Source organism: Myodes glareolus, chromosome 18, assembly GCF_982192425.1.
Source record: "Myodes glareolus chromosome 18, mMyoGla1.1, whole genome shotgun sequence".
NCBI classification, from domain to species: domain Eukaryota; kingdom Metazoa; phylum Chordata; class Mammalia; order Rodentia; family Cricetidae; genus Myodes; species Myodes glareolus.
Window position 1 is genome coordinate 71,417,536 of NC_142043.1, and position 71,767 is coordinate 71,489,302.

General features: G+C 41.5%; 3 protein-coding genes across 8 annotated transcripts in view; all 3 read right to left on the reverse strand.

Annotated features, from left to right (window-relative positions):
* Positions 1-803: 803 nt before the first annotated feature.
* On the reverse strand, positions 804-17,615 carry LOC148119263 (E3 ubiquitin-protein ligase TRIM31-like). Of its 3 annotated transcripts, none has more exons than XM_087898656.1 (9): positions 17,549-17,615; positions 16,918-17,390; positions 16,400-16,495; positions 13,831-14,061; positions 11,133-11,155; positions 6,798-6,913; positions 5,538-5,612; positions 5,031-5,072; positions 804-2,103 (listed from the first exon to the last, which is right to left on the reverse strand). In XM_087898656.1, the coding sequence occupies exons 2-9, from the start codon at positions 17,326-17,328 to the stop codon at positions 1,583-1,585; spliced, it is 1,515 nt and encodes a 504-aa protein (XP_087754782.1). In that variant the 5' UTR covers positions 17,329-17,390; positions 17,549-17,615; the 3' UTR covers positions 804-1,582. The 3 variants fall into 3 exon arrangements, with proteins under 3 accessions (XP_087754782.1, XP_087754781.1, XP_087754780.1); XM_087898655.1 differs by having other exon boundaries at positions 16,918-17,446; positions 17,549-17,610; XM_087898654.1 differs by lacking the exon at positions 17,549-17,615 and having other exon boundaries at positions 16,918-17,535.
* A 7,447-nt stretch (positions 17,616-25,062) lies between these two features.
* Positions 25,063-44,277, reverse strand: LOC125408432 (E3 ubiquitin-protein ligase TRIM31-like). Of its 2 annotated transcripts, none has more exons than XM_087898661.1 (9): positions 43,882-44,277; positions 43,252-43,723; positions 42,742-42,837; positions 39,893-40,123; positions 39,072-39,094; positions 34,772-34,887; positions 33,510-33,584; positions 33,009-33,050; positions 25,063-30,108 (listed from the first exon to the last, which is right to left on the reverse strand). In XM_087898661.1, the coding sequence occupies exons 2-9, from the start codon at positions 43,660-43,662 to the stop codon at positions 29,588-29,590; spliced, it is 1,515 nt and encodes a 504-aa protein (XP_087754787.1). In that variant the 5' UTR covers positions 43,663-43,723; positions 43,882-44,277; the 3' UTR covers positions 25,063-29,587. The 2 variants fall into 2 exon arrangements, with proteins under 2 accessions (XP_087754787.1, XP_087754786.1); XM_087898660.1 differs by having other exon boundaries at positions 43,252-43,779.
* Positions 44,278-65,141: 20,864 nt separating this feature from the next.
* LOC148119264 (E3 ubiquitin-protein ligase TRIM31-like) overlaps positions 65,142-71,767 on the reverse strand; it is a 21,501-nt gene continuing 14,875 nt past the window's right edge. For all 3 annotated transcript variants that reach the window (XM_087898659.1, XM_087898658.1, XM_087898657.1), the window contains 2 exons: positions 71,460-71,501; positions 65,142-69,960 (listed from right to left, as the gene is read on the reverse strand). In XM_087898659.1, the coding sequence (XP_087754785.1) occupies positions 69,440-69,960; positions 71,460-71,501 (563 nt within the window). In that variant the 3' untranslated portion in view covers positions 65,142-69,439. The remainder of the gene's footprint in view (positions 69,961-71,459; positions 71,502-71,767) is intronic.

Here is a 71,767-nt window from a genome sequence, read left to right on the forward strand (position 1 = left end):
TGGCATATTTATAAACAAATATCTTTTAGCAGCTGTTATTCCTTCCTCAGCATTCAAACAATTCAAAGAAAACATAATAACATACAATATCCAAACTCTCTGTATATTTTTCATCTTTATGTGGCTTTATTTTAACCTCTATTGCTTTTATTTTCAATTTTTGGCTTTGGAGACAGGGTTTCTCTGTGTATGTTTGGCTATGAAATTGGCTGAAATTCACTCATGCGGCCAGCTTTCATCAGCACCATTTCATGGCAGGGCCTCTTAAAACAGCTGCAAGGTTTTACAGCTAAAGCTGAGTCAGGAAGCCTCTCTTAAATGAGACGCATTTGCCTCTAGCAAACAGAACCCACCTGAAAAAATGCTTCTATCAACAAGCTGTGCTTAACCCTATTCTTTTTTGTCTAGAATTACTTCCCTAGCTCTCTCAAGCTTTATGTGGATGCAGTTGTCTATGTGGGCACCATTTGTTGACTGAGATTTCTGTTCTGCCCAGTTCCCGCAACATACAGGGTTCAAAGCCAGGGTGGGCAACATGAACCCAAGTGAGAATAAGTTAACAAATATATCTATGTACAGTCTTCTTTCTAGAATGGGAAATGGAGACAGTGAGATGACTCATCCATAAGACATTTGCACCAAGTCTATGAGCTAAGATCTATCCTGGATCCCATAAGGAAGATAGGGGAATTGACACTCAAAAGTCATTTTTCTACCTTCTGGGGAGACCATGACATGTGGGTACACACACGCACACACACACACACACACACACACACACACACACACACACACCAGAAATGTAAAATAAATTAAAATTTTAATTGTGAAATGTAGTATGCTCTATGTGTGGTTCTACACACCCCCTCTTTCCCGACGATCAACCTATTCCAGTAGTAACCTGCCTGAGTCTGGAGCATCAATGGAGGCCAAGGATGACTATGGATGTGGCCTAAGACAAAATTAGAAATTTAAATCAACATGAACGGTGGTTTACAATTTTGTTTTTAAGTTGTATGGAGCGTTGTTGAAGGTGACAACATTGCTTTGAATTCTCATAAGGTTACAGCCCTGATTGAAGACTGCCCTGTCTACAAACTGGCACAGATCTGGCTGATTCTTCATGTAGCCTCTGGTTCTCAGACTTCAGGAAAAAGCGAGAGTCGTGTCCTCAAGTTCAGAGTCATAGGAGTTGCAGGTAGTGAAGTAGAGAAAGGGGAAGGCAGGGTGCTGGGCAGTGTCTTGGACTTGCATCTCAAGCAGGGAGTGGCCAGATATTTTCCAATGGGCTGTTGCTGAAGTTTGGCCATGTCCAGTTGTGTCCTTTTATGAAGTTCAGCAATGAAAAGTCTTGTGGTTAGTATTTGGAGATTCCACTGTCTTCTTTATTCACAGGAAGAAGTATGTGTAGGGTGTTAGAGTGTGTGGGGTGTGTAGTATGTGTAGGGTGTGTAGGGTGTACAATGTGTGTGGGGTGTGTAATATGCCCAAGCAGGGCCAAGCTTCATTTCTGCCACTTGCATCTCATTTATTCATGAGGGATAAGTGGGGAAGACACTGAGGGAACCACATTGGAGCAGTCCTAGGGGCTCAGGGTGATAGAGCTGCCGGCAGTTTGGAGCCCAAAAAAGGGAAAGACCTGTCTGTCAAATGAAGTTTGGAAGGTGTAGATGTGTTTGTTAGTGATGGCATCATAGAAGACAATATCTCCACGGTCATAATCCACGTAGACACCGACTTTCCTAAGACTGATTAGGAGATTCTCCTGGGCACTGCAGTTGGTGATTGGCTGACATCCAGAGGACGAAATGCGCAGTGCCCACAAGCAGCTTGGCCCAGAGTTCTGAATCTGGGACCCCTGGGGCAATGCAGCAGCCACTCCCACTATGCCAACCCTGCCTGGGGGTCCCTGGATTTCCACCTCCCACACCCTATAGCCTGAGGAGAGGCCTTGGGAGCCCCTTACACAGTAGAAAGGATAGAATTGTCGAGGTTTTGCCTGTGTATTCAATGTGCTGTCAACGAGGTCCAAACTTGCTTCCTTTAGATCGTGAGAAAAGGTGAGGTTTGGGTTAGCTGAGGTCGAGTCCAGAGTCATAGGTACTGTGGGAAGATAAAGAAAAATGAAGAGGGATAGTTTCAGACCAAGTCATCCAGCACCCTGCTTTTGAGCGTCTCATATAGGTAGTTGGGAGAATTTCTTTTTCAAATTCCAATTCCTGTCCTCAGAGAAGACTCCTGCCTATTTCTTTTGGTTTTCTGAGAAGGGGGTCTCATATAACCCAAAGAAGGCTGAAATTTTCTGTGTAGCTAAGGACGATCTTGAACTTCTCATCTTTCAAACTGCACCTCCCTTGTGCTGGAATTATAGATATGGTATACCATGCCCATGCTCCCTATACCCCTCTCTCCAGTACCTCTGCCTACTCTCTATCCCCAGGCCTCAAACTTAGCCCCTAATTTTATGAGGTTCTCTTCTGTGGGTGCAGAGTGAAGCTCCCCCAGTCCACGTGGTAGTAGAATCATTTCGAACAGAGGCTTTGAACTAAGGTCATAATACCCTGGACAATTTGGATCTTTTAACAATGAAGACATGTCTCCTCCATTTCCACATTTCCTGGTTCTCATATGGCAAATAATTGGGGCAACTATGAGAGGTCAAGGTTCAGCCTTATTTTCTAAACTGGGATCACCACTATCCTGACTTTCTAAAACTGAGTTTCTGGAGCCAGGAGGTGTGTCAGCTTACAAGGCATGTGGTCCCAAGCCTGACACGTGATTTCAGTCCAGAAGCCCACATGGTGTGAGGCTGACTTCCCCAAGTCATCCTTTGACTTCCACACATAGACACATGTGTGCACACATGAGTGCACATGATAAAATGGAATCCCTCAAACACAGGAGGACTGGATGAAGTGGATATTTGGAGACACTTGATCTACCCCCACCCTCGTATTGTGGCTCAGACAATGAATGGCTGTTTATCAAAGCTATTCTTTATCTGTCCTATTCAAAGGTTAGAGCTTCAGTGGTCCCAGCTTGCTAAGGTTTATTAAGTGGGGACATTTTAGCTCCTCATTTGGTGTTGCCTTTGCTGCAATGATAGTTCTCTCTGTGTATGGGGGTTGGGGAGAGATGGTGGATGTGGAAGTATGCATTAAAGCATGTGGTCAGGGTCACTGGGGTAGGCTAGGGAGATGATCCACGCAGATCTTACCCATTTCTGCTCTCCAGACCAGGCTATTACTGTTGTATTACTGGGGGATAGGTGGGTGGGGACAACGACCATAGAGGAAGACTGATAGGAAATTCTATGATATACCAGGGGCATCAGAGTCAAAACAATTAGGGGAAGAGCAGCACTGGGTGAGAATAACCACCATGGGGGCTTGTCTTCTGTTTTGTTGGAGGTGCTCCTTGCCAGGCACGGTGGTGCATAAACCTCTAATTCCAGCACTTGGGAAGCTGAGACAGGAGAACTACCATGAGTTCAAAAGTAGTCTGGGCTACATGAGATTCTGTATCAAAAGCAAACAAACAAACAAAAAAACAAAGAACTGGGGAGGTGCTTTGGCAGTGTAGGCATGAGGACATGAGTCGTGATCCCCAGCATCCAAGGATAAAATCTGGGTGTGGCCCTAGCACACTTGTAACCCTGGTGCTGAGTAGCAGGGATGGCTGGATGGGCATGGGCCTCAGTAGTAAGACAGCCCATTATATCTACTGAGCTTGAGGTTAGTGAGAGATTTTGTATATGAAACTAAAGAAGAGTGTGAAAGATTTTTAAGTCTAGCCTCCGTGAGTACACATGCACACACACACACCACACCACACACACACACCAGACACACCTGCACACACATACACACACCACACCAAACACACATACACACCACACCCCCCCCCCACATCACATGGAAACAAACACCCTGCACGCACACACACCACACAGACCACACACGCACTCACCACACATACCACACATGCACACACACACCACTCACACCACACATGCAAACCACACACACAGGAACACACATATACCACACGCACACACACACCACACACACAAAGGCACGTACACATACAACACATACATGCACGAACACATACATCACATACACACGTGCACACACACATGTGCACATATGCGCACTCACCAGCTAGAGGGAAAAGAAAAAAGAATTGATAAAAGACAGGTGAGATGGCTTGGCAGGTACAGATACAAATGCTGCTGCCTAAGCCCAAAACTCACATAAAAAACCTCATGTAAGAAGAGAACAGTATTCACAAAACAATCTTCCCAACCCCATTGTGCATAAGTATACATACACAACAATAACCAAGAAAAGAAATATTTTAAAGGGAAAAACCAAAGTGGGTGGGGGAGTGAGAAGGAAAGGGCAACATGCAGGGATATGCAGCCCACAACTCTGAGGCTGTCAGTGTGCACAGAGCCCAGCTCACAGCCAGCTCCTCCTCTAGGAGCATGGAGTAAGGGGCCCAGTTTTGCTCTTGAGCAGTGTTGAAGGTGGGGGGGTGCTGTCCCACAAAAGAGGCCTTGAGGTGGAAGGGGAAGGAATAGGGCTGAGCATTAGGTTCTGCTGAGCTCCAGAGGCAGCAGGAGAGTCAAAGACCAAGCAGCAGGGTACACCTGCACATTAGGGGTCCCATGTTGAGGGTTAGGTCTTTCCCAGGGAAAGTTTAGCTTGGGAAGCAGAAGAGAGAAGCCAGGCCCTCATTCTAAGTCTACCCCTCTCTGGCCTCTGATGTCTGTACCATTACACATCCCTTCTCGGTCTCTCCTGTGGGAAGCCTTACTCATCTTTCCAATCTTTTTTTGTTCCTGTATTCTCAGGGGAGCTGGGAGCAATCAGGGTGTTCTGCATGCTAGGTAGCTCTCCGAGGGTCTGGTTTCTAACTTTCCTCTGCTGTATCAGAGCTGGGAATGAACAGAACACTTTGACCTGCACACCTAGAGGACCCTTGCTTCCCTACAGGAAGACCCTTGTGCCAAGCAGGAATCCTACCTGAGGTGGGCAACTCTGAGTTATTCTTCTGGAACAGGAGCCCTAAGATTTGAGAGAGAAAACAAATTTTGGGTTAATAACAAGTGGTAATGAATTAAAAGTTATATTGGGGATGAGCATCTGATCCTGGCTTTTATCCTGACTACCCTCAAAGCTGAACTTATCAAATGACATCATTACAGGTATTGTCCCTGTGGGTCTCAACTCCTCAGCTTTGCTGAGCTAACTAGGCCTGTTAGGTCAGCTCCAGCTACAGACTGAGCTGCCTGTACCTGAGCCTTGTGCAATGAAGAAATAAATCTGTAAATTTTCATTCATTATGAACATTTCTTAATTAGTGGGGGTGTCACTATGATTACATAAATGTAAAATAATAGAAGAATTCCATAAGCTTGTTCTTCATTGGTGTTCACACACACACACTGTACCTTCCATCCACAATATCCCATTGAAGAGAGATTTTGTATTCTTCACTTTCCCCAAACAGCAGTGTATGCACACACTTACAGTTCTCCTTGTCCTTTTTATCCAGGCTGTTCAGGAATGCGCTTTTATCTTCCTTCCCTTCAGTCTTCAGGTTGTCTGTGAGGAGAGAGAAGGAGATGGGGAGTCCACAGAGGTTAAGCAAGCAACAAGGAACACACAGTGAGGCACTGATTGCTGATGTGGGAAGAGGTGGTACTGGGATTTCTCTCATAGTCTCAGCGGACCAAGAAGGCAGCCAACAGGGAGAGCTGCTCTAGGGTCTCCCTGAAGTGGCTCTCCAGTACAGCTCAGGCCAGAACAGAAGTATTAGGAGTCACAAGCATAAGCCACTGAATTCGGACTTTTCTCTATATTATTTTGAAACCATAAAGGACAAGGGCATGCTGACACTCAGGAAGCTGACACAGGAGGCTGACAACTTTTAGTCCACAGTACATAGTGAGTTCCATGTCTCAAAAGGAAAGGAAAAGGGAGCTGGAAAGAGGTCTCAGTGGTTAACAGCACCAGGGACCCAGTTCAGTTCTCAGCATTCATTGAAACTCCAGATCCAGGGCATCTGGCACCCTCTTCTGACCTCCATGGACACCAGGCACATGCACATTACATGCATACAAAACACCCATAGAAATAAAATAAGTAAAACTTATTAAAAAATGAATGAAATGAATTTAAATAATATGTTCTTTAGCTCAGAATGTTAAAACACACTGCCATTTCAGCATGTCCATTAAAGGTTGAGTGCTTCCTGGGCACAGAGCTCGTTGGTGGAGACTCAGTTACTCAGAAGATCACTGCGGTCTTCCATAAGAGACTCCCCTGGACAATATTTCTGTTTGTTTTTGTTTTCATTGCTATATTTTATGCTCTATTTCAATATTAGGTCTTTCAGAGCCAATGTGTATTCTTTACCACACTATGTGTGAATGCTGTGTTTTGGTGCCCAGGGGTACATGTGATAAGCAACAACCAAATTGGGAACATACTTCTAGTCCCATGTTCACCACCTAGTAAACTAGGAAAATTTCTGAGGTAAGAGGTGCTTTGACTCTGGAGATGTAGCTCAGATTGCAGAGTGCTTGTCAAGCAAGCACGAAGTCCTCAGCACTAAACCTGATACAGCACAGCATGAGGGATTTCTGCATAATGGTTCTCTGAAGGTACTCAGCATTCAGCCTGGGTTCTGAAAGGCTCTGGGGCTGTACCAGAGATGTCAGGCAGTATCTGGGGCGATGGAAAGAATCCCGATGCAGGTAAGGACAGGAAATGGCAGTCACATCTTACCTGTTAATTTCTTCAGGGTTTCTGTGATGGACTCGTGTCTTGCTTTTGCTTCACTCATTTTTTTCTTCAGGTTCAAAGGAACTGGGGTTGGGTTGTAAAATTTAAATTCTTTACTCCTGTGAAGATATGTTGATCTGAGTAGTAAGTTTGGGGATAGATTGTATACAGGAAGATTCTGGAAGATGGTTCCTGGTGAGGAGGCAGAGTGATAAATACAGTCTAGAGTCAGGGAGCTTAGTGTCAGGGGGTATTGACAGAGGTTTCTCTCCTGCCTGTTCCTGTATATTTTCAGTCCCAAAGAAACACAGAGATGTCTATATTAATCATAAACTGGTTGGCCTATTAGCTCAGACTTCTTATTAACTCTTAAAACTTACATTAAATCATAATTTTTGTCTGTATTAGCCACGTGGCTTAGTACCTTTTATCAGCAAGACATTTTCATCTTGCTTCCTCTGTGTCTGGGTGAAGACTGCAGAGTGTGCCCTTCTTCTTCCCAGAATCCTCCTGTACTGGTTGCCCTGCCTCTACTTCTTCCTGCCTGGCTACTGGCCAATTAGCATTTTAGTAAACTACTACAACTGATAAAACTTTGCAGGATATAAGACCGTTGTCCCACAGCAAGGGCGCCAGGGCAGGCATGCAGGGCTGAATGAGGTCAGACCTAAGAAAATATAGAAATGAAGATGGGAGATGGACCAGAGAAGAGAGAAGGGACAGGGTGTAGGGAGGTAGAGTAGGAAACCCAGGGTTCACCTCCTTGACCAAAAGGAATGTGGGAGCAGAGTGCAGCTGGGAAAGAAAAGACTGTTCTTCTGTGTGATTATTTTAGGAGTCTGAGCAGCTGAGAACAAACAAGCAGTCTCAATACAACAAATGCTGCTCCAGCCAGTGCCTGTTTAACCCACTTAAAACCCAAGAAAGATTATAAAGTAATTTTATGGTGTAAAACAATTCCGTATTCTGTCAATTATGCTTTAAATAAATGTCGATTGACCAGTAGCCAGGCAGGAAGTATAGGTGGGACAACCAGACAGGAAGTAGAGGCGGGGCAATGAGAACAGGAGTATTCTGGGAAAAAGGAAGCTCTTCTCTGCAGTCTTGCCCAGACCACGGAAGAGGCAAGATGTGACCAGCCCCGCTGAAAAATGTCTGGAGCCACGTGGCTAACATATAGTAGAATAATGGGTTAATAGAAGTTATAAGAGCTAATATGAAGCCTGAGTTAAGAAGCCAATCAGTTTTATAACTTATGTAGACATTCTTTGTGATTATTTGGGACCTAACAACTGTGGGGACCAGGCAGGAAAGAAACCCCAACAAGCAGGCCCTCATGTTACTATTTTAGACACAAAAGAACAGAGTTAAGCATGACTTCTTGGTAGTCAGCATTTTGCTAATGGCATGCCGCAGCTCCTTTAAGAGAGGTCTTGCAGATTTAGCCGTAGCATAAAAAAAAATCCATGCAGTTTTGAAATGGCAGCTTTCTGGGTCATGCTGCCAGCACAAATTCTGGCTCTTTCAGGAGGCCAAGCATTTAAATGGAGTTTGTAGACAGCAAACTGCAAGTTACCTGGTGGAGCATGGGCCAAGTGGTTATCAGAGTTGAGGTGGTGAGCATGGCTTCCACCCACAATCTCAGAGGCAGTGAGGGACTTCCACCATGTTTTATTAGGTGGAGCAAGCAGGTGGGGCCTTGTTTGTCCTAGCAATGCTGCCTCTTAGGTTCTTAAGAAGTGCTTAGCAATTTAAAAATTTGTTCTGTTTAGCAAAGGATTGAAGATAGGCAATAAGAAGAGATTCAGACATAAAAGACCTCTAAATGGGACACAGTGTGTTTAAAAAATGTAGGTAGCCTAGGGAGAGAGAAAAAAAAGAGTAGAGAGAGTTATAAAAGAAAGTAGATGGCTTATAAAAGACAATAAAAGAAAGTCTTTAAATAGATTGTCTCAGATTAAAGGATTAATTGAATAAAATAAATTAATTTAATAAAATGAATATTAAAAAGTAATAGAGTAAGAAAACAAGACACAAAAGATGGAATATACACATAGAGTCTGGATTATGTATATTATTGTGATTTATGAATTTTTTTGACCATGAAGGAGCTAAGGACTGTGATGCTGTAAAACAATCCCACACCAGTCCAGAATTATTGGTTAAAAAAGGGTTATTTATCTAAGGGGAAAAACTTACAGATCATCATCATAAACTGTCCTCTGAGCACAAACAGGAAACAGAGTCTAGCAGCCAGTATGGGAGCCAGAAGCAAGAGAGTGGGCTCACGGTTCCTGCTGCTTTTTAAACTATAAGAGATCATGCCAAATTGGGTTCGTATCTTAAAGGCTATTGGCCGAAGGAGCAGAATGTGTTTCCACAGCAGTACAGAGACACATTTCACTGTATGAACTGTTAAGTTAAGCCAACATAAAGGTATCTTGACTTTAGAATTTGGGTCTAAGGGATTTGTTTCTTTGGAAAAGATGTTCTTCTTTTGTTTCCACAGAGGATGAGAACCTGTGGATTGTTTCCAGGTGATTGTGGTTTTATGGACCACCTGAAAAATTTCCACAAGAACCCCCAAAATACTTTGCCCAACAAAAAGCAGGAAGCAATTTGGAAAGAACTATGCTGAAATTACCAAATATTATTTATAAATGTTCTTTACATTTAAAGATGAATATGCTATAGAAATTTGCATTGGTATGGATCTTGGTTTATTGATATTATCTTAAGACCAATTTGTTATATGTATGTTTCTGTTTTTGATTAAGGTATTGTGTTTGTGCAGCTCATTTAAAAATATAATGTATAATTAAGAAATATAGGTAAAGAAATAATTATCTATAATTGTCAAGCTTGTAGTCATGTTAATTATATATAGAGAGATATATTTTAGTTAGATAGGTATTCTTCAAATCTTTCAAAGACCTTCAGAATATGGCATTTAAAATGTTTTAAGAATTTAACTTTTCATAACAATGAGACACATTTGCTCCTAAAAGCACCAATTACTTCAAGAGGAAGATGGGCATTGAAAAGTTTCCTTATGTCATTGGTTAGATATTTGGACAAGAATTTGCTCTTGCCTTGACTTGATTCTATTCTGCATGAACTACACATGCAGGTCCCACAGAGAAGTTACTGTTGAATTTGCGTATACATGAGACAATCCTTCGGGGTTCCTGCTCCATGTAAGGGTCTGCTAGACATTCTGCAGGACACAGAAGAAAGTGACTGGCAAACTGCCAATATAGCCGAAACTGCCTTTGACATTTCCTACTTCATGAAAAAGTCTGCTGGATACTATGGGCCTGCAGGCTGAAGATGGATGCCCCAATGGTACAAAAGAACTTTGGGTGACTGTATAGGCAGCTAGATGTCTCTGTCAAGTCGAGAGCTTTGGAAGTTGCTTACAATGCACTTCCTGTTTACTTAGGTAATATTATCTCCTTTTGGAGTCTTTGATAGAGTTGAAGAATAGATAGTTATAGATATAGTATTCCTTAGTTATGATAAAAATAAAGTAGCTATAAATATTGTAACTATAATCCTTGCTTGATACATGTTTTGTTATATGTAATTGTATGTTAAAGTTAAAAACTTCCTTTTTATTTAAACAGAAAAGGGGAGATGATGTGGGAATCTCATCTTTATGTTGTGAATACCATTGGTGAATAAAGAAACTTCCTCGGCCAGTTGACAGGGCAGGATAGAGCTACTTTGGGAAAACTAAACTTAATGCTGGGAGAATGGAGGCAAAATCAAAGAGAAACCATGGAGCTGCCACCAGAGACAGACATGTCGAACCTTGCTGGTAGGCAGCAAGCCTCATGGCAAAATATAAAATACTGGAAATGGGTTAATACTAGATGTAAAAGCTAGTTAGCAAACCACTTAAGTGGTTGGCCAAGCGGTGATTTAAATAATATAAAATCACTGTGTGATTATTTTGAAAGTCTGTGCAGGCAGGAAAACAAGCAAGCAGTTTCCTACTACAGATCAGACCTATAAAAATATGGAAATGAAGATGGAAGATGGATCAGAAAAGAGACAATGGATAGAGAGTAGGGAGGTAGAATAGGAAACCCAGGGTTTACCCACTTGACCAAGAGGAATATGGGAGAGGAGGCAGCTGCTCTAAAGCTGGGTGTTGGTGAAAAGAGCTGTGCCCAGCAGACCACATGCTACTGTGGCCAGCTTGGTCTTCCCTACCTGCAGTCAAAAGAGCTCATAGCTGAGTTATTGGAGGATGTGAACATATTTGGATATATCTTGAATGTTGTATATATGAGTGAACCAGAAAGCACAGTGCACTTGGGATGCCCATCATACCTGCCCAAGATGTCTTTGATGCCCTGGAAGAGAAAGAGAGAACAATGTCAGAGCTTGCCTGAGTCACAGGTGCCACGAATGGATTCAGATTCAGCTGGAGGCAGAGTGAGTCTGCTCCAGTTTTCCACCCTCTCTTTCCTCTCTCTGTCTTTCTGTCTCTGCTATCTCTGTCTGTCTGTCTGTCTGTCTGTCTGTCCCTGCCTGTTCTTTTCTCTCCCCCCATTCAACTCTGAACTGCTACCCCCCAAACTCCTGATATAGTTGGGATAGTGTTTAAACCTCAGGAGAAACAGAGTGGAGAGAGAAGAAAGAGTGACATTTGGGAGATGGCTGTTGCCTCTGATATAGAACCAGGGAGTTCAACTTGGCTGTGTTAGGACAAAGGTGAAATGGCTGTTCATGGTTCTTTAAAGAATAAAACAAAAACAAAACAGAAACCAGGTGTGTTAGTCCAGGCACTTGGGTGTGCTATTATTCCTCCCTCTTGGTTTTGTTTGTTTGTTTGTTTTTATCTGAGACAGTTTAATGTATATCAGGCTGGCTCGAATTCTCTGTGTAGCCAAGAACAGTCCTGAACTACCGATTCTTCTGTGTCTGACTCCTGACTCCTGAGTGCTGAGAGGACAGGAATGCACGAACACCTCAGTCCTCCCCACCAATTAATTTTTACTATTTTAAATCTAAATTTAAAAATTGAAGCATTATAAGTATAACTTTATTGATTTATTGGACTAATTACATTTTATCTCAGCAATTGATGATTTAGCATCTAAACTGAGATGTGAAAAATAAACAAGAATTCAAAGACTCAGAACTAAAAAAACAAAAACACTTACGAATACAAAATAGCTCATAAATATGTCTAAAGATGCTGAAATGATTACATTTGGAATATTGAATTAAATACATTGTTGAAAGTGTTTTTATTAAAATTACTTTTATCTGATTTTTTTTTCCTTCTTGGCCTGGAATTCCATTTGAGAACCAGGTTGACTTTGAGCTCACCTATGTCACCCAAGTGCTGGGATTAAGGGTGTACCACTATGCCTGAGTCTTTTTTTTTCTTTTTAATGTTACTACTAGAAATATAGATCGAAATACAGTCCTTTATATTGTGTTTTATTGTTAAGGTTTATTAATTTTTTAGAATAACCTGAAAAATATTTTTTATTTTAAGTTTATATTTAATGTATGAATGCTCTGTCTGCTCATATGCCTACATGCCAAAAGAGGGTATCGGATTCCATTAAAGATGGTTGTGAGCTGCCATGTGCTTGCTGGAAATTGAACTCAGGACCTCTGAAAGAGCAGACAGTGTTCTTAACCAATGAGCCATCTCTCCAGCCCTATTTTTATTATTTTTAAACCATGTATATATGTGTGTCTGTGTGTGGGCATGTAAATGAGAATGGAGGTACCCTACAAGGCCAGAGTGATCAGATCTGCTGGATCTGGAGTTACAGAAGGAGGTCAGGGAAAAACCTGTGGGAATTGGCCCTGTACTTCCACCATGTGGGTCTTGGATTGGTGGCAGGTGCCTTTGCACAATAAGTCTGAGAGATGCTTTTAAGTAACGTATGTGTCCTACATTACAATTAAACCTTTGTCCTAACACTGTCAGGCTTCCTTGGCTGTATGAGATCTTGCATCAAAGAACAAGATTAAAAAACTCTAGATTTTTTTTATGGCTCTCTTTCTTTTTTTCCCCTCCCTTCTTCTCTTTCATGTCTCTCTCTCTCTCTCTCTCTCTCTCTCTCTCTCTCTCTCTCTCTCTCTCACACACACACACACACACACACTGTGTGTGTGTGTGTGTGTGTGTGTGTGTGTGTGTTTCCAGGCTGGCCTTGAACTCTAGTGGTCCAGGGAAGCCTCCTACCTCAGGAGTGCTAGAATTACAGAGGTGAGACACCACGCCCAGCTGTTTGAGATAGTGTCTTGATCTTTGTTCATGTTAGCCTTGGAATAGCAACAATCCTCTTGCTTCAGTGTTCTGAGTTATAAGAGGCGCTTTGGTTAGATCAGTGGTTCTCAACCTGTCTTAATACAGTTCCTTATGTTGTGGTGACCTCCAACCATAGAGTTGTTTTCGTTGCTACATCATAACTGTAAATTTGCTACTCTTATGAATTGGAATGTATGTATCTGATATTTTCCAGTGGTTTTTGATGGCCCCTGTGAAAGGGTCAGCTGATCCCCCAGAGGGATCAAGAACCACAGGTTGAGAACAGTTGAATTAGGTGAAGAAGGGTGGTAGTTGGTGGATTAGTTCAGGAAGGCAATAAAAAGTAATAAAGCAACCACAGTTAATACACGAGGCTTATTAGGAGAAAGGGCTCAGTGAGCACTGATTCTTGGTGGAAGAGAGAGGAACAGTACATTATGTCGGAGACAATACAAATGGAGCCTTGTGGGGAGCAACAGGCTTCCCTTTAAAATCTGACAGGAAGGACCTTTATCAAAAGGTCCAGCCTCAGCCAAAGAAAGGAAAGTATCTGACATTTATGTCCTTTCAAGGAGTGATTTGAGTTTCTCAAAATTTCATTTTAGAGGACAAAGGACATGGAGGAGTCAGATATTAGGAGCTGTTAGGACACAGTATCATACCCATTCTCAAGTATCTCTAGGAGAGAGAGAGAGAGAGAGAGAGAGAGAGAGAGAGAGGGAGAGAGAGAGAGTTCGTTCCCAATGCACTGACCTCCAGTAGCTCCATAGATGGTGCTTGTAGCCTATTTTTCAGGGACCCTGTGAGCTCTCTGAGGGTGGTCAGCTGTCCCTCTGTGTCAGTGACATACTCTTCTAACTGGTTGACTCCTTCCTGCTCCAGCCAGCTCAGCCTGGACAGGAGGAATCTCTCTTCCTCTTCCAGTCTCTGGCGCACACGTTTGAATTCCTCAAGGATCTTTAGTTTCTCTAGATGTACCTGGGCCTGTGGGTAAGGGAGGGGATGCAGAGATGAAGAAGGAATGAGAGAGGATCCTCCAGTCTTCCTTTAAGCCCATCATTCACTTTTTAAATCAATCAACCATCAATCAATAAATTAACTAATTATAGGCAAAGTTTAACTATATAGTCCTGGCTAGCCAAGAACTCACTAAGAGCAACAGGTTGGTTTTGTATTCATTGAGATCCACCTGTCTCTGCCTCCTAAGTGCTGGAATCAAGGCATGCACAATCTGGAACCATTCATTCTTTAGGAGTATATAAGGATTATTCTGAGACCCGTATAGAACAGCTTGCTACTGTGTACCTGTGGGAAAGGGGGAGGGGAAAGGAGATCAAATCACTTCCTGTGTTCAAAGATTTAGGCTCAATGACTTTTTTTTTTTTAACCTTCTAGGACATCAGCCAGAGACACAACTAAGAAATCTTAGCACTTGGGAAGTGCAGACAGGAGATTTAGGAAGCCAAGGCCAGCCTCCATTCCAGGCCAGCCTGGACTATTTGAGCCACTCTCTCAACACACAAACAACACCACCATCAAAAACCCAGGATAAGGTTGTAGTTCAGTTGAGAGAGTGCTTGCTTAGCATGTATGTAGTCCTGGATCCCATTCTCAGCACTGCATAGTCTGGGCATGCTGGTATTGTAATGATCTGTTCTGTCTCTTTAAGAGACAAGCCACGCCTGCTCCCTTCCCCCCAGTCTGCTAAGGAGGCACATGTTCCTTTCTGCTTGCAGCCTGAGTCTCTTCCTTTTCTGTCTCCCTTTGAAGAGGCAGCCTCTGTCTCCCAGCTCTCTCTCTCTCTCTCTCCTCTTCTCCTTCTGCCCCTTTAGGCTTGCCATGATGGAGCAGCAAAGCTAATTTGATATGTGAAAGCCCAGAAGTCCGAGGCAGGTGCCAGTACTGGGAAGAGAATATGAAACAGGAAGCAGAGGCTATAGAGCCTCTCATACTTCCACAACCCACTAATAAATATCCAACCCCAGTCTGCATGGCATGCCTGTCCCTTTGTCTCTCACCTGCTGCTACCACATGGCTGGCCGCCTAGGATCTGCATGTGGTCTATGCTGTCCCTGCCTGGGCCTGGCTGTTTTTAGGACCCACTGCCCCCTGCCTGCCACCATAATGCGATGCCTGACACTGCTAGGTGACCTGCAGCATTTCCGCCACATTAGCTACTAGGGGATCCGCAGCAATTTTAATTAATCCATTTCAGGTATAGCCCTGCAATTCCAGCACTGGGGGAAAGACAAAAGGGTCAGAAGATCAAGTCTATCCTTTTCTGTATAACAATTTCTAGTTTGTGTTACATAAGATACTGTGTCTAGGAGCTGGAGATATGGCTCAGTAAGGTACTTTGTTGTTCTTGCAAAGGACTCAGATTCAATTCCCAGAACACACATGGTTGCTCACAACCATCCTAACTCCAGTTTCAGGGATCCAGCGCCCTCTTCTGATCTCCATGGGTACCATACATGCACCTGGTATACGAACATACATGGAGGCAAGGCATTCATTCACATAAAATTAAATCTAAAAACAAGTCAATAAAAGATTCTTAAAAGTCAGTGGGGAAGGACATAAATAAATAAAGAAAAAGAGAGAGGAGGAGGAAAGAGAGAAAAGACAGAGAAAGAAAGAGAGAGAGAGAACTCTTCTCAGTTTAACTGCCTTCATACTGAATTTGCATGGATGGACCTGAAGAGATGATGCAGGGGTTAAGAATGCTTACTGCTCTTCCAGCACCTATGAAGAACAGCTCACAAATATCTATATTTCCAGTTCTTCTCGGTTCTGCTAAAATTTGCAAACATGACTTTCACTCACACAGACACATACACATAAAGGTAGTGCAAACCACTTTTAAAAAAGTAAACCAAATCAAAATCAGGTGGAGACATTTGGTGGTGTCAGATTATCTTGTATTTTCTTACTGTGTAATCAGTCTCTAGTGAAAAGGGGCTTGTGTGAGCCAGTGTGTGTGTGTGTGTGTGTGTGTGTGTGTGTGTGTGTGTGTGTGTGTGTGTGAGAGAGAGAGAGAGAGAGAGAGAGAGAGAGAGAGAGAGAGGGCCAGTGTGTGTGTGTGGTCCTTACAATGTTTGCTGTGGGTGGAGGAGCAGAAGCCCTTCTGGTTCACTGGAGCAGCACCCAGGCTGGTAGGTGAGTACAGCTGAGAAGCATGGCTCAGGCACCACACCCTCTGCTCTACCCTTGCCATCTTGTCAGCAGGACTTTTCCAGCCTGGTGTATAAGAAGTGCTCAGACATTTCCTCAACAGAGATGCTGAACTTCCTCAGAAGTGTTTGGAACGAATATTTCTTACCCTGAACACCTGGATTGCTCCTTCACCTTCCGTTTTCTTTTTAATTATTTCCTTGTCCTTTGGTCCCAAATCCCAGAGCTGTGTCTCAATCTGCACCTGTGGTGAGAGGATGCTTCAGTCAGGTTCTGCCTCTAGGGAGGCAGGGAGGACACCCCAGAGTACTGATGTCATTATTAGCAGCCCCCTTTTTTTCTCAGGGATCAAACCAATTTTCTCTTTGCATTATGTGATCCTGAGGGTCAAAGTCAAGTCCTCAGACTTGGTGGCAAGTGCCTTTAGTCCTGAATTATCTCCCCTGCCCCTAAAGTACTATTCTGATTATTCTTCTTGCCTTGTTTACAGATTGGTATTCCCCAGAACCTGGCCCTTTGAGCTCACTGGGCCCAGCTGCAAACTGCTAACTCAAGTATTAAGAATGCAGCAGTCGGTGCCAGCCAGATGGAACAGGCAGCAGCTCCCACATCCCCAGGGAATTCTACTTTGCTGAGCTGGGGACAGAGAAGGAGGCAGGTGCCCACCTTGTAGTTCTTGGCAGCCTCCTTTACCAAGGTAACTTGGTGGGTTTTGTGGTCCCTGGAGTCACGACACAGCAAGCAGAGGAACTCTCCATCCTCCTCACAGAAGTAATGATACTTTTCCTTGTGCTTCTGACATCTTGGCTCTTCTTCTGGTTGGAACTCAGCAGGATCCATAGCCTGTATATTCTCTGCAAGACTAGCCAACAGCTTATTGGGTCTGAACGCATTCTTATTCACAGGGAGTTGGCAGAGCGGACAATGGAGGATTTCTTTAGTTTTCCCAACCTGATTGATGCATTGCAGGCAGAAGTTGTGCCCGCAGTCAATGGTGACAGGATTCTGTAGAATTTCCATGCAGATGGGGCAGGTCATATCCTCCAGTAGTTTGCTGGCCCGTTTTCGGCTTGCCATGATGGAGCAGCAAGGCTAATTTGATAATGTGAAAGCCCAGAAGTCCGAGGCAGGTGCCAGTACTGGGAAGAGAAAATGAAACAGGAAGCAGAGGCTAAAGAGCCTCTCAATTGGAAGACTAGAGAAAAACAAATGAAGAGGGGATTAAATAAATGAATAACAGAAGAGTGGAAAACTTAAATGGGGAATATTGTGAAGAGAAGAAAGCAGTCAGTCCTACCTCACTGTCTCTCAGGAGGAAACAGATACTGTGAGTTTCTGTTTCCTGTAACGTAGAGCAACGCTTCCTGGACCTTGAACTGATTATGTTTACAAAGCAGTTGTCTAGGAAGAGAAGACCCAAGTGTCCAAGTTCACTCTACTACAGGTAGGGATGCAGCGGCTAAGTGGCATTACAGGGAGGTGTGCTAACCCCCTAGATCTCTTACTTCCCCCACCTGTCTTCTGGTGGTTTTTTCTCCCTGTCTCTGAGCCATCCTTTTTTCTGTTTGGTCTACCAGTTTCTTCCTCTGTCTCTGTACTTCTTAGATTCCCTGCTTGCCTGACCTGTTTCCTTTATCTCAACTACGACATTATCAACTAGTGTCATCCATGTACCTTTCAGTAGCTCAATACTTCTCTTTTTAACCGTTTCTCTCCTCTCCTCTCCTCTCCTCTCCTCTCCTCTCCTCTCCTCTCCTCTCCTCTCCTCTCCTCTCCTCTCCTCTTCTCTCTCTCTCTCTCTCTCTCTCTCTCTCTCTCTCTCTCTCTCTCTCTCTCTTGTTTCAAGAAATAAACTACTTCTTCCTTCCTCTCTGTAAGCCCAGGTCTCGGGCCTCCATCTTTGGAGTTCCCATATTTGTGCCCACCAAGCCTTGACCCCTCCCCAGAAGAGGGTCAAGACAGCCTGCCAAAATCTTGACCACTCCCCCAGTCTATTTAAACTGCTTCCAGGGAAAGTTCCCTTGTGGTCTTTCCTCTCTCCCTGGTGGTCGCATATGTAGCTTCCTGGTTCTCCCTTGGGAACACTCAAGAGCACAGGAATCCTATAACACCTGGATAATTTTTAATTTGACTTGTTGTGATTTGGCTTGATTGGGATTTTTGAGTCAGCAGAAAGCTCACTTTAGGAAAATTCATAACATCTTGGAGGTCCCACTGGGTAGGGCAGCCTTTCCTTGTGGCCCTAGGTCATGCGTCAGAAGCCCCCTAGCCTGCAATCTTTGCTCTCCACACCACGCTAAAACTAGCTCCTGTGTTGCAGTGGCTGCATCTTGGTGAGTCCCTTTTTCTTGTGTATGCTATAGAGCTTGGGGAACCCATTCGTACTTCCTTTTGTTGACTATTGGACTCTTGTGGAAGCTGCAGGCACTCACCAAGAGTTCTGACCTCATTGGCTAGACTGGCAAGACCAGGTCTAGCTGAGATGGACGTTGTTTGCTCTAGGTGAAAGGTGTCAGGGTACCAATGAAATGGATTTATGTCACCCTGACAACAAGGAGCATCTCTTTCTCTTATGGAGAGTGGGAGGAGTCACAGTTGAGGCAGGGTCTCATGTAGCCCAGGCTATCCTTGAACTCTTGATGAAACTGAGGATGACTTTTGACCTCTAATGCTCCTGCCTCTGCCTCCCAGGTTTTGAGATTACAAGCATGACTGCCCATGCTGGGGGTGGAACCCAGGGCTTCATGTGTGCTGGACAGCTACTCTACAGACAAACACATCCCCAGCACCATCATTCAGATTTTTTAAAAAATTGTATTGACAATTATAAACATACTCCTGTGATATTTATCAGTTTACACGTACAGTGATGACTGACACTTTGGATCTCTGATGGTCCTTCTTGGATTCTCTATGTTAGCTGTTGGTTCTTTCCCTCCAACCATCCTGGGACTTTGATGCTGGTGGGAGATCCGCTCCTTTAAAGAGAGTCAGGGTACCCTTTCCATTGGCTACCAGACTAATTGGCCCCCAAAGAATTAAAAATTTCCTAGGACCTCACACTGGAGGAGGGAAAGAATGAAGCTTCTTGTCAGTCAGCAAAAGAGGTTCACACAACTCTGCAGCCTCACTTCACTAATGATTTGTTTGCATTTACCTATTCCACTGCTCTAGAGACGTCTGCAGAGCACGCAGTCTGTGATTTATCATTCATCATTTCACACTAAAATAAGATTTCAGACCTGCCACGTGAGTTCACGTGCACTATTATGCCCTGCTGCGTTAGTTTTGTAGGTGGCCCATGACACCTACTGGCAAGTAATGGTTATTGCACCTAATCCAGCTAATTAAACCACAGAAAAGATTTAATATCCTAAATATAGATCACAAGTTGCTAATTTAAAAGGACAATATGTTAGACAACCTAACAGTCCAAGGTTCCAATAGCCTCTTTACTTACAGCATGAGTGAGGTTTTTCAAGACTTATATGATGTCCCTTCTACATCATTAATCTTAATTATGGGGATTAATTTTGTCGTCAATATTTTTTTCTTAAAAAATGGCTTGACAATAGGGCTAAGAATGAGACGTTTTTAGAAATGTTGCAGTCATTACAGACTGAAACCATGTTTCTCAAGAAAGAGTTTGGAAATATGAAGAAGAATACAACTTCAGTTAATGAAAAATTATGCACTCTGGAGAAGGAAACAGATGATTTGGCACATAAAACCCAATCAATGACACTGGGTGCTGAAACATTATTTGAGAGAATTTGCACTGTTGAATGTATTAATCAGACACTCTCAAAGAGGTGTGAAAGATTGACTGATGAAATGTCTCAACAGTTATGTAACATGTATGCTATGAAGATTATGTCCAAGGATGAGACATTATCTTTACTGGACAGACTTCATACCTTGGAGTCCTCAATGAGGGCATTAGAGCAGAACACTGGGAATTGGAACCTTATCTTGGGTAAAAGAAAGCATGAGATGGGTTGAATGCAAAGGGCCAGAAGGTGAAATAGCAAGACTAAGGCCATATATAGCCAATGTTGTAGTGAATCTGTGATGTCATGACTTACTGCAGCATGGAATATCCAGATGTACATGGCTGCAGCTCAAAAACATATGTTTCTGAGGAAAATAATAGAAGATATTATAGATGATGGAACCAGCCATTCATGCTGTATAAGAACACAAAACAATTGATAAACCTTCAGAGGTACCAATGAAAACAACACACAAACAGAAGGAACTCATACACAGGCCAACCATTGAAAATAATTCGTAAGCAATTTTCTAAGTCTGTAACCTACCATTAGTTGGATGATATTTTGTCATCTGATTCATAGACACTTTAGAAAAGATGTTTGAAGAAGTAAAGAAAGTCTTGCCTAAATGGGGATTACAAATTGCTCCTGAAAAGATTCAAAGAGGAGATTCTGTTAATTACCTAGGTTACAGAATAGATTTTCAGAAAATTAGAACACAAAAGGCAGAAATTAGGAGACACCGCTTATGGACCCTTAAAGACTTTTACAGATTGTTAGGAGACATTTTCCATCTATGATCAACTGTTGGGATAATACCTGATCTAATAATTCATTTAAATAAGACCTTAGATGGTGATAAAGATTTGAATAGTCCCAGAGAATTAACAACTGAAGCAGAAAAGGAATTGACAGCGGTTTAGGAAAAATTACAGGAGACACATGTAGATAAGGTGAATAGAAATCTTGGTTGTATTCCAGTCATATTGCCTTTCAGAATTTCTCCTACAGGAATTTTAATGCAGAGGGGTGATATTATCTTAGAATGGATCTTTTTCCCATGTAAACCAAGTAAATATTAAAAACTTATGTGGAAAAAGTCTCTGAATTAATTATAAAAGGTAAATTGAGACTTGGTCAACTAGCAGGTATAGGCCCAGCAGAAATATAGTGCCTTTCATTACTGATGAAATAAAAAAATTATGGGAAGACAACGAACCATGGCAAAGGGCTTGTACTAATTTTTTGGGAAAAATTAATATCAACTATCTCAAAAGTGATAGACTTAACATTATAAAGAGAGTTTCTTGGATCTTTCCTCAAACTGTACATGATGCACCAAAAACTGGAGCCCATGCATTTTATACTGATGTAAATAAATTAGGGAAGGCAGGTTACAAATCAGAAGCATTAAGTAAGGTGGAACAAAGCCCTTATTATTCTTTCCAGAAGGCAGAATTATATGCTATTCTCATGGTACTAAGGAATTTTAAATAACCTCTCATTATAGTTACTGATTCACGATATGCAGAAAGAGTTGTCTTGCATATTGAAACTGCTGAATTTATACCATATATGATACAGAACTGACTTCATTGTTTATCCAGGTACAAGACATAATCAAAAATAGGCTTTATCCTACGTACATAATACGCATCTGATCCCATATGTGTCTACCATGTCCTCTAGCACAAAGTAATGCAGAAATGGATCAATTATTGATTGGAAGCATGTTGCAGGCCTCAGAATTTCATAAAAACATCACATCAATAGCAAAGGTTTAAAGAAAGAGTTTTCTATTAAATGGCAACAAGCTAAGGAGATTATAAAGAGATGCCCTACTTGCTCTTTCTATAATCAAACGCCATTGCCTGCAGGAAGTAACCCAAAGGGTACTCAAAGGAATGAAATCTGGCAGATGGATGTATTCCACTTTACAGAATTAGGAAAATTAAAATACGTACATCACACCATAGACATGTATTCAGGTTTTCAATGGGCAACTGCCTTGCGCCCTGAAAAGGCTGATTCAGTAATCACACATTTATTGGAAGATATGGCCATCATGGGTATACCTGCACAAATAAAGGCAGACACCATTCCAGCATATGTATCTAAGAAAATGAAACACTTTTTTGATTATTATAATATAAAGCACATTATAGGTGTACCAAATAATCCTACAGGTCAGGCAGTTATAGAAAGTTTAAATCATACTATAAAGGATGTGCTGTAGAAACAGGAAAGAACAAAAACACCTTCATAAATAGATTGTATAATACTTTATTAATCTTTAATTTTCTTAAGGCTAATGAGAAAAGAACAGTAACAGCATAGAGGCAGTGAATAAGGAAAAGCATTTCTGAATTGAATCAACCAGATGTGTTGACCTCATAATGGAAACTAAGAGATGTATTACTTTGGAAAAGGGGTTTTGTTCTTGTTTCCACAAGAAAATAAAAATTATGGATACCATCAAATTAATAAAGATTTCGTTTGAAGAGGAGAAACCTCTTGAAAAGGAGAAATGATAACTCATTCACAATGGTGATAACCATACAGGTGGTAAGAAAAGCATATAGGATGGGGGCAGTGTTCTGTTCTTGTCTTTGCAGGACAACACTCATCTTCAAAAAATTTAAGAGATCTTGGATGTTTGAATGCTGATGGAAGAAAGTAACTATCCACCTAGGAGCATCTAGAAAACAGAATATGGTTTATGAATCCAGGAACTGTTTATACTTACATTTACACACACACACAGACACACACACACACACACAGCTGGTTTTGGAGTTGGACAATGGCTCTGTACTTCTCTAAATCCAATTTTGTTGTTAAAAGGAACATTCAGAGTTTCTGTCTCATATCAGAAGCCATCTGGTGTGGGATAGAAGAAAGACTTTAGGAAATATTTTACTTTCTCCCTACCTTTTTTTGTCTATATCATAATCTTCATTGAACATATGTTTATATGAATGAGTTTAAGTTTTTCATGATGAACATAGATTTTTCTATAGATTCTTTTCCTGCAATATTATTTGAAGTTTCCAGGAAGAAGATGTGGCCCCATAGCAACAACTCTACCTAGTTGAGATGATGTCGTGATGCAGACAGCACTAAAATAAAACCTCTTGTTTTGGGTACCATCTACTGAAATGGTGCACCTTCTCATATTCTGGCCAGAACTTCAAATGAGAGCTTTGAAAAACAAAACAAAACAAAAAATCCTATTAGCTGCTCAGAAATTTTTTGCAACTATACTAGACTGTAATTTTGGAACTTAATTTTTGCAGGATCCTATTAAGAGAACATTACCCCCATGACTGTGGGAAGCAATTCTAGAAGACAATGCTCCCTATCTCAAAAAAGTTTATCTATAGTGTTGGGAACACTGTTCATGGGTTGTTCATTATTACTTGTATTAGTTATAGGGTTGGGGTGAAAACTATGTTTGCTTACAAAAAAGGGAGATAGTAATAGTAGGTAATAGAGTGCATAATTGTGAGCTATTATTTATGGATATTTACATTGGTATAGTTTTTGAATATTGATGAAAGTTCAAATTATATTTGTTACTTTTGTTTATATTGGTACACAGATGCAAAGTAATTTTGTCAGATTGTATCTATGCATGTTTCTATCTCTGTTTAGGACATTTTGGATATTGATACAACTTTTAGGGTATATTTTCATATTATAATATATATTACTCCTAACTCTGATCAAATTTCTTATAGATTGTTTATATTTTGAGGTCACTGTTCTCATTTGTTGTGCATTTTTTACAGATTATTTATTCTAACATCAAGTTTTAGTCTTTCAGTTATACAGCTATTAATTTTTATAGGTCAATAGTTGTTCATGTTTGTTGTATATACAGTCAGATCAATAAGGGTCTTTAAATATATAGAGACTGTATTCTGTCTAGATAGGTAATCTTTAACCACTTCAAGGATCTGTAGAACATGGCATTTAAATAACTTAGGGTTTTGTTGACATGAGACAAGATTGCTCCTGGCAGCACTGATCTATTCTCAAGAGAATGTTGAACACCGAAGACACTTCAATTGGAACCTGTTTTCTTCTTGGCAAAAACTGGCCTTTGGGCAAAGAAATGCCGCCTCAACCACTGACAAGATATATAGTATCCAGAAATGGATAACCAGGACTGTCAAATCTTGCCAAGACAGGGTAAGATGGTTTTGAAAAATTTCTTGCCTTTAAAATGGTCTGTCAGTTATTCTAGGCCTTAACCAAAGTTGGTTGCTTCAATGTTGCAAATGAGACTTTGGGTGATTGCTCAGGTAGCCAGTTGCCTCTATCATATGTTGCACACTTTGGAAGCTATTTGATTGTACTTCTTACCTGCTCAAGTAATATTATCTCCCTTCTCAGACCTTTAATGTGGTTGAAGATTAGATAGTCATAGTTACCATCCTCTTATGATCTAGCCAAGTCGTTTCCAATACAAGACTTAGACTCCATAGGATAGATTATTTATTAAAATATTTAGCATATGTTCCTTGCTTAATATTGATTATGCTGATTGTAATTCTAATCTTATACTAGATATCTGTTCTTAGTGTTCTTAGTGTATATTGTTTTGTATTCGGTTTGAAACTCTATTACTTAAATAAAAGGGGGGAGGTGCTGAGGGAGCTCCTTCTGCTCCTTCAGCCAACAGCCTTTAAGATAGCAGCCCACTTGGGAGTGCTCTCTTTTGCTTAGAAAAGCAGCAGTAGCTATGTGCTCTCTCTCTTTCTTCTGGCTTCTGGCTGCTATACTGTTCCTGGTCGTGTGGAAGGCTGTTGTCTAGGACGGTGATCCGTAAGTTTTCCCCTTAAATAAATAACCCTTTTATTAATCATAATTTCAAACTGGTGTGGGATTCTTTTGTGAGTTATGCCTTCAACCAATAACTTTCAAATTGTTCCACACAATAGAAACAGAAGGGACATTGCCAAATTCTTTTTATGAGGCTACAATTACCCTGATACCCAAACCATATAAAGACATAAAGACAGAAGAAAGAGAATTACAGACCAATCTTACTCATGAGTATTGATGCAAAAATACTAAATAAAATACTGGTAAATCGAATCCAAGAACACATCAGAACCATCATCCACCATGATCAAGTCAGCTTTATCCCACACATGCAGGGATGGTTCAACATTTAAAAATCTGTCAATGTAGTCAAACATATAAACAAGTTGAAAAATACAAACCACACTATCATCTCATTAGATGCTGAAAAAGCTTTTGACAAAATACAATATCTTTTCATGATAAAGGTCTTGGAGAGAGCAGGGATATAATGAACATACCTGAACATAATAAAGGCAATATACAGCAAGCAAACAGCCAACATCAAACTAAATGGAGATAAACTCCCAGCAATCCCACTGAGATCAGGAACAAGACAAGGTTGTCCACTCTCTCCATACCTATTCAATATAGTTCTTGAGGTCTTGACTAGAGCAATATGATACCAAAAGGAGATAAAGGAGATACAAATCAGAAAAGAAAAAGCCAAACTCTCCCTATTTGCTGATGGTATGATGGTTTACATAAGCAACCCCCAAAATTCTACCAAGGAACTTCTACAATCCATAAACTCTTTCAGTAATACAGCAAGATACAAGACTAACTAAAAAGAAAAATCAGTAGTCCTCCTATATACAGATGGTAAATGGGCTGAGAAAGAAATCAGAGAAACATCACCCTTCACAATAGCCACAAATAGCATCAAATATCTCGGAATAACTAACCAAACAAGTGGAAGAGTTGTATGACAAGAACTTTAAATCTTTGAAGAAGACACCGGAAAGTTGAAAGCTCTCCCATGCTCTTGGGTAGGTAGAATTAACATATTAAAAATGGCAATCTTACTAAAAGCAATCCACAGATTCAATGCAATGGTCACCAAAATCCCAGCAAAATTCTTCATAGACATCAAAAAAACCATACTCAACTTCATATGGAAAAGGAAAAAACCCAGGATAGCCAAAAACAATCCTTTACAATAAAAGAACATTTGAAGGCATCACAAACTCTACTATAAACTCTACTACAGACTTCAAATTCTACTACAGAGCTACAATTGTGAAAACAGCTTGTTACTGCAATAAGAGCAAACAAGAGGACAATGGAACTGAATAGAAGTCCCGGATATCAATTCACACATCTTTGAATACCTGATTTTTGACAAAGAAGCAAAAAATATCAAAAAGAAAGTATATTTAACAAATGGTGCTTGCATAACTGGATATCAACATGTAGAAGAATGGAAATACATCTGTATCTATCACCATGCACAAAACTCAAGTCCAAATGGATCAAAGACCTCAACATAAAGCCAGCTACACTGAATCTTATAGAAGAGAAAGTGGGAAGTACACTTGAATGTATTGGCACAGGAGATTACTTCTTAAATATAAACCCAGTGGGTCAGACACTGAGAGAAACAATTAAGAAATGGGACCTCTTGAAACTAAAAACCTTCTGTGAAGCAAAGGACTTGATCAACAAGAAAATATGACTACCTACAGAATGGGAAAAGGTCTTCACCAACCCCACATCAGACAGATGTCTGATCTCCAAAATATACAAAGAACTCAAGAAATTGGTCATCAAAACAACAAATAATCCTATAAAAATTAGAGTACAGACCTAAACAGAGAACTCTCAACAGAGAAATCTAAAATGGCTGAAAGATACTTAAGGAAATGTTCAACATCCTTAGTCATCAGAGAAATTCAAATCAAAACAACTATGAGATTCCGTCTTACACCTGTGAGAATGGCCAAGACCAAGAACACTGATGACAACTTATGCTGGAGAGGTTATGGGGAAAAGGGAACACTTCTGCATTGCTGGTTGGAATGCAAGCTGGTATAACCCTTTTGGATTTCAGTGTGGCAATTTCTCAGAAAATTAGAGATCAACCTTTCTCAAGACTCAGTAATACCACTTTTGGGTATATATCCAAAGGATGCTCAATTGTGCCACAAGGACATGTGCTCAACTATGTTCATATCAGCTTTTTTTTGTCATACCCAGAACCTGGATACAACCCTAATGTCCCTCGACTGAAGAATGGATAAGGAAAATGTGGCAATTTACACAATGGAGTACTACACAGCAGAAAAAAATAATGACATCTTGAATTTTACTGGAAAATGAATGGTGCTAGAAAATATTATTTTGAGTGAGCTAAGCCAGACACAGAAAGACAACTATCACATATACTCACTCATACATGGGTTTTAAACAGAAAACATAAAAAACAAGCCTACAGACCACAATCCCAGAGAACTTAGACAACAATGCTAACATAAGAGAGATTGACATAGATATAATCTACATGGAAAGTAGAAATTGTAAAAGACAAGATCCCCTGAGTAAATTGGGAGCATGGAGATCATGGGGAAGGGTTGAAGGGGGAGGGAAGAGGGAGGAAGAAGAGCAAAGAAAATTGTTGAGCTCAATAAACATCAATAAAAAAAGGAAAAAAAGAAAATTTAGAATGATGCTCAAGTCCTGACTGGAGTATCCTGTGAGGCTTGATCATCTCAGGCAGCATCTTGAATGTGTTCTGTATGCAGAATTTAGACATCTGGGTCATGTATTCCTACTGGAGATTTCTCAGATGGTCTTCCCTGATCAAACCTGATTTTTTTTAATTAACTGAGAATAATTCCATACCCTCTCATTTTCTAGGGGAAACAAAAGCAAAACCTCTACTCCAGAGTAACATATCTTTTGACTTCAATTTTGAAGTCAAGGTATTTTCAAAATAACTATCTTGGATTAATTCAGCATCATTTATAAACAAATATCTTTTAGAAGTTTTTATTCCTTCCTCAGCATTCAAACAATTCAAAGAAAACATAATAACATACAATATCCAAACTCTCTGTGTATTTTTCATCTTAAATGGCTTCATTTTAATGTCTATTTCTTTTATTTTTAATTTTTGGCTTTGGAGGCAGTGTTTCTCTGTGTATGTTTGGCTATGAAATTGGCTGAAATTTACTCATGCGGTCATCTTTCATCAACACCATTTCATGGCAGGTCCCCTTAAAAGAACTGCAAGGTTTTACAGCTAAAGCTGTGTCAGGAAGCCTCTCTTAAATGAGATGCACTTGCCTCTAGCAAACATAGCCCACCTGAGAAAATGCTTCTATCAACAAACTATGCTTAACTCTATTCATTTTTGTCTAGAATTACTTCCCAAGCTCTCTCAGGTTTTATGTGGATGCAGTTGTCCATGTGGACACCATTTGTTGACTGAGATTTCTGTTCTGCCCAGTTCCCGCAACATACAGGGTTCAAGGCCAGGGTGGGCAACATGAACCCTAGGGAGAATAAGCTAACAAACATGTCTATGTACAGTCTTCTTTCTGGAATGGGAAATGGAGACAGTGAGATGACTCATCCATAAAATATTTGTACCAAGTCTATGAGCTCCGATCTATCATGAATTCCATAAGGAAGAAAGGGGAATTAACACTCAAAAGTCATCTTTGTACCTTCTTGGGAGACCATGACATGTGGGTACACACACACACACACACACACACACACACCCAGAAATGTAAAATAAATTAAAATTTTAATTGTGAAATGTAGTATGCTGTATGTGTGGTTCCACACACCACCTCCTCCCTGACTATTAATCTATTCCAGTAGTAACCTGTCTGAATCTGGAGCATCAATGGAGGCCAAGGATGGCTATGGATGTGGCCTAAGACAAAATTAGAAATTTATATCAACATGAACGGTGGTTTACAATTTTGTTTTTAAGTTGTATGGAGAGTTGTTGAGGGTGACAACATTGCTTTGAATTGTCAAAAGGTTACAGCCCTGATTGAAGACCGTCCTGTCTACAAACTGGCACAGGCCTGGCTGATTCTTCATGTAGCCTCTGGTTCTCAGACTTCAGGAAAGGGTGATAGTCGGGTGCTCAAGTTCAGAGTCATAGGAGCTCCAGGTAGTAAAGTAGAGAAAGGGGCAGGCAGGGTGCTGGGCAGTGTCTTGGATTTGCATCTCAAGTAGGGAGTGGCCAGATATTTTCCAATTGGCTATTGATGAAGTATGTCTACTTCCAATCATGTCCTTTTTATGACGTGCAGCAATGAAAAGCCTTGTGGTTAATATTTGGAGATTCCACTGCCTTCTATACTCAGAAAAAGAAGTATGTGTAGGGTGTGTAGCATATGTTGGGTGTGTAGTTTGTATAGAGTGTGTGGGGTGTGTAGTGTGTGTATGGTATGTGGGGTGTGAAGGATGTTTAGGGTGTGTAAGGTGTACATGGTGTATATGTTGTATGGGGTGCTTTGTGTGTGTAGGGTGTGTGGGGTGTGTAGGATATATGGGGTGTGTAGAGTGTATAGAGTGTGTGGGTGTGTAGGGTGTTTAGAGTGTGTAGGGTATATAGTGTGTGTGGGGTGTGTAGTGTGCATGAGTAGGGCCAAGCTTCTTTTCTGCCATTTGCATCTCATTTATTCATGAGGGATAAGTGGGGAAGACACTGAGGGATCCACTTTGGAGCAGTCCTAGGGGCTCAGGGTGATAGAGCTGCGGGCAGTTAGGAGCCCAAAAAGGGGGAAGACCTGTCTGTCAAAGGAAGTTTGGAAGGTGTAGATGTGTTTGTTAGTGATGGCATCATAGAAGACGACATCTCCACGGTCATAATCCACGTAGACACCCACTTTCCTAACACAGATTGGGAGATTCACCCGGAAATTGCGGTTTGCGATTGGCTGACATCCAGAGGACGAAATGCGCAGTGCCCACAAGCAGCTTGACCCAGAGTTCTGAATCTGGGACCCCTGAGGCAACTCGGCAACCACACCCACTATGCCAACCCTGCCTGGGGGTCCCTGGATTTCCACCTCCCACACCCCATGGCCTGAGGAGAGGCCTGGGAAGGCCCTCACACAGTGGAAAGGATAGAATTGTCGAGGTTTTGCCTGTGTATTCAATGTGCTGTCGACGACATACAAGCTTGCTTCCTTTAGACCCTGAGAAAAGGTGAGGTTTGGATCAGCTGAGGTCGAGTCCAGAGTCATAGGTACTGTGGGAAGATAAAGAAAAGTGAAGAGGGATAATTTCAGACCAAGTCCTCCAGCACCCTGCTTTTGAGTTTCTCATGTTGTAGCTAGTGAGAGAATTTCTCCTTCAAATTTTAGTCTTTGTCCTCAGAGAAGACTCCTGCCTCTTTCTTTTGGTTTTCTTTGAGTCTCATATAATCCAAGTAGGGCTGAAATTTTCTGTGTAGCTAAGGATGATCTTGAACTTCTCATTATTTCAAACTGCACCTTTCTAGTGCTGGAATTATAGATGTGAGATACCATGCCCATGCTCCCTACACTCACTCTCCATTACCTACCCCCACTCTCCATCCCCAGGCCACTGATTTTATGAGATTCTGTTCTGTGGGTGCACATGGTAGCTCCCCCAGTCCACATAGTAGTAGAATCAGTTTGGAAAGAGACCTTGAATCAAGGTCATAACACCCTGGACAATTTGAATCTTCTAACAATGAAGATATGTCTTTTCCATTTCCATATTTCCTGGTTCTCATATGGCAAACAATTGGAACTACTATGAGAGGTCAAGGTTCAGCCTTATTTTCTAAAGCTGGGGTCACCACTAGACTCAGTTTCTAAAACTGAGTTCCAAAGGCCAGGAGGTGACTCAACTTACAAAGCATGTGCTCCCAAGCCTGACACCTGATTTCAGTCCAGAAACCCACATGGAGGGAGACTGACTTCCCCCAGTCATCCTTTGACTCCCAAACATAGGCACATGTGTACATGTGTGAGTGCACATGAGAGAATGTAATCCCTTAGCACAGGAGAACTGGAAGAATTGGATATTCAGAGACTCTTGATTGGCCCCACCCTCGTATTATGGCTCAGACATTGAATGGCTGTTTATCAAAGCTACAGAGTCTTTATCCATCCTATTCAAAGGTTAGAGCATCAGTGGTCCTGGCTCTGCTAAGGTTTAGAAAGTGGGAACATTTTTGTCCCTTATTTGGTGTTGCATCTCAGCCTTTGCTCCAATGTGAGGTTCTCCTCTGCTGTGTGTGGGGTTGTGGAGATGGTGGGTGTGGAAGTGTGTATTAGAGGAAGTGGTCAGGGTCACTGGGGTAAGCTAGGGGCATGACCTAAGCAGATTTTACCCATTTCTGACACCCAGACTTGGCTAAGTTGCATTACTGTTGGTCAGTGGTGTGGGGACAAAAACCATAGAGGAAGACAGTGGTAGGAACTTCTAAGGTCTACCGGGGGCATTAGAGTCAAAGCAATTGGAGAAGAGCAGCACTGGGTGAGAATAACCACCATGGGGCTTGACTTCTGTTTTGTTGGAGGTGCTCATTGCCAGGCAGTGTGGTCGTTACACCTCTAATTCCAGCACTTGGGAAGCTGAGACAGGAGAACTACCATGAGTTCAAAGGCAGTCTGGACTACATGAGATTCTGTCTTAAAAGCAAGCAAGCAAACAAACAAAGGACGGGGGAGGTAGTTTGGCTGTGCAGGCATGAGTCGTGATCCCCATCATCTAAGGATAAAATCTGGGTGTGGCCTTGGCACACTTGTACTCTGGTGCTGAGTAGCAGGGATGGCTGGATGGACATGGACCTCAGTAGTAAGACAGCCCTTTCTATCTAGTGAGCTTGAGGTGTAGTGAGAGATTTTGTCCATGAAACTAAAGAAGAGTGTGAAAGAAGATACCTAAGCCTACCCTCCATGAGTACACGTGCACACACACACACACACACACATACATACACACACACAACACTACACACATACTACTCTCACCTACATCCACCTACACACACACCACACCAAGCACACATACACACAACACACACACATCACACACACCACATGCAAACACCCTGCACACACACCACACATGCACACACCACACATACCACACATGCACACACACACCACTCACACCACACACACAAACCACACACATATGCACACACATATACTACATGCACACACAAACACACCACAAACACAAACTCATGTACACACACAACACATACACATGCACGAACACACACGTTCACACATGCGCACACACGAGCTAGAGGGAGAAGAAAAAAGAACTAATAAAAGACAGGTGAGATGGCTTGGCAGGTACAGATACAGAGGCTTAATACTTAATCCCAAAATTTACATAAAAAACTCACATAAGGAGAGAACAGTCTTCACAAAACAATCCTTTCAACCATGTTGTGCATAAGTATGCACACACAAGAATAACCAAGAAAAGAAATATTTTAAAGGGAAAAACCAAAGGGGGTAGGGGAGTGAGAAGAAAAGCACAACACGCAGGGATGTGAAGTCCACAAATCTGAGGCTGTCAGTGTGCACAGAGCCCTGCTCACAGCCAGCTCCTCCTCTAGGAACATGGAGTAAGGGGCCCAGTTTTGTTCTTGAGCAGTGTTGAAGGGGGGGTGCTGTCCCACAAAAGAGGCCTTGAGGTGGAAGGGAATGGAATAGGGCTAAGCATTAGGTACTGCTGAGCTCCAGAGACTGTAGGAGGGACAAAGACCAAGCAGCAGGGTACACCTGCACATTAGGGGTCCCCTTTGGGGGCTAGGCCTTTCGCAGGGAAAGTTTAGCTTGGGAAGCAGAAGAGAGATGCCAGGCCTTCATTCTAAGTCTACCCATCTCTGGCCCCTGATTTCTGTACAATTACACATCCCTTCTCGGTCTCTCCCGTGGGAAGCCTTACTCATCTTTCCAATCTTTTTTGTTCCTGTATTCTCAGGGGAGCTGGGAGCAGTCAGGGTGTTCTACATGTTAGGTAGCTCTTCCCAGGGTCTGATCTCTAACTTTCCTCTGCTGGATCAGAGCTGGGAATGAACAGAACACTTTGACCTGCACACCTAGAGGCCCCTTGCTTCCCTACAGGAAGACCTGTGTGCCAAGCAGGAATCCTTACCAGAGGTGGGCAACTCTGAGTTATTCTTCTGGAACAGGTAGCCTAAAATTTGAGAGAAAACAAATTTTAGGTTAATAACAAGTGGTTATAAATAAAAAGTCATATTAGGGATGAGCAGCTGATCCTGGCTTTTATCCTGAATACCCTCAAAGCTGAACCAATCAGATGACATCATTACAGGCATTGTCCCTGTGGGTCTCAACTCCTCAGCTTTGCTGGGCTAACCAGGCCTGTTAGGTCAGCTCCAGCTACAGACTGAGCTGTCTCCACCTGAGCCTTGTGCAATGAAGAAATAAATCTATAAATTTCCATTCATTATGAACATTTCTTAATTAGTGGGGGTGTTACTATGATTACATAAATGTAAAATAATAAAACAATCCTATAATCTTGTTCTTCATTGGTGCACACACACACTGGACCATCCACCCTCAATATCCCATTGAAGAGAGATTTTGTATTCTTCACTTTCCCCAAACAGCAGCGTATGCACACACTTACAGTTCTCCCTGTCCTTTTTATTCAGGCTGTTCAGGAATGCGCTTTTATCTTTCTTCCCTTCAGTCTTCAGGTTGTCTGTGAGGAGAGAGAAGGAGATGTGGAGTCCACAGAGGTTAAGCAAGCAACAAGGAACACACAGTGAGGCACTGATTGCTGATGTGGGAAAAGGTGGTACTGAGATTTCTCTCATAGTCTCAGTGGACCAAGAAGGCAGCAAACAGGGAGAGCTGCTCTAGTATCTCTCTGAAGTGGCTCTCCAGTACAGCCAAGTCCAGAATAGAAGTACTAGAAACCATAAGAATAAACCACTGAATTTGGAATTTCTAGATGTTATTTTGAAACCCTAGAAGACCAGGGCATCCTGACACTCAGGAAGCTGACACAAGAGGATGACAACTTTTAGTCCACAGTACATAGTGAGTTCCAGTGTCTAAAAACAAAAAGAAAAGGGAGCTGGAATGAGGTCTCAGTGGTTGACCACTCCAGGAACCCAGTTCAATTCTCAGCATCCACTGAAACTCCAGTTCCAGGACTTTTGGCACCCTCTTCTGACCTCCATGAAGACCAGGTATATATACAATACATGCACACAAAACACCTATAGACATAAAAATACCTTTTTTTAAAAAATGAATATAATAAATTTAAATAATATGTTTGCTTTAGCTCAGAATGTTAAAACATACTGCCATTTCAGCATGTCCAATAAAGGTTGAGTGTTACCTGGGCACAATGCTGAGTGCAAGAGACCCAGTTACTCAGATCACTGTGGTCTTTCATAAGAGATTACCCTGGACAATATTTCTGTTTGTTATTATTTTTATTGCTATATTATATGCTCTATTTCAATATTAAGTCTTTCAGAGCCAATGTGTTTCTTTACTTACACTATGTGTGAATGCTGTGTTTTGGTGCCCAGGGGTACATGTGATAAGCAACAACCAAATTGGAAACATACTTTTAGTCCCATATTCACCACCTATTAAACAAGGAAAATTTCTGAGCTAAGAGGTGCTTTGACTCTGGGGATGTAGCTCAGATTGCAGAGTGCTTGTCAAGCAAGCACAAAGTCCTCAGCACTAAACCTGATACAACACAGCATGAGTTGTGCAATTTCTACATAATGGTTCTTTGAAGGTACTCAGCATTCAGCCTGGGTTCTGAAATGCTCAAGGGCTGGCACCAGAGACATCAGGCAGTATCTGGGGTGATGGACAGAATCCCTATGCAGGTAAGGACAGGAAGTTGCAGGCACATCTTACCTGCTAATTTCTTCAGGGTTTCTATGATGGACTCGTGTCTTGCTTTTGCTTCACTCATTCTTTTCTCCAGGTTCAAAGGAACTGGGGTTGGGTTGTAAAATTTAAATTCTTTACTCCTGTGAAGATATGTTGATGTGAGTGGTATGTTTTGGGGTAGAATGTGTGCAGGAAAAAACCAGGAAGATGGTTCCTGGTGAGGAGGCAGAGTGATAAATACAGTCTAGAGCCAGGGAGCTGAGTGTCAGAGGCTGTTGACACAGGTTTCTCTCCTGCCTGTTCCTGTATCCTTCAATTTCAAAGTAACAGAGATCTACATTAGTCATAAACTGTTTGGCCTATTAGCTCAGACTTTTTATTAACTCTTAAAACTTACATTAACCCATAATTCTTGTCTGTGTTAGCCACATGGCTTGGTGCCTTTTATCAGCAAGGCATTCTCATCTTGCTTCCTCTGTTTCTGGGTTATGACCACAAAGTGCACCTTTCTTCTTCCTAGAATTCTCCTGTACTTGTTCACCTGCCTCTACTTACTGTTTGGTCACCCTGCCTATACTTCCTGTCTGGCTACTAACCAATTAGTATTTTATTAAACTAGTACAGCTGATAAAACTTTGCAGGATATGATACCATTGTCCCACAGCAAGGGGTCCAGTACAGGAATGCAGGGCTGAATGAGGTCAGACCCAAGTAAATATGGAAATGAAGATGGGAGATGGACCAGAGAAGAGAGAAGGGACAGGGTGTAGGGAGGTAGAGTAGGAAACCCAGGGTTCACCTCCTTGGCTAATAAAAATGTGGGAGGGGAGTACAGCTGGGAAAGAAAAGACTGCTCTTCTGATTTATTGTTTTGGGAATTTGAGCAGCTGGGAACAAACAAGCAGCCTCAATACAACAAATGCCAGTCTAGCAAGTGACAATTTAATCCACATAAAACATGAGATAGCTTATAATGTAATTTTATGGTGTAGAACTATTCTGTATTTTGTCAATTATGATTTAAATAAATGCTGATTGGCTAGTAGCCAGGCAGGAAGTATAAATGGGACAACCAGACAGGAAGTAGAGGCAGGGCAATGAGAACAGGAATATTCTGGGAAGAAGGAAGCTCTTCTCTGCAGTCCTGCCCAGAACACAGGAGAAGCAAGATGTGACATGCCCCTCTGAAAAAGGTCTGGAGCCATGTGGCTAACATTACTAGAGTAATGGGTAATATAAGTTATAAGAGCTAATATGAAACCTGAGCTAAGGGGCCAATCAGTTTATATCTAATGTAGACTCTCTGTGGTTTTATTTGTGACCTAACAACTGTGGAAACCAGGCAGGAAAGAAACCCCAACAAGCAGGCCCTCATGTTACAATTTTAGACACAAAAGAACAGTTAAGCATGCCTTCTTGGTAGTCAGCATTTTGCTAATGGCATGCTGCAGCTCCTTTAAGAGAGGTCTTGCAGATTTAGCGGTAGCATAAATAAAAAGCCATGCAATTTTGAAATAGCAGCTTTCTGGGTCATGCTGCCAGCACAAATTCTGGCTCTTTCAGGAGACCAAGCATTTAAATGGTGTTTGTAGACAGCAAGCTGCAAGTTACTTGGTTGCTGCATGGGCCAAGTGGTTATCAGAGTTGAGGTGGTGAGCCCTCAGTCTCAGAGGCAGTGAAGGATTTCCACCATATTTTATTAGGTGGAGCAAGCAGGTGGGGCCTTGTTTGTCCTAGCAAGGTTGCCTCTTAGGTTCTTAAGAAGTGCTTAGCATTTTAAGAAGTCTTTCTGTTCAGCAAAAGATTACAGATACACAATAAGAAGAGATTCAGACATAAAAGATCTCTAAATGGGACACAGTGTGTTTAAAAAATGTAGGTAGGCTTGGGAGAGAGAAAATGAGTAGAGAGAGTTATAAAAAAAAATAAATGACTCAAAAAAAACAATAAAAGAAAGTCTTTAAACAGAGTACAGATTTTCATAGATTAAAGGAGTAAATATAATAAAATAAATATTAAAAATTAATAGAGTAAGAAAATAAGACAAGAAAAGATTGAATACATACATAGAGTCTAGATTATGTATATTATTGTGTTTTTTTTTAAAAGTTTTTTGACCGTGAAGGAGCTAAGGACTGTGATGCTGTAAAACAATCCCACACCAGTTCAGAATTATTGATTAAAAAAGGGTTATTTATTTAAGGGGAAAAGCTTACAGATCATCATCATAAACTGACCTCTGAGCACAAACAGGAAGCAGAGTCTAGCAGCCAGTATGGGAGTCAGAAGCAAGAGAGTGGGCTCACGGTTCCCCATGTCAAATTGGGCTGATATCTTAAAGGCTATTGGCTGAAGGAGCAGAATGTGCTTCCACAGCAGTACAGAGACACATTTCATTGTATGGACTGCAAAGTTAAACCAACATAAAGGTATCTTGACTTCAGAATTTGGGTCTAAGGATTTGTTTCTTTGGAAAAAAGGTTCTTCTTTTGTTTCCACAGAGGATGAGAACCTGTGGATTGTTTCTAGGCAACTGTGGTTTGATGGACCACCTGAAAAATTTCCATGAAACCCCCCAAAAATACTTTGCCCAACAAAAAGCAGGAAGCAATTTGGAAAGAACTATGCTGAAATTACCAAATATTGTTTATAAATGTTCTTTACATTTAAAGATAGATATGCTATAGATATTTGCATTGGTATGAATCTTGTTTTATTGATATTAACTTAAGATAAATTTTGTTATATGTATATTTGTTTTTGGTTAGGGTATCATTTTTGTGCAGTTCATTTAAAAATATAATGTATAATTAAGAAATATAGGTAAAGAAATAAACATCTATAATTGTTAAGCTTGTAGTCATGTTAGTTACATATTTATAGAGAGATATATTTTAGTTAGATAGGTATTCTTCAAATCTTTCAGAGGCCTTCAGAATATGGCATTTAAAATATTTTAAGAATTTAACTTTTCATGACAATGAGACACATCTGCTCCTAAAAGCAATTACTTCAAGAGAAAGATGGGCACTGAAGAGGCTCCTTATGCCATTGGTTAAACATTTGGGCAAGAAACTTCTCTTGTCTGGACTGCTTGATGCTATTCTGTATGAACTACACATGCAGGGCCCACAAAGAAATTGCTACTGAAATTGTGTATAGGTGAGACAATCCTTCAGGGTTCCTGTTCCATGAAAGGGTCTGCTAGACATTCTTCAGGACACAGAAGAAAGTGACTGGCAAACTGTCAATTTAGCCGGAACTGCCTTTTCATGCCTACTTCATGAAAAAGTCTGCTGGATACTATGGGCCTGCAGGCTGAAGATGGATGCCCCAAGGGTACAAAAGAACTTTGGGTGACTGTCCAGGCAGCTAGATGTCTCTGTCAATTCGAGAGTTTTAGAAGTTGCTTACAATGTACTTCCTGTTTACTTAGGTAATATTATCTCCTTCTGGAGTCTTTGATAGAGTTGAAGAATAGATAGTTATAGTATTCCTTAGTTATGATAAAAGATAAAGTAGCTATAAAATTGTAACTGTAATTTTTTCTTGATACATGTTTTGTTATATGTAATTGTACTATGTTAAAGTTAAAACCTTTTTTTAAAATCTGAACAGAAAAGGGGAGGTGATGTAGGAATCTCATTTGTATGCTGTGAACACCATTGGTGAATAAAGAAACTTCCTTGGCCAGTTGACAGAGCAAGATAGAGCTACTTTGGGAAAACTAAACTGAATGATGGGAGAATGGAGGCAGAAACAAAGAGAAACCATTGTAGCTACCCCCAAGACAGACATGTTGAACCTTGCTGGTAGGCAGCAAGCCTCATGGCAAAATATAAAATACTGGAAGTGGGTTAATACCAGATGTAAAAGCTAGCAAGAAAAACACTTAAGTGGTTGGCCAAGCAGTGATTTAAATAATATAAATCACTGTGTGATTATTTTAAAAGTCTGTGCAAGCAGGAAAACAAACAAGCAGTGTCCTACTACAGATCAGACCTATAAAAACATGGAAATGAAGATGGAAGATGGATCAGAAAAGAGAGAATGGATAGGGAATAGGGAGGTAGAATAGAAAACCCAGGGTTTACACACTTGACCGAGAGGAATATGGGAGGGGAGTGCAGCTGCTCTAAAGCTGGGTATTGGGGAAAAGAGCTGTGCCCAGCAGACCACATGCTACTGTGGCCAGCTTGGTCTTCCCCATCTGCAGTCAAAAGAGCTCATAGCTGAGTTATTGGAGGATGAGAACATATTCGGATATATGTTGAATGTTGTGAGTGAACCAGAAAGCACAGTGCACTTGGGATGCCCATCATACCTGCCCAAGATGTCTTTGATGCCCTGGAAGAGAAAGAGAGAACAATGTCAGAGCTTGCCTGAGTCACAGGCACCAAGAAGGGGTTCAGACTCAGCTGGAGACAGAGTGAGAACACCCCAGTTTCCACTCTCTCTTTCCTCTCTCTGACTTTCTGTCTTTGCTGTTTCTGTCTTTCTGATCGTCTGTCTCTGCCTGCCCTTTTCTCTCCATCTCATTCCATTCTGAACTGTTACCCCCAAAACTCCTGACATAGTTGGGATAGTGTTTACACCTCAGGAGAAACAGAGTGGAGAGAGAAGAAAAAGTGACATTTGGGAGATGGGTGTTGCCTCTGATATTGAACCAGGGAGCTCAACTTGGCAGTGTTAGAACAAAGCTGGAGTAACTGTCCATGGTTAAAACAGAAAAAATAAAAATAAAAACAGAAACCAGGTGTGTTAGTCCTGACACTTCATTGTACTATTATACCTCCCTGTTGGTTTTGTTTGTTTGTTTTTATTTGAGACAGTTTAATGTATCTCTGGCTGGCTTGAATTCTCTGTGTAGCCAAATCTAGAACTGAACTACAGATTCTTCTGTGTCTGACCCCTAAGTGCTGAGAGGACAGGGATGCACAAACATTTATGTTGTTTCAGGAAGTGATAGGAGTTTCTCAAAATTTCATTTTAGAGGACAAAGGACATGGAGGAGTCAGATATTAGGAGTTGTTAGGAAACGATATAATACAGATTTTTAAGTATCTTCCAGAGAGAGAGAGAGAGAGAGAGAGAGAGAGAGAGAGAGAGAGAGAGAGAGAGAGAGACTGTTCTGAATGAACTGACCTCCAGTAGCTCCATGGATGGCGCTTTTAGCCTATTTTTCAGGGACCTTTTAAGCTCTCTGAGGGTGGTCAGCTGTCCCTCTGTGTCAGTGACATACTCTTCTATCTGCTTGACTCCCTCCTGCTCCAGCCAGCTCAGCCTGGACAGGAGGAATCTCTCTTCCTCTTCCAGTCTCTGGCGCACACGTTTAAATTCCTCAAGGATCTTTAGTTTCTCTAGTTGTACCCGGGCCTGGGGATAAAGGAAGGGATGCAGAGATGAAGAAGGAATGAGAGAGGATCCTCCAAGCTTCCTTTAACCCAATCGTTCACTTTTTAAATCAACCAACCATCAATCAATAAATTAACTAATTATAGGCAAAGTCTCACTATATAGTCCTGGCTAGCCAGGAACTCACTAAGAGCAACAGGTTGGTTTTGTATTCATGGAGATCCACCTGTCTCTGCCTCCTAAGTGCTGGAATCAAGGGCATGCACAATCTGGAACCATTCATTCTTTAGGAGTATGTAAAGATTATTCTGAGACTGGTATAGAACAGCTTGCTACTGTGTACCTGTGGGAAAGGGGGAGGGGCAAGGAGATCAAAGCACTTCCTGTGTTCAAAGATTTAGGCTCAATGACTTTTTTTTTAACCTTCAAGAACATCAGCCAGAGACACAACTAAGAAATCTCAGCACTTGGGAAGTGAAGACAGGAGATTTAGGAAGCCAAGGCCAGCCTCCATTCAAGTTCAGCCTGGACTACTTGAACCACTCTCTCAACACACAAACAACATCACCATCAAAAACCCAGGATAGGGTTGTAGTTCAGTTGAGAGAGTGCTTGCTTAGCATGTATGTAGTCCTGGGTTTCATTTTCAGCACTGCATAGTCTGGGCATTCTGGTATTGTAATGAACTGTTCTGTCTCTTTAAGAGACAAGCCATGCCTGCTCACCTTCCTCTCCCCCAGTCTGCTAAGTCAGGCACATCTTCTTTTCTGCTTGCAGCCTGAGTCTCTTTCTTTTCTGTCTCCTTCTTGAAGAGGCAGCCTCTGTCTCTCTCTTTCTCTCTTTTCTCTTCTTTCTTCTCTCTCTCTCTCTCTCTCTCTCTCTCTCTCTCTCTCTCTCTTTGTCTCTCCTTTTCTCCTTCTCCCCCTTCCCTTCCATATTTCCATAACCCACTAATAAATATCCAACCTCAGTCTGCATGGCATGCCTGTCCCTTTGTCTCTCACCTGCCGCTACCACTGGCTGGCCGCCTAGGACCTGCATGTGGTCTGTGCTGTCCCTGCCTGGGCCTGGCTGTTTTTAGGACCCACTGCCCCCGGCCTGCCATGATAGGACCTGATGCCTGACACTGATAGGTGACCTGCAGCATTTCTGCCACATTAGCTACTAGGGGACCCGCAGCAATTTTAATTAATCCATTTCAGGTATAGCCCTTAATTCCAGTTGTAGAAAGGAGCTGTGGGCAGGCCTGCTTTTCATCCTGCCCAGCTCCCGCACAGCTAGCTTAGCCCCAGAAATAATAACACACAAGTTATATTCATTTAAACACTGCCTGGCCCATTATCTCTAGAGAGTTAGTTACTGACTAACTCTCATATCTTGATATTAACCCATTTCTAATAATCTCGTGGTAGCACCACGAGGTAGTGGCTTACCGGAAAAGATTCAGCATGTCTGACCTGGTGGCTGGCTCCATGGCGTCTGCCTCATCGCCCTCTTCCCAGCATTCTATTCTGTTTACTCCGCCTACCTATTTTTCTGTCCTATCAAAGGGCCAAGGCAGTCTCTTTATTGACCAATGAAACTAACACAATAGACAGATAACCCTCCTCCATCATCCAGTATTGGGGGATAGACAAACAGGTCAGAAGATCAAGACTATCCTTTTCTGTATAACAATTTCTAGTTTGTGCTACATAAGATACTGTGTCTAGGAGCTGGAGACATGGCTCAGTAAGGGATTTGTTGCTCTTGCAAAGGACTCAGATTCACTTCCCAGAACACACCTGGTCACTCACAACCATCCTAACTCCAGTTCCAGGGATCCAGAGCCCTCTTATGATTTCCATGGGTACCAGACATGCACCTGGTATACATACATACATGGAAGCAAGGCATTCATTCACATAAAATTAAATCTAAAAACAAGTAAATAAAAGATTCTTAAAAGTCAATGGGGGAAGAACATAAACAAATAAAGAAAAAGAGAGAGAGGAGGAGGAGAGAAGAGAGAGAGAGAGAGAGAAAACTCTTCTCAGTTGAGCTGCCTTATACTGAATTTGCACGGATGGACCTCGAGAGATGATGATGCAGGGGTTGAGAATGCTTACTGCTCTTCCAGCACCTATGAAGAACAGCATACAAATATCTGTATTTTCAGTTCTTCTGGGATCTGCTAAAATTTGCACACACATGACTTTCACTCACACAGACACATACACATAAAGGTAGTGCAAACCACTTTCAAAAAAGTAAACCAAATCAGTATCAGGTGGAGACGATTGGTGGTATCACAGTCTCTTGCCGTTTCTTGCAGCATAATCAGTCTCTAGTGAAAAAGGGCTGTGTGAGCCATTGTGTGTGTCTGTGTCTGAGTGTATGTGTGTGTGTGTGTGTGTGTGTTTCTTACAAATCCTTCCTTGTGTGGAGGAACAAAAGCCCTCCCGGTTCACTGGTGCAGCACCCAGGCAGATAGGTCAGTACAACTCAGGAGCATGGCTCAGGCACCACACCCTCTGCTCTGCCCTTTGCTATCTTGTCAGCAGGACTTTGTTACAGCCTGGTGTATAAGGAGTGCTCAGACATTTCCTCAACAGAGATGCTCAACTTCCTCAGAAGTGTTTGGAGTGAATATTTCTTACCCTGAACACCTGGATTGCTCCTTCACCTTCCGTTTTCTCTTTATTTATCTCCTTGTCATTTTGCCACAAATCCCAGAGCTGTGTCTTGATCCGCACCTGTGGGGAGAGGATGCTTCAGTCAGGTTATGCCTCTAGGGAGGCAGGGATGGATACTGATGTCATTATTAGCAGCCCCCTTTCTTTCTCAGGGATCAAAGCAATTTTTTCTTTGTATTATGTGATCCTGAGGGTCAAAGTTAAGTTCTCAGACTTGGTGGCAAGTGCCGTTAGTCTCTGAATTATCTCCCCTGTCCCTAAAGTACTATTCTGATTATTCTTCTTGCCTTGTTTACAGATTGGTATTTCCCAGAACTTGGATCCTTGAGCTCACTGGACCCAGCTGCAAACTGCTAACTCAAGTGTTAGGAGTGCAGCAGTCGGTGCCAACCAGATGGAAAAGACAGCAGCTCCCAGGTCCCCAGGGAGTTCTATTCTGCTGGGCTGGGAATAGAAAAGGAGGCAGGTGCCTACCTTGTAGTTCTGGGCAGCCTCATCTATCAAGGTAACTTCGTGGGTTTTGTGGTCCCTGGAATCACGACACACCAAGCAGAGGAACTCTCCATCCTCCTCACAGAAGTAATGTATCTTTTCCTTGTGCTTCTGACATCTTGGCTCTTCTTCTGGTTGGAACTCAGCAGGATCCATAGCCTGTATATTCTCTGCAAGACTAGCCAACAGCTTATTGGGCCTGAATGCATTCTTATTCACAGGGAGTTGGCAGAGGGGACATTGGAGGTTTTCTCTAGTTTTCCCAACTTGATTAATGCATTGTAGGCAGAAGTTGTGCCCACAGTCAATGGTGACAGGATTCTGTAGAATTTCCATGCAGATGGGGCAGGTCATATCCTCCAGTAGTTTGCTGGCCCATTTTAGGTTTGCCATGATGGAGCAGCAAGGCTAATTTGATATGTAAAAGCCCAGAAGCCCGAAGCAGGTGCCAGTACTGGGAAGAGAAAATGAAACAGGAAGCAGAGGCTATAGAGCCTCTCAATTGGAAAACTAGAGGAAGAGAAATGAAGAGGGGATTAAATAAATGAATAACAGAAAAGAGGAAAACTTAAATGGGGAATATTGTAAAGAGAAGAAAACAGTCAGTCCTACCTCACTGTCTCTCAGGAGGAAACAGATACTGTGAGTTCATGCTTCCTCTAACATAGAGCAACGTTTCCTGAACCTTGAACTGATTATATTTACAAAGCAGTTGTCTAGGAACAGAAGACCCAAGTGTCAGAGTTCACTCTACTACAAATACGGAGTGGAGAGACTAAGTGGCATTACAGGGAGGTGTGCTAACCCCCTAGATCTCTTACTTCCCTCACATGTCTTCTGGTAGTTTTTTCTCCCTGTCTCTGAGCCATCCTTTGTTCTGTTTGGTCTACCAGTTTCTTCCTCTGTCTCTGTACTTCTTAGATTCCGTGCTTGCCTGACCTGTTTCCTGTATCTCAACTATGACATTATCAGCTAGTGTCATCCATGTACCTTTCAGTAGCTCAATACTTCACTTTTTAACCATCTCTCTCTCTCTCTCTCTCTCTCTCTCTCTCTCTCTCTCTCTCTCTCTCTCTTGTCCCAAGGAACAAACTGCTTCTTCCTTCCTCTCTGAAAGCCCCAGTCTCTGGCCTCCATCTTTGGAGTTCCCATCTTTGTGCCCACCAAGCCTTGACCCCTCCCCAGAAGAGGGTCAAGACAGCCTTCCAAAATCTTGACCACTCCCCCAGTCTATTTAAACTGCTTCCAGGGAAAGTTCCCTTGTGGTCTCTTTCCTCTCCCCCTTGTGGTCGCATATGTAGCTTCCTGGTTCTCCCTTGGGAACACTCAAGAGCGCAGGAATCCTATAACACCTGGATAATTTTTAGTTTGACTTGTTGTGATTTGGCTTGATTGGGATTTTTGAGTCAGCAGAAAGCTCACTTTAGGAAAATTCATAACATCTTGGAGGTCCCACTGGGTAGGGCAGCCTTTCCTTGTGGCCCTAGGTCATGCATCAGAAGCCCCCTAGCCTGCAATCTGAGCTCTCCACACCACGCTAAAACCGGCTCCTGGGCTGCAGTGGCTGCATCTTGGTGAGTCCCTTTTTCTTGTGTATGCTTTAGAGCTTGGGGAACCCATTCGTACTTCCTTTTGTCGATTATTGGACTCTTGTGGAAGCTGCAGGCACTCACCAAGAGTTCTGACCTCGTTGGCTTGACTGGCAAGACCAGGTCTAGCTGAGATGGACGTTGTTTGCTCTAGGTGAAAGGTGTAAGGGTACCAATGAAATGGATTTATGTCACCCTGACAACAAGCAGCATCTCTTTCTCTTATGGAGAATGGGGGGAGTCACAGTTGAGGCAGGATCTCATGTAGCCCAGGCTAGCCTTGAACTCTTGATGAAGCTGAGGATGACTTTTGACCTCTAATGCTCCTGCCTCTGCCTCCCAGGTTTTGAGATTACAAGCATGACTGCCCATGCTGGGGGTGGAACCCAGGGCTTCATGTGTGCTGGACAGCTACTCTACAGACAAACACATCCCCAGCACCATCATTCAGATTTTTTAAAAAATTGTATTGACAATTATAAACATACTCCTGTGATATTTTATCAGTTTACACGTACAGTGATGACTGACACTTTGGATCTCTGATGGTCCTTCTTGGATTCTCTATGTTAGCTGTTGGTTCTTTCCCTCCAACCATCCTGGGACTTTGATGCTGGTGGGAGACCAGCTACTTTAAAGAGAGTCATGGGACCCTTTCCATTGGCTACCAGACTAATTGGCCCCCAAAGAATTAAAAATTTCCTAGGACCTCACACTGGAGGAGGGAAAGAATGAAGCTTCTTGTCAGTCAGCAAAAGAGGTTCACACAACTCTGCAGCCTCACTTCACTAATGATTTGTTTGCATTTGCCTATTCCACTGCTTTAGAGAAGTCTGCAGAGCCTGCAGTCTGTGATTTGTCATTCATCATTTCATTCTAAAATAAGATTTCAGACCTGCCACGTGAGTTCACGTGCACCATTATGCCCTGCTGCGTTAGTTTTGTAGGTGGCCCATGACACCTACTGGCAAGTAATGGTTATTGCACCTAATCCAGCTAATTAAACCACAGAAAAGATTTAATATCCTAAATATAGATCATAAGTTGCTAATTTAAAAGGACAATATGTTAGACAACCTAACAGTCCAAGGTTCCAATAGCCTCTTTACTTACAGCATGAGTGAGGTTTTTCAAGACTTATATGATGTCCCTTCTACATCATTAATCTTAATTCTGGGGATTGATTTTGTCATCAATATTTTTTTCTTAACAAATGGTTTGACAATACGGCTAAGAATGAGGTGTTTTTAGAATAGGTGCAGTCATTGCTGAAACCATGTTTCTTAAGAAAGAGTTTGGGAATATGAAGAAGAATACAACTTCATTTAATGGAAGATTAAGCACTCTGGCGAAGGAAACAGATGATTTGGCGCATAAAACCCAATCAATGACATTGGGTGCTGAAACATTATTTGAGAGAATTTGCACTGTTGAATGTATTAATCAGACACTGTCAAAGGGGTGTGAAAGATTGACTGATGAAATGTCTCAACAGTTATGTAATATGTATGCTATTAAGATTATGTCCAAGGATGAGACATTATCTCTACTGGATAGACTTCATACCTTCGAATCCTCAATGAGGGCATTAGAGCAGAACACTGGACAGGGGATCCAGATGTTACAAAAGGCAGTGGTAAATAGATTTGAAAAAATTGAGAATATTATAGAATTTGATGACCAGGATCAAAAGGTACAAAGGCAAAATTTAACCTCGTTGGTATTTAAAAAATCTCCTGGATAGTTTTCCCAGAGTTCTGCCTGCCTTTCCAGTAATAACAACAAAAAAGTATCTGGCTCCAAGTACCCTAAGGTTGTCAAAGAATATACATGAGAGCCCATATGTATGACTGATTTAAAGGAAATTACCAAGCAATTGTAGCTTACGGACTGCATTAGTTCTTTGTTAGGGATATGTTCAAAACCTGGGCTTTCAGTAACAAAGCAATGTCTCAAGATTGGGCTCAGTTAATCTTACTAGTCTTAGAAAGTGGACAGCAGTTACTTTGGAGGTGCTTTTTTAAAGAGAAGGAGAGAATTTTAGAACAACAACAACAACAACAAAAAAAGGAAAATGAACTTGAGATTTTCCTAGATCAAATTCTTCGTAAAGGACCTTACTCTGATCCTAAGAATCAAGCTCTTTATGATGACCACACCTTGTCCCTATGTAGCCCAGCAGCTTTAAAGGCTTGGGATAGAATTCAGAAACTGGGAAAGAGAGATGAATCATATCTTAGGGTTAAGCAGGGTCAGAAAGAACCTTTAAGTGACTTTTTGCAAAGACTGACTAGAGCTGTACAAATAGGGATAAGTGACCCAGCAGTTAGATGTATAATAATTGAATCTTTGGCTCATGAGAATGCCAACATTGAGTGCAAATGAATCCTTGGGCCTTTAAAGATTACATCAGCACCCATGGATGAATGGGTCTTGCATACAATGAATGTTGAGACAGTTGACTATGGTACAGAAGCGTAGGTAGGAGAAGCAATTTCCAATGGCAAGAGAGGACAGCAAAATACCAAATGTTTTAACTGTGGTAGAATGGGACATATGAGAAGGGATTGTAGACAATGGACTCCTAGGAATAATGTCTCCTCTGGGAATAGCAGAAATAGGAGGACTCAGCCTTCAGGTGTATGTAGGAGGTGTGACAAAGGCCAACATTGGACCAATGAATGCAGGTCAACAACAGACAGATAAGGCAACCCGATACCATTGGGAAACTCCTTGAGGGGCCTCTCACAAGTCCCCAAGCCAAAAGTGGCCCAGTCATTACCAGTTACAGTGGAGAACATGTCTCACCAAGAAAAATAAGAAAAATCCAATGCCTGCTGTAAAAATCTATACTGGTCTAAATAATGGGTTAAATGTGGAGGATGACTCATATCAACTCCCGTAGGATAGAGGGAATGTATATTTTGGCAGACTTTCATAAACAATCAAAGACCAAAGCTAAGAGTTTGTATAAATGGCACATTTATTAAAGGCTTATTAGACATGGGTGCAGATGTAAGTATCATTTCTCCAGAATTTTGGCATCCAATTGGCCTCTTCTAGAGGTAGATATTCAATTCCTGGGAATTGGAACCCTATCTTGGGTAAGACAAAGCATGAGATGGGTTGAATGCAAAGAGCCAGAAGGGCAAATAGGAAGACTAAGGCCATATACAGCCAATATTGCAGTGATTCTGTGAGGTCATGACCTATTACTGCAATGGAATATCAAGATTAACATGTCTGCAGCCCCAAAACTTATGTTTCTGAGGAAAATATTAGAAACTATTATAGATGATGGACACCAGCCATTTGGGCTGTACAAGAATATAAAACAATTGATAAACCTTCAGAGGTATCAATGTAAACAACACACAAACAGAAGGAACTCCCACACAGGCCAGCCATTGGAAATAATTCATAAGTCTATAACCTACCATTACATGGATGACATTTTGTTATCTGATTCAAATATAGATACTTTAGAAAAGATGTTTGAAGAAGTAAAGAAAGTTTAGCCTAAATGGGGGTTACAAATTGCTCCTGAAAGAGCACAGACATTCCCCAACCCCCTTGACTCCCTGGTCATTCTGCAGGGGCTGTTCCACCATGCTACACCCTCTCTCCTCCTATTTCATCCCAGCTTTCACCCAGGAACCCCTTCCCTTGTTCCTCCCTTCCTCGGGCCATGAAATCCCCCAGCTCAGCCTGCTTGGGTGCTGGGACAGGGTGGTAAGTGCAACCCAGCAGGAGGGAGTTCTGTGTTTCAATAGCCTGCCTGCAGCAAGGTAGGCCTTTTTTCAGCGAGGTCCCTGGCCAACAAGGGAACCTGACCCTGTACCAGAAGATCCATTGGAGAGCATTTGAAGGAAGAGATGGGCAGGCGCCAAGGCAAGAATTCCTCTAACAATCTGAAAAACAACATGAAAACACCAGATCCCAGCGACTCTACAACAGAAGGACTTGAACACCCTAATCCAGAAGAAGTGGAAAAAAGTGCCATTATGAAAGCAATAGAGTCCCTTAAACAAGATATAAATAACTCCCTTAAAGAAATGGATGAGAAGTATAACAAAAAGTTTGAAGAAATGAGTAAATCCGTAAATGATACCCTGGGAAACCAAATAAAAACAAACAGGTAATGGAAACAGTTCAAGAATTAAAAACTGAAATGGAGACAATGAAGAAAACACAAACCGAGGGCTGGCTGGATATGGAAAATCTAGGTAAACGAACAGAAACAAGCATAACCAATAAAATACAATGAATCTCAGATTCTGAAGACATCATAGAGAAAATAAATGCTCTGATCAAAGAAAACAGCAAATCCAACAAATTCCCATCACAAAACATTCAAGAAATTTGGAACACAATAAAAAGACCAAACCTAAGAATAATAGGAGTAGAAGGAGAAGAATTGTGGATCAAAGGCCCAGAAAATATATTCAACAAAATTATAGAAGAAAACTTTCCCAACCTAAAGAACAATATTACTATGAAGGTTCAAGAAGCATTCAGAACACCAAATAGACTGGATCAAAAAAAAAACCACCCCCTCGCCATATAATAATCAAAGCACAAAACATACAGATTAAATGTTGGATGCCAGGCCTTTCCTGGTTCCTCGAGGCGCTATGCAGGACTGTTTACCCAACCAGTCTAAGCTTCCTGTCATCTCCTCTGCTCACCCCACTGGCTAGGGGGATTAGCATAGAGAGCTTTATCCTCTATTGGCATGGTAATTCCACCTGCAAACAAGGGTTCTCGCAGCGGTGCCTGGCACGTCTGTCACTGCAGCTGCTCAGCACCCCCCTGCCCTGTACCTCTTGCCACTCGGCACCATGTGCCCAACACCTCGATCTCACTCCCAGATGGGAGGGGGTTCTCGTCACTTGGCCCCTGAGTATATAAACCTGAAATTTCGCTGAGTAAAGTTGACATTTACCTTTTGGGCAAATGATCCAGATCTCTCTATGTGTGTTTGTTTTTAACTCCTAGGACATTGTTCCAAGCTCTTGGTTTGATACGGGAGGCACACACCCATATCGGGGAACAGGGACTCACAGAATTGGGTGGAATAATTAAAGAAAGACTATTAAGAGCTGTAAAGGAAAAAGGTCAAATAACTTATAAAGGTAAACCTATCAGACTTACACCAGACTTCTCTATGGAAACCATGAAAGCCAGAAGGTCCTGGATAGAGGTACTGCAGAAATTAAGAGACCATGGATGCAAGCCCAGACTACTATACCCAGCCAAGCTATCATTCAATATCAATGGAGAAAACAAAATATTCCAGGATAAAAACAAATTTAACCAATATGTAGCCACAAATCCAGCCTTACAGAAAGTAATAGAAGGAAAATCACAACCCAAGGAATCCAACAATGCCAACACTACCTACAATAACTCAGACATCTAGTGACCCTTCACAAGCACAACTCAAAGAAGGGAAACACACAAACTCTACTACCCCCCCCCCCCCCCCAAAATAACCGGAGTCAACAACCACTGGTCATTAATATCACTTAATATCAATGGACTCAATTCACCTATAAAAAGGCACAGACTAAGAGATTGGATATGAAAACAGGACCCAACCTTCTGCTGTTTACAAGAAACACACCTCAGCCACAAAGACAGGCATCTACTCAGAGTAAAGGGTTGGGAAAAGGTTTTTTAAGCAAACAGACCTAAGAAGCAAGTGGGTGTGGCCATTCTAATTTTTAACAAAACTGACTTCAAATGAAAATCAATCAGAAGAGATGGAGATGGACATTTTATACTCATAGCAGGAACAATTCATCAGGAGGAAGTCTCAATCCTGAATATCTATGCCCCTAATATAAAAGCACCCACTTACGTAAAAGAAATATTTCCAGAACTCAAGGCAGTCATCAAACCACACACACTAATAGTAGGAGACTTCAACACACCTCTCTCACCAATGGACAGGTCAATCAGACAGAAATCTAGCAGGGAAATAAGAGAATTAATAAAGGTAATGAATCAAATGGACTTAACAGACATCTATAGAACATTCCACCCAAACAGGAAAGAATATACCTTCTCTGCAGCTGATGGAACCTTCTCGAAAATTGACCACATACTTGGTAACAAAGCAAACTTCCACAGATACAAAAAAATATTAGTAACCACCTGTGTCTTGTTGGATCACCATGGATTAAAGTTAGAATTCAACAACAATGCTACCCCCAGAAAGCCTACAAACTCATGGAAGCTGAACAGTCAACTACTGAATCACCCCTGGGTCAAGGAAGAAATAAAGAAAGAAATTAAAGTCTTCCTTGAATTTAATGAAAATAAAGACACAACATACTCAAACCTATGGAACACAATGAAAGCAGTGCTAAGAGGAAAGTTCATAGCACTAAGTGCCCAATTAAAGAAAACGGAGAAAGCACACATTGGAGACTTAACAGCACATCTGAGAGCTCTAGAAAAAAAAAAGAAGCAGACTCATCCAGGAGGAGTGGAAGACTGGAAATAATCAAACTGAGGACTGAAATCAACAAAATAGAAACGCAGAAAACAATCCAAAGAATCAGTGAAACAAAAAGCTGGTTCTTGGAGAAAATCAACAAGATCGACAAACCCCTATCCAAGCTAATCAAACGGCAGACAGAGAACACGCAAATTAATAAGATCAGAAATTTGGGACATATCAGAAAAGGGGGACATAACCACAGACACAGAGGAAATTCAGAGAATCATTAGATCTTACTACAAAAGCCTGTATGCCACAAAATTGGAAACTGTGGAAGAAATGGACACTTTTTTAGATAAATACAATTTACCAAAATTAAGGCAAGACCAGGTGAACAGTTTAAATAGACCTGTAAGTCACGAGGAAATAGGATCTGTCATCAGAAACCTCCCTACCTGTGGCAGACCCCTTGACCAGCAAGGAAGAACGACCACGAGTCGAGAATTCTTCTCACATCACACTTTATTGGAGCCTCTTGGTTGAAGGGAGAGTGGGAAGCGAGAGAGAAAATGAGAAGTGAAAGAGAACAAGAAGAGTGAAAGAGAAAGCGAGGGGGGGGGCAAGCGGCATCTGCTTATATAGGTTGAAGGGACTCGGGTACCGTCCTGATTGGTGAATACCAGTCTGCTGATGCTCGGAGCCTCGAGATAGGCTAGGGACAAGGCTCAATTTCACATGTACAAGCAAAGGGCGCTCAGCCCCATGCGGCAATACCAAAGGAGGATTTGTTTACCTCCAAGCTGCAGGACCGCTAGCGCCATGTTGTAATGGCGATATCTGGACGGCTCCTTACACCTACCAAAAAAAGCCCTGGCCCAAATGGTTTCAATGCAAAATTCTACCAGAACTTCCAAGAAGAGCTAATACCTATACTCCTTAATGTATTTCACAATATAGAAACAGAAGAGTCATTGCCAAATTCTTTTTATGAAGCTACAGTTACCCAGATACCAAAACCACACAAAGACACAACCAAGAAAGAGAATTACAGGCCAATGTCACTCATGAACATTGACGAAAAAATTCTCAGTAAAATACTGGCAAACCGAATCCAAGAACACATTAGAAAAATTATCCATTATGATCAAGTAGGCTTCATCCCAGAGATGCAGGGCTGGTTCAACATACACAAATCTATCAATGTAGTCCATCATTTAAATAAACTGAAGGAAAAAAAACATATGATTATTTCATTAGATGCTGATAAAGCATTTGACAAAATTCAACACCCCTTTATGATAAAAGTGTTGGAGAGATTAGAGATACAAGGATCATACCTAAATATAATAAAAGCTATTTACAGCAAGCCGACAGCTAACATCAAATTAAATGGAGAGAAACTCAAAGCTATTCCACTAAAATCAGGAACACGACAAGGCTGTCCACTCTCTCCATACCTCTTCAATATAGTGCTTGAAGTTCTAGCAATAGCAATAAGACAACATAAGGGGATCAAGGGGATTCGAATTGGAAAGCAAGAAGTTAAACTTTCATTATTTGCAGATGATATGATAGTGTACATAAGTGACCACAAAAACTACCAAAGAACTCCTACAGCTGATGAACACCTTTAGTAATGTGGCAGGATACAAGATCAACTCCAAAAAATCAGTTGCCTTCCTATACACAAAGGATAAAGAAGCAGAGAAGGAAATCAGAGAAGCATCATCTTTCACGATAGCCACAAATAGCATAAAATATCTTTGGATAACTCTAACCAAGGAAGTGAAAGACCTATTTGACAAGAACTTTAAGTCTTTGAAGAAAGAAATTGAGGAGGAAACCAGAAAATGGAAAGATCTCCCTTGCTCTTGGATTGGAAGGATCTACATAGTAAAAATGGCAATTCTACCAAAAGCAATCTATAGATTCAATGCAATCCCCATAAAAATCCCACCAAAATTCTTCATGGACCTTGAGAGAAAAATAATCCACTTTATATGGCAAAACAAAAAACCCAGGATAGCCAAAACAATCTTATACAATAAAGGAACTTCTGGAGGCATTACTATCCAAGCTCTTCAAACTCTATTACAGAGCTACAGTATTGAAAACAGCTTGGTATTGGCATAAAAACAGAGAAGTCGACCTATGGAATCGAATAGAAGACCCGGATATTAACCCACAAACCTATGAACACCTGATTTTTGACAAGGGAGCTAAAAGTATACAATGGAAGAAAGAAAGCATCTTTAACAAATGGTGCTGGCATAACTGGATGTCAACCTATAGAAGAATGAAAGTAGATCCATATCTATCACCATGCACAAAACTCAAGTCCAAATGGATTAAAGACTTCAATATTAATCTGACCACATTGAATCTGATAGAAGAGAAAGTGGGAAGTAGTCTACAAGACATAGGCACAGGAGACCACTTCCTAGGTAGAACCCTAGTAACACAGACAATAAGAGAAACAATGAATAAATGGGACCTCCTGAAACTAAGAAGCTTCTGTAAAGCAAAGGACACTGTCATTAAGACAAAAAGGCTACCTTCTGACTGGGAGAAGGTCCTCACCAACCCCTCATCAGACAAAGGTCTGATCTCCAAGGTATACAAACAACTCAAGAAACTAGACACTAAAACTCTAATTAACCCAATTAAAAAATGGGGTACTGAACTGAACAGAGAATTCTCAACAGAAGAAGTTCAAATGGCCAAAAGACACTTAAGGTCATGCTCAACCTCCTTAGCGATCAGGGAAATGCAAATCTAAACAACTTTGAGATACCTTCTTACACCTGTCAGAATAGCTAATATCAAAAACACCAATGATAGCCTATGCTGGAGAGGATGTGGAATGAGGGGAACACTCATCCATTGTTGTTGGGAATGCAAACTTGTGCAACCACTTTGGAAATCAGTGTGGCAGTTTCTCAGGAAACTGGGAGTAAACCTACCTCAGGACCCAGCAGTTCCACTCTTGGGAATATACCGAAGAGATGCCCTATCATACTACAAAAGCATTTGTTCAACTATATTCATAGCAGCACTATTTGTAATAGCCAGAACATGAAAACAACCTAGGTGCCCCTCAATAGAAGAATGGTTAAAGAAGGTGTGGAACATATACACAATAGAGTTTTACTCAGTGGTAAAAAGCAATGACATCTTGAATTTTGCATGCAAATGGATGGAAATAGAAAACGCTTTACTGAGTGAGGTAACCCAGACCCAACAAGAGGAATATGGTATATACTCACTCATAAGTGGATTCTAGCCATAATTAAAGGACTTTGAACCTATAATTTGTGACCCTAGAGAAGCTAAATAAGAAGATGAACCTAAAGAAAAACCAGGCAAAACCTGGGTGCACGGGGGGGGGGGGTGGATGTAAGGGGAGATGGGTAGAAAGAAGGGAGAAGGGGAGGATTCGGGAAAACTTGAGGGAATGGGATGGGTGGGATGGAGGAAGGGTGGATATGGGAACAGGGAAGTAAATATCTTAATTAAGGGAGCCATTTTAGGGTTTTGCAAGAGACTTGATTCTAGAGGAGTTCTCACGTACAAGGAGAGGTCCCCAGATTGTTCCTTCAGCAGCAGAGGAGAGGGTGCCTGAACTGGCCTTGTCCCATAACCGCACTGATGAATATCTTGCATATCACCATAGAACCTTCATTTGGCGATGGATGAAGATAGAGACAGAGACCCACATTGGAGCACTGGACTTAGCTCCCAAGGCCCAAATGAGGAGCAGAAGGAAGGAAAACATGAGCAAGGAAGTCAGGACCATGAGGGGTGCATCTACCCACTGAGATGGTGGGACTGATCAAATGGGAGCTCACCAAGGCCAGCTGGACTGGGACTGATGGAGCATGTGATCAAACTGGACTCTCTGAATGTGGCTGATGGTGGAGGCTGACTGAGAAGCCAAGGACAATGGTGCTGGGCTTTGATTATACTGCATGGATGGGCTTTGTGGGAGCCTTGTCTGTTTGGATGCTCACCTTCTTGGACCTTGGGGGAGTGGGGAGGACCTTGGACTTCCCATAGGGTAGGGAACCCTGACTGCTCTTTGTCTTGGAGAAGAAAGGTAAGTGGGGGAAGGGGAGGGAATTGGGAGGAGGTGGAAATTTTTAATAAAAAATTGCTCTTGAAAAAATTAAAAAGGAGATTCTATTAATGACCTAAATTACAGAATAGGTTTACAGAAAAGTAGAACGCAAAAGGCAGAAATTAGGAGAGACTGATTACGGACTCTTAATGACTTTTAAAGATTGTTAGGAGACATTTTCTGTCTACGATCAATTGTTGGGATAACACCTGATCTAATAATTCATTTAAATAAAACCTTAGGTGATGATAAAGATTTGAATAGTTCCAGAGAATTAGCAGCTAAAGCAGAAAAGGAATTGACAATGGTTGAGGAAAAATTACAGGAGGCACATGTAGATAAGGTGAATAGAAATCTTGGTTGTATTCTAGTCATATTGCCTTCCAAAATTTCTTCTACAGGAATTTTAATGCAGAGGTATGATATTATCTTAGAATGGATCTTTTTACCACATAAACCAAGTAAAAATTAAAAACTTTTGTGGAAAAAGTCTCTGAATTAATTAAGATAAATTGAGACTTCGCCAACTATCAGGTATAGATCCAGCAGAAATTATGGTACCTTTCACTACTGATGAAATAAAAAAGTTATGGGAAGACAATGAACCATGGCAAAAGGCTTGTGCTAATTTTTTTTGGAAAATTAACAGCAACTATCCCAAAAGTGATAGACTTAATGTTAAAAAGAGAACTTCTTGGATTCTTCCTCAAATTGTACATGATGCACCAATAATTGGAACCCATACATTTTATACTGATGCAAATAAAATAGGGAAGGCAGATTACAAATCAGGATTAAGTAAGGTGGAACAAAGCCCTTATAATTTTGTCCAGAAGGCAGAACTATATGCTATTCTTATGGTACTAAGGGATTGTAAATAACCTCTCAATATAGTTACTGGTTCACAATATGCAGAAAGAGTTGTCTTGCATATTGAAACTGCTGAATTTATACCATATATGATATAGAACTGACTTCATTGTTTATACAGGCGCAAGACATAATCAGAAACAGGCTTTGCCCTACGTACATAACACACATCTGATTCCATATGTGTCTACCAGGTCCTCTAGCACCAAGTAATGCAGAAATTGATCAATTATTGATTGGGAGCATTTGCAGGCCTCAAAATTTCATAAAAAATATCATGCCAATAGCAAAGGTTTAAAGAAAGAGTTTTCTATTACATGGCAACAAGCTAAGGAGATTAATAAGAGATGCCCTACTTGCTCTTTCTATAATCAAACACCATTGCCTGCAGGAAGTAACCCAAAGGGTACTTAAAGGAATGAAATCTGGCAGATGGTTGTGTTCCACTTTACAGAATTTGGTAAACTGAAATATGTACATCACACCATAGACACGTATTCAGGTTTTCAATGGACAACAGCCTTGAGCTCAGTAAAGGCTGATTTAGTAATCACACATTTGTTGGAAGTTATGGCCATCATGGCTATACCTTCACAAATAAAGGCAGACAATGGTCCAGCATATGTATCTAAGAAAATGAAACATTTTTTGATTATTATAATATAAAACACATTACAAGTGTACCAAATAATCCTACAGGTCAGGCAGTTATAGAAAGTTCAAATCATACTTTAAAGGATGTGATGAACAAACAGAAAAGGACAAAAATACCTCCAGAAATAGATTGCATAATCCTTTATTAATCTTTAATTTTCTTAAGGCTAATGAGAAAGGAACAACAGCAGCAGAGACACAGTGGATAATGAAAAGAACTTCTGAATTGAATCAACGAATATATTTCAAAGATGTGTTGACCTCACAATGGAAACCAAAAGATGTATTGCTTTGGAAAAGGGGTTTTGTTCTTGTTTCCAGAGGAAAATAAAAATTATGGATACCATCAAAATTAATAAAGATTTGGTTTTAAGAGGAGAAACCTCTTGAAAAGGAGAAATGACATCTCATCCACAATGGTGATAGCCAAACAGGTGGCAAGAAAAAAATATAGGATGGGGACAGAGTTCTGTTTTTGTCTTTGCAGGACAACATTCCTTTTCAAAAATTCAAGAGACCTTGAATGTTTGAATGCTGACAGAAGAAAAAATAACTATCCACTCGGGATCATGTAGAAAACAGAACATGGTTTATGAGTCCAGGTATTGTTTATACTTACATTTACACAAACACACATATAGCTGGTTTTGGAGTTGGATAATGGCTTTGTACTTCTCTAAATCCAATTTTGTTTTTAAAAGGAACATTCAGAGTTTCTGTCTCATATCAGGAGTCATCTGGTGTGAGACAGAAGAAAGACTATAGGAAAAATTTAACTTTCTCCTTGCCTTTTTTTTGATCTATATCATATTCTTCATTGAACGTATGTTTATATGAATGATGTTTAAGTTTTTCATGATGAACATAGATTTTCCTATAGATCCTTTTCCTGTAATAATATTTGAAGTTTCCAGGAAGAAGATGTGGCCCCACAGCAACAACTCTACCTAGTTGAGATGATGTCGTGATACAGACAGCGCTACAGTAAGACCTCTTGTTTTGGGTACCATCTGCTGAAATGGTGCACCTTCTCATATTCTGGCCAGGACTTCAAATGAGAACTTTGAAAACAAAACAAAACAAAAACAAAACAAAACAAAACAAAAAATCCTGTTACCTGCTCAGAAATTGTTTGCAACTATACTAGATTGTAATTTTGAAACTTAATCACCACTTAATTTTTGCAGGATCCCATTAAGAGAACATCACCCTCATGACTGCAGGAAGCAATTCTAGATGACAATGCTCCTTAGCCCAAAAAAGTTTATCCATAATGTTGGGAACACTGTTCATGGGTTGTTCATTATTACTTGTATAAGATTGAGGGTTAGGGTGAAAGCTATGTTTGTTGAAAAAAAGGAAGATAGTAACAGTGGGTAATAAAGTGAATATTTGTGAGCTATTATTTATGGATAATTTTCATTGGTATAGTTTTTGTATATTGATACAAGTTCAAATTATATCTGTTACTTTTGTTTACATTTGTACACTGATGCAAAGTTATTTTGTCAGATTGTATCTATGCATGTTTCTATCTCCGTTTAAGACATTTTGTATATTGATACAACTTTTAGAGTATGTTTTTATATTGCATTATATATTATTCCTACCTCTGATCAAACTACTTATATATTGTTTACATTTTGAGGTTCTGTTCTCATTTGTTATACTTTTTAACAGATTATTTAATATTCTAACATCAAGTTTTAGTCTTTCAGTTATACGTGTATTTATTATTATAGGTCAATAGTTATTCATGTTTGTTGTATATACAGTCAGATCAATTAGGTTCTTTAGATATATAGACTGTATTATGTCTATATAGGTGATCCTCAACCACTTCAAGGATCTGTAGAACATGGCATTTAAATAACTTAGGGTTTTGTTGACATGAGACATGATTGCTCCTGGCAGCACTGATCTATTCCCGAGAGAATGTTGAACACCAAAGACACTCCAATTGGAACCTGTTTTCTTCCTGGAAAAAACTGACCTTTGGGCCAAGAAATGCCCATGCCTCAACCACTGACAAGATATATAGTATCCAGAAATGGATAAGCAGGACTGTCAAATCTTGCCAAGACAGGGTAAGACAGTTTTGAAAAATTTCTTGCCTTTGAAAATGTTCTGTCAGTTATTCTAGGCCTTAACCAAAGTTGGTTGCTTCAATGTTGCAAATGAGACTTTGTGTGATTGCCCAGGTAGCCAGTTGTAAGGCCCGGGCCTTCCCTTGCTCCCTGGGATGCAAATCAAGGAGTGTTTTGGCAACCAGCTAAGCTTCTTGCTAAGTTCCGTGCTTGTATTGCTCTAGCTTGGTATAATAGCCTAGGGCTCTATATTACTTTGGAATGGTAATTTCTCAACCTGCCCGGAAGAGCCCAGGTGCCAAGGTACCTCTCACCTGTCTGACACTGCCTTGCACCCTTGCCCACCTGCCTGCGAAAAGCTCACTTAGCGCCAGCTTCCCCACCCCCCTCTGGCTGAGAGGGGTTTCCTTTACTGGGGCCAAAGTGTATTTTAACCCCAGATTAAGCTGAATAAACGAGCATTCTCCTCCTGGCAAATGACTCGAACTTTCTGTATGGGTGTGTGTGTCTCTGTTTAATCCCTAGGACCTTATCCAGCTCGTGGAAGGTATGGAGTCATGGTCCATACCAGGTGGGTGGTGATGCAGACTCGGGTGTGGAACATTTGCCACAAATGGAGACCCTGCTGGAATCGAAAGCAGCTACAACCAAAGAACTCTTGTCTGCAAAACCATCTACGAGTTTTGAGAGGTAAGAAAAATCCATGGGGTCATCCTCTGAAAGTCTGGCCAGTAGGTTTATAGAGAGCACGAGGGTGGATTGGCTCCAAATGGGTGCGGGACTGGTTTCAGGCTATTTGATAATACTTGTAGAGAAGCAAGGGAAGTAAGCACTGGTATTTTTAATGTAGACAACACGAGAGTTCCTTAAGACAGTTTTCTTTTATGCAAGGTAGTAATGAAAGACCCCCGAGGGATGTCTTCCTTTCGAGAGAGGCCCCCGGACCCACGAATTAAACAAAACCACACTTACGGATGCAAACAGCAAGAGGTTTATTCAAATACACAGGTACCTGGGGCGACAAGGTCTCTCGGAGGACTTGCGCGCCCCCAGGTTGGGGTGAGGGGTTCTTATAGGAGAGCAAAAGCGCGGGTACAGAAGTGAAAAGCGTGGTTATGGGGATTCATTCCATTGGTCAATTCAAATAAGGCTAAGAGTGCGCGCTCAGTGGCAAATTCTTGACCTTTCACCTAAATACCAAGGAGGGGGTTGTCCAGGAGTTTCCTGTTTTTCTTATCTGCTTTCCTAGCTGGAGACCCCATGGCCGACTGTAAATATCTTGACTCACATCCTGTCACAGGACAAAAGGCCTCCTCCCCTCCCCCTTATTTTACAGGCTTGATTCTAATGCCTTTCATTTCAACATTCAGGGTGGTATCTTTTCTTTTTTTTCCTTTTCAGTAATCGCCTAATTTTTTTTATAGAGAGCTCAGTCCCTGGCTCTCACGTGCAGGAAACTTTAAATTTTACTAAAGAGAACAGGCTGGGCGCAGCTAGTGCCCAGCGGAAGTCCGTTCCCAAGGCAACAGGGCCCAGCATAGTTGGCCCACTAGCGAATTGCCGACTGCTCATGGGGAGTGTGGGCCTCGGCCTGAGAGGAGATTCAGAAAGTATATCTATAAATTCTATTGAGAGTTTTTGAGAAACAAAAGGGTAGCTTCACAGAGCCTGTCTTTCATGGGGATTAAGAAAGCTCCCATGCATGTTTGGGTGCGGGTGACGGGACTGTCAGTGGGCCCTCACTATGACTGAGATAGTGGCAGCATGGCCGGAGTGCACAGGCCTGGGTGCAAACTAAAATTGCCCCTCTGGGAGCCGCGGGCCACACTGCACAGACACGGAGGACGCCCACATGCTAGATAGGATGCGGTCCGGTCCTCTGGCAGGCTCCGGCGGGCGTGATTGGGCCCGGCGGGCGACAGGATGCTAACAGCCACGACATGGAGTCCGTTTCCAAGGCAATGGACTCACGGAGCCACCAAGCTCGCACGGCTAAACATAGACCTGGGAAAACAGCCTACGGCAAACAATTAAGTCCAAAAGACAAAAGTGCGGCTGCAATAACAAACGCTATTGAGCTGGCAGAGGCCACAGGCCTGCGACTTAATGGCAGACAGTTCCCGCATCTGGGCACGCTCAGAACGCGGCGGCTCCCGCGCCCTGCGCCCCCCCTTTTGTCCCCTGCCGGCGGCGGTGATGGCGGGGTCAGAGCCCACAGCTTGAGCCAAGGCGAACATAATAGCTGGCGGGCACGCCGAGTTGCGCAGAGGCGGAGCCACGGGTGTGCTCAAGATCGAGAAAGACATTGCTTGCTAAATGGATAGAAAAGGTGTAGGAAAAATGATTTTTGGCCCAAAAATCACCAAGTTACTGCTGAAATTGAATAGCCACATGATCACAGTAGCCAGCTAACCTAACTCATCTGTGGGTAAAAGACAAGCAGGGACAAGAGTAAATGTGGAGAGCAAATTTAACCTCACACAGTCTATAAACAGAGGAGAGGATTCAGAATTCTCCTAATTTTATGATTTACAAGTTAATATAAAAGGATAGTTAAAGATCTGCCCGCCAGAGCTCAGGAGGCAGTCTGTAGATGGAGTGGGCCTGTGTCTCGCCCCCTGCTGTGCAGCACGGTTTCAGCTAAGGGGAAAAGACAGGTTTAAGTTAAGACAGCCTCTCGATAAACAGGTTAAAAATGCTTCTTTTCTATTTCACAATTTTGCTTCTTTGTCAAAAGTCTGCAGTTTGTAGACAGGTAAATTTGTATCCTAGGTAAATTGATTTCAGTACTGTAGCTCTGTAGTAAAGTTTAAAGCCAAAAATTGTAATGGATTCAAAAGTTCCTTGATTTGTACAGGATTTTAAGTTTTGTCTTTTCTCATAAGGTTAAAAATTATTTTATTTAAAAGTCTAAAATTTTCGTTATAAATTTATTGGGCACTTACATTAAATTTACAGATTATTTTCAATGATATTATCAATTTGGCTATATTGGCACTGTCTTCACAAGAGAATAGGAGATTCTTCCATTATCTGATGGCTTAAATTTCTTAAAAGGTTTAAAGTTCTTGTTATGCAGGTTTTTCAATTTGTGTAATTAGAGTTACTCAAAGATATTTTATAATATTTATGGCTATTTCATTTATCAGATATATAAAAGAAATACATTTGGGTTGTTTTCAGATTCTATATATGATAAAGTAATTCTGCTATAAACATGGTTAAACACATGTCCTTGTGACATGGTTGAACATCTTTTGTATATAGGCCCAAAAGAGGTATAGCTAAGTTTTGAGGTGGTTTGTTGCCTAATTTTCTGAGATTTCAACATACTAGGATCCAAAGTGGCTGTGCCAGTTTGCATTTCCACCAGTGGTGGAGGAGTTTCTCTTAAACATAAGTTGTGAGCAGTATTTTTAATCTTGGTTATGTTGCAGAGATAAGATAGAGTCTCAGAGTCGTTTTAATTTGCTTTTCTCCAATGGTTAGAGATGTTATATTTGAGCATTTTTTAAATGTCTTTCAGTCATTTTCAGTTCATCTATTGAGAGTTTTCAGTTTAGGTCTATTGCATATATTTTTATTTGATTAATTGTTCTTCGGAGGACTAATTTCTGGAGTCCTTATGTTTTTAAAGTGGATTAATGACTGGTGAGGATTTTTCAATTTTATAGCCTGATATGTCTTGTTGACTGTCCTTTGTTATATGGAAGCTTCTCAGTTCTAAAGATCCTATTAATTATTTCTCTAAATTTTGGCAAAAGGCTATATGCCCCCATGAAAATGGCAATTTGGATAATTCTATCCAGTTGTACGATAACACTCACACACTGGACCAGATAATTACTTCTGCTCCTGGAAAAGTTCCACGTAGAGCTGGTTCTAGGAGGTGTTTTGGGGTTGGCCATTCAGCCTAAATCATAGGCCTGCTGCGGTGGCACAGGACAATAGGATTTACTCTTTGGAGCAGAGACCTACAGGTCTTTGTAAGTTCAAGATCAGCCCACACCAGCACTGGCTATACTAAATTTTGCTCTGAGTTTTTTTTATTACTCTTAAATATTAATTTGGGAGAGGAACTTTGTTTATGTCTGTCCTAGGAATGCTGACGTCGATTTGGGTGCTGTGCTGTACATGACTGTGGATTCATCTGTCTAGAGGCCTGAGGACGAAGCCTCTGCTGTGGAGCTGTCTGACCTGTCTGCTACAGAGCTGGCGGATTCTTGAGAAGTGATCCAGTGCCTGGATTTATCCCTTTCCAGCTCCCTTCCCATGTTCTGTCAGTCATTGCTGTGCTGTCATTACTGTACATTACTGTGCTACTGGGTTTTCCCTTATCTTGTCAGCTGTTTCTGCTGAGCACTGTGGGTACCTTCAGGGCAGGTTGCAAAATGCCATGGTCGTTCAAATTGAGCTAAATTTACAATTGGATACTGCAGTTAATCTTTATGGACTGGGTATGGATTTTTGACCTCTGCTGGTCAACAAAAAGGCTTTTTGCTGTGTTTCATGGACCCTGGAGTACAAGATTTACCAATTGGCTGTCATTTATTCTAGTTAGCTTACCAGGGACCTTCCACCAGTGCTGTGTGAGTCCTTACTTAAAGGGCTCCATTTTGAGTGAACTTTTTAAGGATTGTGAAAGCACAGTCTCCTTTAGGAATGGTTGTGTGTGTGCTGGAACATCATCTTCATGATATCATGGTGCCAGAGTTAGTGGCTACTCAGGTCAATGCTGCCACGTGACAAGTCCTCTTAAAGCATTTGCTCTGGAGTATCTCTCAGCATAAATCCGGCTAAACTTGATGATGTAAGACTATGAGCCAGAGACGGGTTCGGTTTGAGTGAGGGGGCGATCCCAACCTAAGACAGGAATGTGTTTAGACCTGGGCATGTTCTGGTGACGAGTAAGAGGTCTTGCCTGACATCCTTTCCACATAAGACAGGCCTAGTCATCATATTTTATATATAAAAGGGGGACCTGTAAGGCCCGGGCCTTCCCTTGCTCCCTGGGATGCAAATCAAGGACTCTTTTGGCAACCAGCTAAACTTCCTGCTAAGTTTTGTGCTTGTATTGCTCTAGCCTGGTATAATAGCCTAGGGCCCTATATTACTTTAAAATGATAATTTCTCAACCTGCCCAGAAGAGCCCAGGTGCCAAGGTACCTCTCACCTGTCTGACACTGCCCTGCACCCCTCGTCCACCTGCCTGCAAGAAGCTCACTTAGCGCCAGCTTCCCCACCCCCCTCTGACTGGGAGGGGTTTCCTTTACTGGGGCCAAAGGGTATTTTAGCCCTGAATTAAGCTGAATAAATGAGCATTCTCCTCCTGGAGAATGACTCGAACTCTCTGTATGTGTGTGTGCATCTCTGTTTGACCCCTAGGACCTTATCCAGCTCGTGGAAGGTATGGAGTCATGGTCCATACCAGGTGGGTGGTGATGCAGACTCAGGTGTGGAATGTTTGCCACAGCCAGTTGTCTCTATCATATATTGCACACGTTGGAAGCTACTTGATTATACTTCCTGCCTGCTCAATAATATTATCTTCCTTCTCAAGCCTTTGATGTGGTTGAAGATTAGATAGTCATAGTTACCACCCTCTTATGATCTAGCCAAGCCATTTCCAATACAAGACTTAGACTCCAAAGGATAGATTATTAAAACATTTAGTATATGTTCTTTACTTAATATTGTTTATGCTTATTGTAACAGTAATCTTATACTAGATATCTGGTCTTAGTGTATATTATTTTGTATTGTGTTTGGAACTCTATTACTTAAACAAAAGGGAGAGGTGCTGAGGGAGTTCCTTCTGCTCTTTCAACCAATAGTTTTTAAGATACCAGCACACATGGGAGTGCTCTCTTTTGCTTTGAAAAGCAGGAGTAGATATGCACTCTCTCTCTCTTTCTTCTGGATTCCAGCTGCTAGACTCTGTTTCTGGTTGTGTGGATGGCTGTTGTCTAGGACGGTGATTTTTAAGTTTTCCCCTTAAATAAATAACCCTTTTATTAATCATAATTCCAAACTGGTGTAGGATTATTTTACAAGTTACACCTTCAATCAATAACCCTCAAATTGTTCCACACAATAGAAACAGAAGGGACATTGCCAAATTCTTTTTATGAGGTTACAATTACCCTGATACTCAAACCACATAAAGACATTACTAAGAAAGAGAATTACAGACCAATATTACTCATGAGTATTGATGCAAAAATACTAAATAAAATACTGGCAAATCGAATCCAAGAACACATCACAACCATCATCCGTCATGATCAAGTCAGCTTTATCCCACACAAGAAGGGATGGTTCAACATGTAAAAATCTGTCAACATAATCCAACATATAAACAAGTTGAAAAATACAAACCACATTATCATCTCATTAGATGCCGAAAAAGCTTTTGACAAAATACAACATCCCTTCATGGTAAAGATCTTGGAGAGAGTAGGGATACAAGGAACATACCTAAACATAATAAAGGCAATATACATCAAGCCAACAGCCAACATCAAACTAAATGAAGAGAAAATTCCAGCAATCGCACTGAGATCAGGAACAAGACAAGGTTGTCCACTTTCTTCATATCTATTTAATATAGTTCTTGAGATCTTGGCTAGAGCAATAAGACACCAAAAGTAGATACAAGATTAACTAAAAAAAATCAGTAGCCCTCCTATACACAGATGATAAATGGGCTGAGAAAGAAATCAGAGAAGCATCACCCTTCACAATAGCCACAAATAGCATAAAATATCTCGGAATAATGCTAACCAAACAAGTGGAAGACTTGTATGACAAGAGCTTTAAATCTTTGAAGAAAGAAGTTGAAGAAAACACCGGAAAGTGGAAAGATCTCCTATGCTCTTGGGTAGGTAGAATTAACATATTAAAAATGGCAATCTTACCAAAAGCAATCTACAGATTCAATGAAATGCCCATCAAAATCCCAACAAAATTCTTCAGAGACATTGAAAGAATGGTACTCAACTTCATATGGAAAAGAAAATAAAAACCCAGGACAGCCAAAACAATCCTGTACAATAAAAGAACTTCTGGAGGCATCACAATCCCTGACTTCAAACTCTACTACAGAGCTGCAGTACTGAAAACAGGCTGGTATTGGCATAAGAACAAAGAGAAGGACCAATGGAACTGAATAGAAGTCCTGGATATCATTTCACAAATCTTCAAACACCTGATTTTTGACAAAGAAGCAAAAAATATCAAATGGAAAAAAGAAAGAATATTTAACAAATGGTGCTTGCATAACTGGATATCAACATGTAGAAGAATGGAAATGCATCTATATCTATTATCATGCACAAAACTCAAGTCCAAATGGATCAAAGACCTCAACATAAAGCCAGCCACACTGAACCTTATAGAATAGAAAGGGGGAAGTACACTTGAACATGTTGGCACAGGAGATTACTTCCTAAATATAAACCCAGTAGATAAGACACTGACAGAAACAATTAATAAATGGGACCTCCTGAAACTGAAAAGCTTCTGGGAAGCAAAGGACTTGGTCAACAAGACAAAATGACAGTCTACTGAATGGGAAAAGATCTTTACCAACCCTACATCAGACAGTGGTCTGATCTCCAAAATATAGAAAGAACTCAAGAAATTGGTCATCAAAGAACAAATCCAATAAAAAAATTCGCGTACAGACATAAACAGAGAACTCTCAACAGAGGAATCTAAAATGGCTGAAAGATACATAAGGAAATGTTCAACATCCTTAGTCATCAGAGAAATGCAAATCAAAAGAACTCTGAGATTCCATCTTACACCTGTAAGAATGGCCAAGATCAAAAACACTGACGACAACTTATGCTAGAGAGGTTGTGGGGGAAAGGGAACACTTCTGCATTGCTGGTTGGAATGCAAGCTGGTACAACCTCTTTGGATGTCAGTGTGGCGATTTATCAGAAAACTAGGAATCAGCCTTCCTCAAGACCCAGTAATACCACTTTTGGGTATATATCCAAAGGATGCTCAATCGTGCCACATGGACATGTGCTCAACTATATCAGCTTTTTTGTCATACCCAGAACCTGGATACAACCCAAATGTCCCTCAACCGAACAATGGACAAGGAAAATGTGGTTCATTTACACAGCGGAGTACTACACAGCATAAAAAATAATGACATCTTGAATTTTACTGGAAAATAAATGGAGGTAGAAAATATTATTTTGAGTGAGGTAACCCAGACACAGAAAGACAACTATCACATGTACTCACTCATTGGTGGGTTTTAAACATAAAACATAGAAAATCAGCCTACAAACCACAATCCCAGAGAACTTAGACAACAATGCAGACACTAAGAGAGTCTTACATAGATCTGATCTACATGGGAAATGGAAAGTAGTAAAAGACAAGATCTCCTGAGTAAATTGGGAGCATGGGGACCTTGTGGAAGGGTTGAAGGGGGGGAGGAAAGAGGGAGGCAGAGGAGCAAAGACAAATGTTGGACTCAATAACCATCAATTAAAAAAAGGAAAAAAAAGAAAATTTAGAATTATTATCAAGTCCTGACTGAAGTATTCTGTAAAGCTTGATCATCTCAGACAGCATCTTGAATATGTTCTGGTTGTAGAACTCAGACATCTGGGCCATGTGTTCCTACTGGAGATTTCTCAGGTGGTCTTCCTTGATCAAACCTGATTTTTTATTAACTGAGAATAAATCCATACCCTCTCATTTTCTGTGGAAATAAAAGCAAAACCTCTTCTCCAGCCTAACATATCTTTTGACTTCAATTATGAAGTCAAGGTATTTTCAAAATAACTATCTTGCATTAATTCAGCATCACTTTTAAATAAATATCTTTTAGTAGCTGTTGCTCCTTCCTCAGCATTCAAACAATTCAAAGAAAACATAATAACATACAATATCCAAATTCTCTGTGTATTTTTAATCTTTACATGGCTTTATTTTAACGTCTATTTCTTTTATTTTTAATTTTTGGCTTTTGGAGACAGGGTTTTTCTATGTATGTTTGGCTATGAAATTGGCTGAAATTCACTCATGCGGTCAGCTTTCATCAACACCATTTCGTGGTGGGACCTCTTAAAAAAGCTGCAAGGTTTTACAGCTTAAGCTTCATCAGGAAGCCTCTCTTAAATGAGATGCATTTGCCTCTAGCAAACAGAGCCCACCTGAGAAAATGCTTCTGTCAACAAGCTGTGCTTAACTCTATTCATTTTTGTCTAGAATCACTTCCCAAGCTCTCTCAAGCTTTATGTGGATGCAGTTGTCTATGTGGGCACCATTTTTTGACTGAGATTTCTATTCTGCCTAGTTCCCGCAACAGAAAGGGTTCAAGGCCAGCGGGGGCAAAATGAACCCAAGTGAGAATAAGCTAACAAACATGTCTATGTACAGTCTTCTTTCTGGAATGGGAAATGGAGATAGTGAGATGACTCATCCATAAGACATTTGCACCAAGTCTGTGAGCTTATCCTGGATCCCATAAGGAAGAAAGGGGAATTGACACTCGAAAGTCATCTTTCTACCTTCTGGGGAGATCATGACATGTGGGCACACACACACACATACATGCACACACACACACCAAAAATGTAAAATAAATTAAAATTTTAATTGTGAAATGTAGTATGCTCTATGTGTGGTTCCACACGCCCCCTCCTCCCTGACTATCAACTTATTGCAGTAGTAACCTGCCTGAGTCTAGAGCGTCAATGGAGGCCAAGGATAGCTATGGATGTGGCCTAAAACAAAATTAGAAATTTAAATCAACATGAACAGTGGTTTTCAATTTTGTTTTTTAAGTTGTATGGAGAGTTGTTGAGGGTAACAACATTGCTTTGAATTGTCAAAAGGTTACAGCCCTGATTGAAGACCATCCTGCCTACAAACTGGCACAGGCCTGGCTGATTCTTCATGTAGCCTCTGGTTCTCAGACTTCAGGAAAGGGTGATAGTCGGGTGCTCAAGTTCAGAGTCATAGGAGCTGCAGGTAGTGAAGTAGAGAAAGGGGAAGGCAGGGTGCTGGGCAGTGTCTTGGACTTGCATCTCAAACAGGGAGTGGCCAGATATTTTCCAATGGGCTGTTGCTGAAGTTTGTCTACTTCCAAACCTGTCCTTTTATGAAGTTCAGCAATGAAAAGCCTTGTGGTTAGTATTTGGAGATTCCACTGCCTTCTATACTCAGGAAAAGGAGTATGAGTAGGGTGTGTAGGATATAAGGGTGTGTAGTATGTATAGAGGGTGTGGGGGTGTGTAGTGTGTGTTGGGTGTGTGTGGTGTGTTTGGTGTGTAGTGTGCCCGTGCAGGACCAAGCTTCATTTCAGCCACTTGCATCTCATTCATTCATGAGGGATAAGTGGGGGAGACGCTGAGGGACCCACATTGAAGCAGCCCTAGGGGCTCAGGATGATAGAGCTGCGGGGAGTTTTGAGCCCAAAAAGGGGGAAGACCTGTTTGTTAAAGGAAGTTTGGAAGGTGTAGATGTGTTTGTTAGTGATGGCATCATAGAAGACCACATCTCCATGGTCATAATCCACATAGACACCCACTTTCCTAAGACTGATTGGGAGAGTCTCCTGGGCACGGCAGTTGGTGATTGGCTGACATCGAGAGGATGAGATGCGCAGTGCCCATAAGCAGCATGGCTCAGAGTTCTGAATCTGGGACCCCTGAGGCAACTCGGCAACCACTCCCACTATGCCTAGCATACCTGGGGGTCCCTGGATTTCCACCTCCCACACCCCATGGCCTGAGGAGAGGCCTGGGGATCCCCTCACACAGTGGAAAGGAAAGAATTGTCGAGGTTTTGCCTGCACATTCGATGTTACGTCGACGACATGCAAGCTTGCTTTCTTTAGATCCTGAGAGAAGGTGAGGTTTGGGTCAGCTGAGGTCGAGTCCAGAGTCATAGGTACTGTGGGAAGATAAAGAAAAGTGAAGAGGGATAGTTTCAGACCAAGTCTTCCAGTACCTGTTTTGAGCTTCTCATGTTGTAGCTAGAGGGAGAATTTCTCTTTCTAATTCCAGTCCATGTCCTCAGAGAAGACTCCTGTCTGTTTCTTTTGGTTTTCTGAGAAGGGGATCTCATATAACCCAAGTAGGGCTGAAATTTTCTGTGTAGCTAAGGACGATCTTGATCTTCTTATCTTTCAAACTGCACCTCCCTAGTGCTGGAATTATAGATGTGGGACACCATGCCCATGCTCCCTATACCCCCTCTACAGTACCTTTCCCTACTCTCTATCCCCAGGCTTCAAACTTAGCACTTGATTTTATGAGTTTCTGTAGGCACAGAGGGAAGCTGCCCCAGTCCACATGGTAGTAGAATCATTTCAGAAAGAGGTCTTGAACCAAGGTCATAACACCCTGGGCAATTTGGATCTTCTAACAGTGAAGATACGCCTTCTCCATTTCCACATTTCCTGGTTCTCATATGGCAGACAATTGGGGCAACTATGAGAGGTCAAGGTTCAGCCTGATTTTCTAAAACTGGGGTCACCACTAGCCTGACTTTCTAAAACTGAGTTTCTGGGGCCAGAAGGTGATTCAACTTAAAAGGCCTGTGCTCCCAAGCCTGACACCTGATTTCAGTCCAGAAATGCACATGGCAGGAGACTCACTTCCTCACTCATCCTTTGTCTCCCACACATAGGCACGTGGTTGCACATGTGAGTGCACATGATGGAATAAAATCCTGCAAACACAGGAGTACTGGAAGAAGTGCATAAGTATACACACACAACAATAACCAAGAAAAGACATATTTTAAAGGGAAAACCAAAAGGGGTGGGGGAGCGAGAAGGAAAGGGCAACATCCAGGGGTGTGCAGTCCACAAATCTGAGGCTGTCAGTGTGCACAGAGCCCAGCTCACCACCAGCTCCTCCTCTAGGAACATGGATTAAGGGGCCCAGTTTTGCTCCAGAGCAGTGGTGAAGGGGCTGCTGTCCCACAAAAGAGGCTTTGAAGTAGAAGGGAATGGAATAGGGCTGAGCATTAGGTCCTGATGAGCTCCAGAGGCTGTAGGAGGGTCATAGACCAAGCAGCAGGGTACAACTGCACATTAGGGATCTCCTTTGGGAGCTAGGCCTTTCCCAGGGAAAGTTTAGTGTGGGAAGAAGAAGAGAGAGATACCAGACCCTCACTCTAAGTCTACCCATCTCGGGTCCCTGACCTCGCCACCATTACACAGCCCTTCTCTGTCCCTCTTGTGAGAATCCTTACTAATCTTTCCAATCTTTTTTTGTTCCTCTTTTCTGCATTTCTCAGGGGAGCTGGGAGAAATCAGGGTGTTCTGCATGTTATGTAGCTCTTCCCAGGGTCTGATCTCTAACTTTTCTCTGTTATATCAGAGTTGTGAATGAACAGAACACTTCGATCTGCAGGAAGACCCGTGTGTCAAGTAGGAATCCTACCTGAGCTGAGCAACTCTAAGTTGTTCTTCAGTAACAGGTGCCCTAAGATTTGAGAGAAAAAACAAATTTAAGGTTAATAACAAGTGGTTATAAATAAAAAGTCATATTGGGGATGAGCAGCTGATCCTGGCTTTTATCCTGACTACCCTCAAAGCTGAACCAACCAGATGACATCATTACAGGTATTGTTCCTGTGGGTCTCAACTCCTCAGCTTTGCTGGGCTACCCAGGCCTGTTAGGCCAACTCCAGCTACAGACTGAGCTGTCTCCACCTGAGCCTTGTGAAATGAAGAAATACATCTATAAAT

Excerpts from the sequence above, each read along its gene's own strand:
- LOC148119263 (XM_087898656.1), bottom strand. The coding sequence starts at position 17,328 with ATGGCAAGCCGAAAACGGGCCAGCAAACTACTGGAGGATATGACCTGC. Across the intron at positions 14,062-16,399 it reads GAGCAATCCAGGTGTTCAGG|GCCCAGGTACATCTAGAGAA; the intron begins GTAAGAAATATT and ends CCTTACCCACAG. Across the intron at positions 5,613-6,797 it reads AACCCTGAAGAAATTAACAG|ACAACCTGAAGACTGAAGGG; the intron begins GTAAGATGTGAC and ends CTCTCCTCACAG.
- LOC125408432 (XM_087898661.1), bottom strand. The coding sequence starts at position 43,662 with ATGGCAAACCTAAAATGGGCCAGCAAACTACTGGAGGATATGACCTGC. Across the intron at positions 40,124-42,741 it reads GAGCAATCCAGGTGTTCAGG|GCCCGGGTACAACTAGAGAA; the intron begins GTAAGAAATATT and ends CTTTATCCCCAG. Across the intron at positions 33,585-34,771 it reads AACCCTGAAGAAATTAGCAG|ACAACCTGAAGACTGAAGGG; the intron begins GTAAGATGTGCC and ends CTCTCCTCACAG.